Source organism: Muntiacus reevesi, chromosome 9, assembly GCF_963930625.1.
Source record: "Muntiacus reevesi chromosome 9, mMunRee1.1, whole genome shotgun sequence".
NCBI classification, from domain to species: domain Eukaryota; kingdom Metazoa; phylum Chordata; class Mammalia; order Artiodactyla; family Cervidae; genus Muntiacus; species Muntiacus reevesi.
Genome location: NC_089257.1, coordinates 9,637,635 through 9,692,022, shown reverse-complemented (window position 1 = coordinate 9,692,022; position 54,388 = coordinate 9,637,635). Strand labels below are relative to the sequence as shown.

The 54,388-nt window shown below is 36.9% G+C and overlaps 2 protein-coding genes and 2 pseudogenes across 2 annotated transcripts; 1 reads left to right on the top strand and 3 right to left on the bottom strand.

Annotated features, from left to right (window-relative positions):
- Nucleotides 1–10,741: 10,741 nt before the first annotated feature.
- LOC136175227 (olfactory receptor 8J1-like) lies at nucleotides 10,742–11,670 on the bottom strand (annotated as a pseudogene).
- Nucleotides 11,671–31,171: 19,501 nt separating this feature from the next.
- Nucleotides 31,172–32,131, bottom strand: LOC136175529 (olfactory receptor 8K1-like). Its single transcript, XM_065945801.1, has one exon. The coding sequence runs from the start codon at nucleotides 32,129–32,131 to the stop codon at nucleotides 31,172–31,174; it is 960 nt and encodes a 319-aa protein (XP_065801873.1).
- A 4,112-nt stretch (nucleotides 32,132–36,243) lies between these two features.
- Nucleotides 36,244–37,184, bottom strand: LOC136175528 (olfactory receptor 8K5-like; annotated as a pseudogene).
- A 14,496-nt stretch (nucleotides 37,185–51,680) lies between these two features.
- On the top strand, nucleotides 51,681–52,619 carry LOC136174072 (olfactory receptor 5J3-like). Its single transcript, XM_065943888.1, has one exon. It carries the CDS (start codon nucleotides 51,681–51,683, stop codon nucleotides 52,617–52,619), a length of 939 nt encoding a protein of 312 aa, XP_065799960.1.
- The last annotated feature ends 1,769 nt before the right edge of the window (nucleotides 52,620–54,388 follow it).

The following is a 54,388-nucleotide window of genomic DNA, read 5'->3' as shown; positions in this document are numbered from 1 at the left end:
CAAGCGTCAAGCCCCTGGCTGCCTGGACCGCTCTGACGGGGAGGGCACAGGGAGCAGGCGCAGATCTCAGTTCCGACCCTTGGCGGAACACCCGAGGGCTGGAACTGCGCGCAGCGCCGCTCCATATAGAACAGCTGGGAGCCTGAGCAGCTCCGGAGCCCGAGCAACTCTAGCCCCTCCCTGCAGCGCGACGGAACTAGCTACCTGAATAAGAGTCCACCTCCGCCCGCTTGGGTCAGGGCGGAAATGAGGCCCTGAAGAGCCTGGCAAACAGAAGCCAAACCGCTTCAGAAGGAACTGGTGCAACAGATTAAAATCCCTGTAGGAAACACTGACCACACCACAAGGGTCCTGTAGATATCAAGAAGTGTAAGCTGGAACGAGGAGCTATCTGAAACTGAGCCGAACCCACACTGACCGCAACAGCTCCAGAGAACTTCCTACATATATTTTTACTTTTTTTTTTTTTTTCTTTCTTTCTTTTTTTTTTTTTTTTAAGCAGGGAAAAAAAAAAAGAAAAAAAATTTTTTTTAAGTTTTATTTTTTCTTTTTAATTTTTTCTCTTTTATTTTCCTTTAAAATTCCCTATTACTCCCCCATTACTCCTTAACAATCATTTTCATAAATTCTTACGATTTTTGTAGTTAGGGAAAATTTTTTTTTTCCTCTTTTTTTTCTCTTCTTTTTTTTTTTTCTTTTTTCCCTTCTCCTCCTCTATTTTTTATTTTTCTTCTTCTCTTATTTCTTTTAAAGTCCTCTAGTACTCCTCTACTACTCCTTAAATATTCATTTTCAATACATTATAACCTTACAAAGAGGAGAGGAAAAAAAAGGAAAAAAAAGAAGAGAAGCCTTATTTTTAAACCGAACCTCATATATATCTCTAAAATTTTTTGGGAGGTGTTTTTGTTTTTGTTTTTAATATAGTATTTTTATGAGTCTAACCTATACTCTAGATTTTTAATTTTTGTTCTTCAGTATATGATATAAACTGTAAACATTTAAGAATCCAATATTCAGTTTACATTTTTATTCAGGAGTGTGGTGATTATTCTCTCCCAATCTTGACTCTCTGTTTTCTACCTCAGAACACCTCTATTTCCTCCTTTCCCCTTCTCTTCCCAATTCAATTCTGTGAATCTTTGCTGGTGTCTGGGCTACGGAGAACACTCTAGGAACAGACGACTGCATAGATCTGTCTCTCTCCTCTTGAGTCCCCCTTTTTCTCCTCCTGCTCATCTCTATTTCCCTCTTCCCTGTCCCCTTCTTCATGTAACTCTGTGAACCTCTCTGGGAGCCCCTAACAGGGGAGAATCTTTTCGCCATTAACCTAGAAGTTTTATTATCAGTGCTGTATAGTTGGAGAAGTCCTGAGACTACAGGAAGAATAAAACTGAAATCCAGAGGCAGGAGATTTAAGCCCAAAACCTGAGAACACCAGAAAACTCCTGACTACATGGAACTTTAAGTAATAAGAGACCGTCCAAAAGCCTTCATACCTACACTGAAACCAACCACCACCCAGGAGCCAACAAGTTTTAGAGCAAGACATATCACACAAATTCCCCAGCAACACAGGAACATAGCCCTGAAAGTCAACATACAGACTGCCCAAAGTCACACCTAACACATAGACCCATCTCAAAACTCATTACTGGGCACACCATTGCTCTTCAAAGAGAAGAAATCAAGTTCCACGCTCCAGATCACTGAAACAAGCTTCCCTAACCAGGAAACCTTGACAAGTCAACCGTCCAACCCCACCCACTGGGTAAAAACTCCACAATAAAAAGAAATCACAGACCTCCAGAATACAGAAAACCCACTCCAGACACAGCAATCTAAACAAGATGAAAAGGCAGAGAAATACCCAACAGGTAAAGGAACATGACAAGTGCCCACCAAGTCAAACAAAAGAGGAGGAGATAGGGAATCTATCTGAAAAAGAATTTAGAATAATGATAATAAAAATGATCCAAAATCTTGAAAACAAAATGGAGTTACAGATAAATAGCCTGGAGACAAAGATTGAAAAGATGCAAGAAATGTTTAATAAAGACCTAGAAGAAATAAAAGAGAGTCAATTAAAAATGAATAATGCAATGAATGAGATCAAAAACACTTTGGAGGGAACCAAGAGTAGAATAACGGAGACAGAAGATAGGATAAGTGAGGTAGAATATAGAATGGTGGAAATAAATGAAGCAGAGAGGAAAAAAGAAAAAAGGATCAAAAGAAAAGAGGACAACCTCAGGGACCTCTGGGACAATGTGAAACGCCCCAACATTCGAATCATAGGAGTCCCAGAAGAAGAAGACAAAAAGAAAGGCCACGAGAAAATACTCGAGGAGATAATAGCTGAAAACTTCCCTAAAATGGGGAAGGAAATAGCCACCCAAGTCCAAGAAACCCAGAGAGTCCCAAACAGGATAAACCCAAGGCGAAACACTCCAAGACACATAGTAATCAAATTAACAAAGATCAAACACAAAGAACAAATACTAAAAGCAGCAAGGGAGAAACAACAAATAACACACAAAGGGATTCCCATAAGGATAACAGCTGATCTATCAATAGAAACCCTCCAGGCCAGAAGGGAATGGCAGGACTTAATGAAAGTAATGAAAGAGAATAATCTACAACCTAGATTACTGTACCCAGCAAGGATCTCATTCAGATATGAAGGAGAATTCAAAAGCTTTACAGACAAGCAAAAGCTGAGAGAATTCAGCACTACCAAACCAGCTCTTCAACAAATGCTAAAAGATCTTCTCTAGACAGGAAATGCAGAAAGATTGTATAAACGTGAACCCAAAACAACAAAGTAAATGGCAACGGGACCACACCTATCAATAATTACCTTAAATGTAAATGGGTTGAATGCCCCAACCAAAAGACAAAGATTGGCTGAATGGATACAAAAACAAGACCCCTATATATGCTGCCTACAAGAGACCCACCTCAAAACCAGAGACACATACAGACTAAAAGTGAAGGGCTGGAAAAAAATATTTCACGCAAATGGAGACCAAAAGAAAGCAGGAGTCGCAATACTCATATCAGATAAAATAGACTTTCAAATAAAGGATGTGAAGAGAGACAAAGAAGGACACTACATAATGATCAAAGGATCAATCCAAGAAGAAGATATAACAATTATAAACATATATGCACCCAACATAGGAGCACCGCAATATGTACGGCAAACGCTAATGAGTATGAAAGAGGAAATTAATAGCAACACAATAATAGTGGGAGACTTTAACACCCCACTCACAACTATGGATAGATCAACTAAACAGAAAATCAACAAGGAAACACAAACCTTAAATGATACAATGGACCAGCTAGACCTAATTGATATCTATAGGACATTTCACCCCAAAACAATCAATTTCACCTTTTTCTCAAGTGCACACGGAACCTTCTCCAGAATAGATCACATCCTGGGCCATAAATCTGGTCTTGGAAAATTCAGAAAAATTGAAATCATTCCAGTCATCTTTTCTGATCACAGTGCAGTAAGATTAGATCTCAATTCCAGGAAAAAAATTGTTAAAAATTCAAACATATGGAGGCTAAATAACACACTTCTGAATAACCAACAAATCATAGAAGAAATCAAAAAAGAAATCAAAATATGTATGGAAATGAATGAAAATGAAAACACAACAACCCAAAACCTATGGGACACTGTAAAAGCAGTGCTAAGGGGAAGGTTCATAGCATTACAGGCTTACATCAAGAAACAAGAAAAAAGCCAAATAAATAACCTAACTCTACACCTAAAGCAGTTAGAGAAGGAAGAAATGAAGAACCCCAGGGTCAGCAGAAGGAAAGAAATCTTAAAAATTAGGGCAGAAATAAATGCAAAAGAAACTAAAGAGACCATAGCAAAAATCAACAAAGCTAAAAGCTGGTTTTTTGAAAAAATAAACAAAATTGACAAACCATTAGCAAGACTCATTAAGAAACAAAGAGAGAAGAACCAAATTAACAAAATAAGAAATGAAAAGGGTGAGATCACAACAGACAACACTGAAATACAAAGGATCATAAGAGACTACTACCAGCAGCTCTATGCCAATAAAATGGACAACTTGGATGAAATGGACAAATTCTTAGAAAAGTATAACTTTCCAAAACTGAACCAGGAAGAAATAGAAGATCTTAACAGAACCATCACAAGCAAGGAAATCGAAACTGTAATCAAAAATCTTCCAGGAAACAAAAGCCCAGGACCAGATGGCTTCACAGCTGAATTCTACCAAAAATTTAGAGAAGAGCTAACACCTATCTTACTCAAACTCTTCCAGAAAATTGCAGAAGAAGGTAAGCTTCCAAACTCATTCTATGAGGCCACCATCACCCTAATTCCAAAACCAAACAAAGATGCCACAAAAAAAGAAAACTACAGGCCAATATCACTGATGAACATAGATGCAAAAATCCTTAACAAAATTCTAGCAAACAGAATCCAACAACATATTAAAAAAATCATACACCATGACCAAGTGGGCTTTATCCCAGGAATGCAAGGATTCTTCAATATCCGCAAGTCAATCAATGTAATACAACACATTAACAAATTGAAAGATAAAAACCATATGATTATCTCAATAGATGCAGAGAAAGCCTTTGACAAAATTCAACACCCATTTATGATTAAAACTCTCCAGAAAGCAGGAATAGAGGGAACATACCTCAACATAATAAAAGCTATATATGACAAACCCACAGCAAGCATCACCCTCAATGGTGAAAAATTGAAAGCATTTCCCCTGAAATCAGGAACAAGACAGGGGTGCCCACTCTCACCACTACTATTCAACATAGTCTTGGAAGTTTTGGCCACAGCAATCAGAGCAGAAAAAGAAGTAAAAGGAATCCAGATAGGAAAAGAAGAAGTGAAACTCTCGCTGTTTGCAGATGACATGATCCTCTACATAGCAAACCCTAAAGACTCTACCAGAAAATTACTAGAGCTAATCAACGAATATAGTAAAGTTGCAGGATATAAAATTAATACACAGAAATCCCTTGCATTTCTATACACTAACAATGAGAAAACAGAAAGAGAAATTAAGGAAACAATACCATTCACCATTGCAACAAAAAGAATAAAATACTTAGGAGTATATCTACCTAAAGAAACAAAAGACCTGTACATAGAAAACTATAAAACACTGATGAAAGAAATCAAAGAGGACACAAACAGATGGAGAAACATACCGTGTTCATGGATTGGAAGAATCAATATTGTCAAAATGGCTATTCTACCCAAAGCAATCTATAGATTCAATGCAATCCCTATCAAGCTACCAACGGTATTTTTCACAGAACTAGAACAAATAATTTCACAATTTGTATGGAAATACAGAAAACCACGAATAGCCAAAGTAATCTTGAGAAAGAAGAATGGAACTGGAGGAATCACCCTCCCTAACTTCAGACTCTACTACAAAGCCACAGTCATCAAGACAGTATGGTACTGGCACAAAGACAGAAATATAGATCAATGGAACAGAATAGAAAGCCCAGAGATAAATCCACGAACCTATGGACACCTTATCTTTGACAAAGGAGGCAAGGATATACAATGGAAAAAAGACAATCTCTTTAACAAGTGGTGCTGGGAAAACTGGTCAACCACTTGTAAAAGAATGAAACTAGAACACTTTCTAACACCATACACAAAAATAAACTCAAAATGGATTAAAGATCTAAATGTAAGACCAGAAACTATAAAACTCCTAGAGGAGAACATAGGCAAAACACTCTCTGACATAAATCTCAGCAGGATCCTCTATGACCCACCTCCCAGAATATTGGAAATAAAAGCAAAACTAAACAAATGGGACCTGATGAAACTTAAAAGCTTTTGCACTACAAAGGAAACTATAAGTAAGGTGAAAAGACAGCCCTCAGATTGGGAGAAAATAATAGCAAATGGGGAAACAGACAAAGGATTAATCTCAAAAATATACAAGCAACTCCTGAAGCTCAATTCCAGAAAAATAAATGACCCAATCAAAAAATGGGCCAAAGAACTAAACAGACATTTCTCCAAAGAAGACATACAGATGGCTAACAAACACACGAAAAGATGCTCAACATCACTCATTATTAGAGAAATGCAAATCAAAACCACAATGAGATACCATTACACGCCAGTCAGGATGGCTGCTATCCAAAAGTCTACAAGCAATAAATGCTGGAGAGGGTGTGGAGAAAAGGGAACCCTCTTACACTGTTGGTGGGAATGCAAACTAGTACAGCCACTATGGAAAACAGTGTGGAGATTTCTTAAAAAACTGGAAATAGAACTGCCATATGACCCAGCAATACCACTTCTGGGCATACACACCGAGGAAACCAGATCTGAAAGAGACACGTGCACCCCAATGTTCATCGCAGCACTGTTTATAATAGCCAGGACATGGAAGCAGCCTAGATGCCCATCTGCAGATGAATGGATAAGGAAGCTGTGGTACATATACACCATGGAATATTACTCAGCCGTTAAAAAGAATTCATTTGAATCAGTTCTAATGAGATGGATGAAACTGGAGCCCATTATACAGAGTGAAGTAAGCCAGAAAGATAAAGATCATTACAGTATACTAACACATATATACGGAATTTAGATAGATGGTGGCGATAACCCTATATGCAAAACAGAAAAAGAGACACAGAAGTACAGAACAGACTTTTGAACTCTGGGGGAGAACGTGAGGGTGGGATGTTTTGAAAGAACAGCATGTATATTATCTATGGTGAAACGGACCACCAGCCCAGGTGGGATACATGAGTCAGGTGCTCGGGCCTGGTGCACTGGGAGGACCCTGAGGAGTCGGGTGGGGAGGGAGGTGGGAGGGGGGATCGGGATGTGGAATACGTGTAACTATATGGCTGATTCATGTCAATGTATGACAAAACCCACTGAAATGTTGTGAAGTGATTGGCCTCCAACTAATAAAATAATATTTAAAAAAAAAAAAAAATACATAGTTTAAATTATTATTTTTCAAATATTACATTGGGTATATTTATAAAAAACAAATATTATATTAAACAAATACTAAAATGTATTTGCTATTGATATGAAATTTAAATTTAAATTTCCTGTATTTTATCTGGAAATTGTAACATAAATGGATTCTCTTAGATTAAATTGGTGATGATTATTTTCAGGTACCTGTAACTTCTTCTTCACTTGCAATATCCAAATACCACTTTTGACTTTCACAAAGCAAACAATATATGACATATAGTCAAGTCGTATGATTAATGCCTTTCAAACTATCATCTTATTCCAGGGAAACAATTTAGTAAAGGAAATAATGAAATTTTTGTGGTGTAAAGGATAAGCAGTCAGTGACCTTCAAAGTGTCCTTAGTCAGAATCTAAGAATCAAGGGAAATTACCAACACCCGAGTTGTTATCAAAATCAATATTTTTTATATGCTCACCTTTATGAAGAACTGGATTTTCTGCTCTTATGTTCTCCTGATGTTTCTTTGGGTAGGGAGAATATATGCTTTCCTCTTTCTTTGTAATGTCCCTGAGGAAGTAGTAGGGAATTTAAATCATCTGAGAGATTTCAAAAAGAAATTGCCTGTGGTGGCTGCTAATTCTCCAGGATATCTTGCATATTCTCTAGTGGAAAAAATGTAAGGGATAATTTAAGGAAAGGAAGAAAGCAGCATAAATGATGTGTAGAGTCCATGTAGACCTACATGCCATAAAGTACTTACTCACAGAGTCTGTGATTTAAATAACATTAAAAGCATTACTGTATGAGTTCCTTTTCAGCAAAACTGGAACAGTTTGCAAAGTCATGGTGAAAGTGTAAATGAATCATCATCACTGCATAGAGTTTTTTTGTTGTTTTTTTTTTCTTTTTGCAGTAAAATAAGTAGTAGGCCCTGGATTAAACATATATCATTTGGCCTATATGGTACAGATATTACTATCCCCACATTCAGAGGACACAAATCTAAGACAAACTCTATCATTTGCTCAAAAACGTGTAACTGGTGACTAGAAGATTTGAAATTAAAACCTCATCTTTGAGTGATACACACATTGACTTTTAATATGACAGACACATAATTCTTGCAGTACCATGTGTTACAATGATAATAGTCTAACTGGTAGTGTTTTCTGAGTTATCTCATCATTGTTGCATAATGTTCAGCACAACTTCATAGACATTAAAATAAAACAGAAGGTAATATATTCCCTCTCATAACATTTACCCATGCTTTCTTCCTCTATTACTTCCTCATGCAGAACTGAGGGGAATTCATATATAGTTAAAGATGGATCTAAAATGTAAAAACGGGTATGCTTTAGTAAATGTGCCATTTGTTCCTAATACCTAAATCAAGATATAGAACATTATCAACACCAAAAATCATCCCTGATATTTTAAATGCCCCCCAAATATCCCTACACCATAGGCTATCTCCATTATAATGCTGAACAACATCCTCCAACTTCCACTTATTGCAACTATAACCTTATTTTTCCTGTTTCTGAATTTCATATAAGTGGAATCACACAATAAACAGTCTCAAATAAGCAGTCTATCACTCAGCATAAACTGAAAGTGAAGTCACTCGGTCATGTCTGACTCTTTGCGACTCCGTGGACTGTAGCCCGCCAGGCTCCTCTGTCCATGGGATTCTCCAGCCAAGATTACTGGAGTGGGTTGCCATTTCCTTCTCCAGGGGATCTTCCCGACCCAGGGATCGAACCCAGGTCTCCCACATTGCAGGCAGACGCTTTAACCTCTGAGCCACCAGGGAAGCAATATTGAAATTTATCTGTGCTGCATTTATACAAGGGGCTTCCCTGGTGGCTCAGATGGTAGAGAATCCACCTGCAATGCGGGAGACCTGGGTTCAATAATTGACTACATGCGTATATCCCATCTTTAACCATCCTCTTGTTGATGGGTATTTGAATTTTGGCTTGTTGTAATAAGTCTAGTGTTAACACTCCTATATAACTGTGTATGTGCATATATGTGGGGCTTCCCAGGGGATAAAGACCTTGCCTACCAATGAAGGAGACATAAGAGATGAGATGCAGTTTCCATCCCTGGGTTGGAAAGATCCTCTGGAAGAGGGCATGCAACCCGCTCCAGTATTCCTCCCTGGAGAATTCAATAAAGAGAGGAGTCCATAGTGTCGCAAAGACTTGGATGCAGCTAAAGTGACTTAGCATGCATGTGTATAGATGTATTAATTTCCCTAGTAATAGATCTATGAGGGAAATTACTGGAATGTAGATAACTATATATTTAACTTTATAACAAACTGCAGCTTTCTAAACTAACTGTTGCATTTTCATTACTTAAAACCATGTATGAGAATCCATACTATCCCCACATACTTGCCAATATTTGAAGTCAAAATTAAAAAAAAAAAAGATTTATAAATTGAAACCAGGAGAAAAAATAGTATTGTGAGTTTGATTTTCATTTACTTGATGATTAATAATACTGAATAGTTTTCTATATACTTGTGGTTCATTCACATATCTCCATCCTAAATGTCTAAATTTTGTTCATTTTAATTGAGATTTTTCTTCTTGTTTATTTTTAGAATTTTTATAAGTGTGATAGATAAAATTACTTTTACAAATTTATTTTGAGAAGTTTTAAGTTTTTATATTTTTCTGTTTAGCACTTTGACCCATGATCTTGCAGTTTTACAAAGAAGAGTTTTGCTACCACTCAAGAGGGCAGAACAGTCTCTCCCACCAAACAGTTCCATGTGTACAAAACAGATTGGGATGAAGAAGACGAAGCGGGTAGGAGAGGACATAAAGCTGAAGAAACCCCAACCTAAGGAGCACAGACTGACACTGAAGAGAGAATCGAGCAGGAGAACACAGAATCACTCTCTGTTGTCATTTCGAGGATTACATTCATTTTCTTGATAACTTTGATGCTCCAGGGTCTTGGAGTCTATGTTAGACATGGGGGCATTGTACTATGAAGACTTCTAAATATTGTTATAATCTTAAGAGAGTTGATTTTATTTGTTCTTTTCTTTTTTTATTTTAGAAAAAATTAACAAGGTACGTCAAACTACAAACTCTGTCTCATGAGTGGTTACATAAATATTTCTTTATACTTTTAACCTTCTCTGGGATTCCCGGATGGTTCAGTGGTAAAGAATCCACCTGCAGGAGACACAGGAGACGTAAGTATTATCCCTGGGCCAGGAAGATCTCCTGGAGGAAGAAATGACAACCCATTTAAACATTCTTGCCTGGAAAATTCACTGGACAGAGGAGCCTGGCAGGCTACAGTCCATGGGGTCTCAAAGTGTCAGACATGACTGAGCATGTGAGCGCACACACACACACACACAATCTTTCCTGGGATACTGAAATCTCCACACCTATGTGCCTCGAGACCAGTGACTTGCACAGATTTTGTACAAATAATATGAATCTGACTTTCACTAGCTCTTTTTCCAATTCATCCCCAAAATTTCTGTGGCTGTTGTCTCAAATTTTTCACTTTTTAGATTAGAAAAAAGGGTTTGTATTCAAGAGTTCTGTTTGAAAGGTGTGGACTAGAACCTTTTCTCAAAACAGAAATTGCAAAATGGGAAAATCATCCATTCCTTTAGCTTCTAATGTTGTTCAGACTATATTCCACAAAGTGGTACCCTATCTTAACCATCTCTTCAGTGACCTATAGAGTTCTAACACTACATTATTAATTGGTTAGAAAGTTCCTCAAGGCAGCCTTCACGTCTTTGTTCCTCAGGCTGTAAATAATGGGATTCAGCATGGGAATCACCAGTGTATAAAACACGGAGGCCATTTTGTCAATATCCAGTGAGTGGTTATTTCGAGGCTGCAAATACATAAAAAACAGAGTTGAGTTCCATAGAAGACTGACACAGCGGTCATATGCGAAGCGCATGTGGAGAAGGCTCTTTTCCTTCCTTCTGATGAACGTATCCTTAGAATGGACAAAATGATGTTGAAATAAGATGCTACAACTATAGTTATGGAAAACATCAAGTTTGTAGATGCAGATATGAATACTATTGTTTCTGGTAATGTAGTATCAGAGCAAGACAAAGCTATCAGAGGGACAGTGTCACAGTAAAAATGATTGATTACATTGCAAAAATAATAAGACATAGAAAATACACAACATGAAACTACAATAGCTGTGGAAAAGCCATAGAGGTATGTGAGGGAGACCAGCAGAAGGCAGACCCTCTGAGACACCACCGCCATGTAGAGCAGGGGGTTACAGATGGCCACATAGCGGTCATAGGCCATCACAGCCAACATGAAAATTTCAGCTACAATGAAAACCAAGAACCCTCCTAGTTGGGCGGCACATTCATAGAAGGAGGTGGTATGCTTGTTTACTAAAAAGTTGATCAGCATTTTAGGAGCAATGACAGTTGAATTGCCAAGATTGACGATAGCCAAGTGCCTGAGGAAGAAATACATGGGGGTCTGAAGTAGAGAGTTCACACTGGTGAGGGTGATGATGCTTAGGTTGCCTGTCACGGTCAGCCCATAGATGACCAGGAAGACAAAGAAGAGTGGGATCTGGAGGTCTGGATGTTCTGAGACTCCTGTGAGAATAAACTCAGTGACTCGGGTGAAATTTCCATTAGCCATGAATGAGTTTGGAAAGTCATCTATATGGAAGAAAAAGAGACTTGGTTAGAAATAAAGGAATTATTTTCTAGGACTGTCAATAGATGGCAAAAGCACCCCTTGGATGAGATTTCCTCTAAGAATTTATTGAATTCATGTTTCTAGGTCTATTAAGTCAAATTTGAAATCATCTATTAAAGAGAATATTTGAGTGTGGCAAATTGAATAGATGATCCAACACTATGAAAACTCCAAAGATCCAATCCATTGAATTTTATTAAGTTGTGGATATCTTATTAGCTTGAAAATATTTAAAGTCATGATTCACATCATGGCATCGTATCGATATCTTCTGCACTGAGTGTGAGAAACTCCTGAGTACTTGTGTGCTTCCGGTGTTCTGGAGGAAGGGCAAGCTGGAATCAAGATGGCCGGGAGACGGATCAATCATCTCAGATATGCAGAGGACACCGCCCTTATGGCAGAAAGTGAAGAGGAACTAAAGAGCCTCTTGATGAAAGTGAAGAAGGAGAGTGAAAAAGTTGGCTTAAAGCTCAACATTCAGAAAACGAAGATCATGGCATCTGGCCCCATCCCTTCATGGTAAGTAGATGGTGAAACAGTGGAAACAGTGTCAGACTTTATTTTTTGGGACTCCAAAATCACTGCAGATGGTGACTGCAGCCATGACATTAAAAGACGCTTACTCCTTGGAAGGAAAGTTATGACCAACCTAGATAGCATATTAAAAAGCAGAGACATTACATTGCCAACAAAGGTCCGTCTGGTCAAGGCTATGGTTTTTCCAGTGGTCATGTATGGATGTGAGAGTTGGATTGTGAAGAAAGCTGAGCACAGAAGAATTGATGCTTTTGAACTGTGGTGTTGGAGAAGACTCTTGAGAGCCACTTGGACTGCAAGGAGATCCAACCAGTCCCTCCTAACGGAGATCAGTCCTGGGTGTTCATTGGAAGGACTGATGCTGAAGCTGAAACTCCAATACTTTGGCCACCTCATGCGAAGAGTTGACTCATTGGAAAAGACCCTGATGCTGGGCGGGATTGGAAGCAGGAGGAGAAGGGGATGACAGAGGATGAGATAGCTGGATGGCGTCACCGACTCGATGGGCATGAGTTTGAGTAAACTCCAGGAGTTGGTGATGGACAGAGAGGCCTGGCGTGCTGCGATTCATGGGGTTGCAAAGAGTCGGACAGGACTGAGCAACTGAACTAAACTGAACTGAATGTTCCTTGTGATCTCTAATTTGAAAATATTTGCTTCTTCTGAATAATGCATGATCTAGTCATTCAAAAATATTATTTAGTTGCTAAATCATGTCCAACTCTTTTTTTGTGACCCCATGGGCTGTAAATTGTCAGGCTCCTCTCTCCCTCCAATTTTGTAGGCAACAATACTAGAGTGGGTTGCTATTTCCTCCTCCAGAGGATCTTCCTGATCCATGGATCAAACCAACATCTCCTGCATTGGCAGGTGGATTCTTCACCACGGTACCATTGATCCAATCACTATTCTGCCCTCTTTTCTTTATTCCATCCTTGTACTAACATTTATTCAATGTAGACTGAGATTGCAAATTCTGTCATTTTTACACTTTTGATAATTTTCATTGCTGTAATAATGCTAAACATTTTATTTTCATTAGGCTTCTCTGAGAATTACATTGCCTATAGTTGCCAAAGAATCAGCATGGAATTATAATATAATATTTTCCTAGAAATATCTGCTTGAAGGATGGCTCCCTGTTACTAACTAAGCCAATTATAGTCCCTTCTCACTTTTAATTGATCTCAGTATTGGTCTGTGGCCTTAAATATTTTATCACAGTCTCTTATATTAAAAGGTACAATTTAGATCCAGAGAATCAACACTATTTCATCATTTAACATAAGATCTACGCTTTAACAAAAAGTTAATTATCTTTTTGCATATGTATAAAATAACCATAATAATAAAATGGGCAGGATGATACTTTTGGGAATGGTGGATATGTTTATGGCATAGATTTTTGGAAACTGAATCACTAATGTATATGTATCTTCAAATTCATCAAATTTTATACATTAACCACATATAGCTCTTCTGTCTCAAACATAACTCAGTAAAGTGATTTTTAAAAGATATGTATCATAAATGCCTGACCAGTAAAAGACCAGAGTTATTAATAACTCTTCTCCTAAAGAAAATTAAAAAAAAAAAATCTGCAATGAAATAAAAAATGAAGCAGTGATATAAAAACAATTGAAGAAATAAGGCGGTAATAACACCAAACAGTTTTGAGTATTTGATATTAGGCATTTCTAACTCCAAGTCATTCTTCCTCTTAACTACTTTGAGTCATACGAGAAGGCTGAGCGTCCAAGAATTGAAACTTTCAAACTGTGGTGCCGGAGAAGACTTGTAAGAGTCCCTTGGACAGCAAGTAGATCAAACCAGTTGATCTTAAAAGAAATCAACTCTGAATATTCATTGGAAGGGCTGATGCTGAAACTCCAATACTTTGGCCACCTGATGCAAAGAGCTGGCTCATTGGTAAAGAACCCGATTCTGGGAAGGACTGAGGGAAGGAGGAGGAGGGAGTGAAAGAGGATGAGATTGTTGGATGGCATCAGCGACTCAATGGACATGAGTTTAAGCAAATTCTAGGAGATGGTGAAGGAGAGGGAAGCCTGGCACGCTGCGGTTCATGGGGTCACAAAGACCTGGACACAACTTAGCGACTGAACAGCAACAATATAATCTTATCTGTTTCCTACTTGCTCCATGAGATATTAAAGTTTCAGTTACTTTTTTTGCCCCTTCCCTCTGGACCTACTATTGCAATAATGAGAAAGAAACAAACGGCTAGAATAAAACACTTAAATAAGACAACTGTAGATTGCTGTAAATACCATAAGTAAATTGCACAAAAATGATGGATCAATATAACCTGGGAGAATTACTTCTTAGATGTTGTTAAGAGAATTCCATTCTGAGGGTGAAATTTCAACTAAAACCTAAAAAATAAGAAGCAATCAAGTACTGAATAAATCACAGGAAGGATATCCCAGGATTCCAGAAATCTTTAAGAAATACATTCAGGATTATAAGAAAGAGTGTATTTCCTAAAGATGCTGTCCTGAGATAGAAAATCTTCTTTTGTTTTTGTTTGTTTGCTTCATGGGAACTTGATAGAGGCTAGTTATCCTTTAAGGCCAGAATGATTGATTAATAGTGAGTATTAGTAAGTCAGATAACGTAAGTCACAATAAATATTTAGATATTTTCTAAGTAAATTGTAAAACACTGATAGGATGTTGGGTAGGTGGGTAACAAGGGAACCAAAGTAGAAAACGGAAATAGAGAGAAGAGGTAAATTGAACAATCGAAAGAAGAAAAATGATAATATCTCTGACATAATTTGTGTTACATTAGGAACAGGAAAGGGATTTGATTTAGGTCATACATGAACAGTCTAGTGGTATTCCCTACTTTCTTCAATTTAAGTCTGAATTTGGCAATAAGGAGTTAATGATCTAAGCCACAGTCAGCTCCCGGTCTTGCTTTTGCTGACTCTATAGAGCTTCTCCATCTTTGGCTGCAAAGAATATAATCAGCCTGATTTTGTTGTTGACCATGTGGTGATGTCCATGTGTAGAGTCTTCTCTTGGGTTGTTGGAAGAGGATGTTTGCTATGACCAGGGCATTCTCTTGGAAAAACATTATTAGCCTTTGCCCTGCTTCATTCTGTACTCCAAGGCCAAATTTGCCTGTTACTCCAGGTGTTTCTTGACTTCCTACTTTTGCATTCCAGTCCCCTATAATGAAAAGAACATCTTTTTTTTCATGTTAGTTATAAAAGCTCTTGTAGGTCTTCATAGAGCGCATAGATTTGAACTCCTTGTTATTGAGTGGTTTGCCTTAGAAATGAACAGAGGTCATTCTGTCGGTTTTGAGATTGCATCCAGGTACTGCACTTCGGACTCTTTTGTTGACTATGATGGCTACTCCATTTCTCCTAGGGATTCTTGCCCACAGTAGTAGATATAATGGTCGTCTGAGTTAAATTCCCCCATTCCAGTCCATTTTAGTTCACTGATTCCGAAAATGCCAGTTCACTCTTGCCATCCCCTGTTTGATCACTTCAGATTTGCCTTGATTCATGGACCTAACATTCCAGGTTCCTATGCAATATTACTCTTTATAGCATCAGGGTTTTCTTCCACCACCCGTCACATCCACAATTGGATATTGTTTTTGCTTTGGCTCCATCTCTTCACTCTTTCTGGAGTTATTTCTCCACTGATCTCCAGTAGCATATTGGGCACCTACCGACTTGGGGAGTTCATCTTTCAATGTCCTATATTTTTGCCTTTTCATACTGTTCATGGGGTTCTCAAGGCAAGAATACCAAAGCAGTCTGCCATTCCCTTCTCCGGTGGACCACATTTTGTCAGAACTCTCCACCATGACCCATCCGTCTTGGGTGGCCCTACAGGGCATGGCTCATATTTTCATTGAGTTAGGCAAGGCTGTTGTGTGTGTGATTAGATTGGTTAGTTTTCTGTGATTGTGGTTTTCGACCTGTCTGCCTTCTGATGGGGAAGGATAAGAGGCTTATGGAAGCTTCCTGATGGGAGAGAATGACTGAGGGGTAAACTGGGCCTTGTTCTGATGGGTGGGGCTCAGTAAATCTTTAATCCAATTTTCTGTTGGTGGGTAGAGCTGTGTTCCCTCACTGCTATTTATCTGGAGCCAAACTGTGGTGTAGGTAAAGAAGATAATGGCGACCTCCTTCAAAAGGTCCCATGCACACACTGCTACACTCAGCGCCCCCAGCCCTGCAGCCGGCCACCGCCGAGCCACGCCTCTGCCGGAGACCCCTGGGCTCTCCCAGGCAAGTCTGGGTCAGCCTCTTGTGGGGTCCCTGCTCCTTTCTCCTGGGTCCTGGTGCACAAGGTTCTGTTTGTGCCTCCAGGAGTCTGTTTCCCAGTCCTGTGTAAGGTCCGGCACCTCTCTGATTGGGTTACTGGCGACCTCCTCCAAGAGGGCTGTGCCATACCCAAGTTGGCTGCACCCAGAGCCCCTGCCCCCGCGGCAGACCGCTGCTGACCTGGACCTCCGCAGGAGATGCTCAGACACAGTTCTGTTTCAGTCTCTGTGGGGTCTCAGGGTCCTAGTGCACACAAGGTTTGTTTGAGCCCTCTGAGTGTCTCTGGAGGTAACGCAGTTCAATTCTAAACGTGAATTTGCCCCTTCTACCATCTTGCTGGAGTTTCTCAGACCTTGGATGCGGGGTCTGTTCTCACGGCTGCTCCATGCTATGCAACCGCCGCTCCAGTGCTGCAGCTGGAAAGTTCAGCAGTACCTGAACCGGGAATTTCCAGATGTTCAAGCCGGTTTTAGTAAAGACAGAAACCAGAGATCAAATTGCTAACATCCCCTGGATCATCAAAAAAGCAAGAGAGTTCCAGAAAAATATTTACTTCTGCTTTATTGCCTCTGCCAAAGCCTTTTAATGTGTGAATCACAACAAACTGGAAAATTCTTCAAGAGATTCTAATACCAGGCCACCTGACCTGCCTCTTGAGAAACCTGTATGCAGGTCAGAAAGAAACAGTTAAAACTGGGCATGGGACAACAGACTGGTTCCAAATAGGAAAAGGAGGACGTCAAGGCTGTATATTGTCACCCTGCTTATTTAACTTATGTGCAGAGTACATCATGAGAAACGCTGAGCTGGATGAAGCTGGAACCAAGATTGCCAGGAGAAATTTCAATGGCCTCAGATATGCAGATGACACCACGCTAATGGCAGAAAGTGAAGAAAAACTAAAAAGCCTCTTGATGAAAGTGAAGGAGGAGAGTGAAAAAGTTGGCTTAAAGCTCAACATTCAGAGAAGATCATGGCATCTGGTTCCATCACTTCATGGCAAATAGATGGGGAAATAGTGGTTGACTTTATTTTTTTGAGTTCTAAAATCACTGCAGATGGTGACAGCAGCCAAGAAATTGAAAGATGCTTACTCCTTGGAAGGAAAGTTATGACCGACCTAGACAGCATATTAAAAAGCAGGGACATTACTTTGCCAAAAAAGGTCCATCTAGTCAAGGCTATGGTTTTTCCAGTGGTCATGTATGCATGTGAGAGTTGGACTATAAAGAAAGCTGAGTGCCAAAGAATTGATGTTTTTGAACTGTGGTATTGGAGAAGACTCCAATAGTTCTTGGAGAAGAACTCCAAGAGTTCCTTGGACTGTACAGAGATCCAGTCAGACCATCCTAAAGGAAATCAGTCCTGAATTGGAAGGACAAGTGCTGAAGCTGAAGCATCAATATTTTGGCCACCTGATGGGAAAAATTGACTCATTGGAAAAGACCCTGATGCTGGGAAAGATTGAAGGCAGAAGGAGTAGGGGACAGCAGAGGATGAGATCTTTGGATGGTATCACTGACTCAATGGACATGAGTTTGAGTAAACTCCGGGAGTTGGTGATGGACAGGGAGGCCTGGCATGCTGTAGTCCATGGGGTCACAAAGAGTCAGATATGACTTAGTGACTGAACTGAACTGAACTGAAGGAACAGGAAAGACTCTTGTGATCTTTTCACAGGTCATTGCCCATGATATTTTTCAAATATTAAAAGATATGATTTAAAAGAAGAGATCAAAGTGATATATTGAACATATTAAGTTTTAGGTACTTATAAGACATTTATAAAGCATTCAGGCATATTAATATTTAAGTCCGGGACACATTTGGAGTGATTAGTCTTACAGGTACTTAAGAAAATGTCAGCCTTGATAGGTATACTATATTTTTGTCATTTATTTCAAAATTATTTGTTAAAGTTTCTAAGAAAAAATTTCTAATATGTTCCTTAATCAGCCTCCACCCTTAATGAGTCTTGCTAATGGTTTGTCAATTTTGTTTATTTTTTCAAAAAAACAACTTTTAGCTTTGTTGATTTTGCTATGGTCTCTTTAGTTTCTTTTGCATTTATTTCTGCCCTAATTTTTAAGATTTCTTTCCTTCTGCTAACCCAGGGTTCTTCATTTCTTCCTTCTCTAAATGCTTTAGGTGTAGAATTAGGTTATTTATTTGACTTTTTTCTTGTTTCTTGAGGTAGGCCTGTAATGCTATGAACCTTCCCCTTAGCACTGTTTTACAGTGTCCCATAATTTTTGTGTTGTTGTGTTTTCATTTTCATTCATTTCTATCCATACTTTGATTTCTTTTTTGATTTCTTCTATGATTTGTTGGTTATTCAGAAGTGTGTTATTTAGCCTCCATATGTTTGAATTTTTAACAATTTTTTTTCCTGTAATTGAGATCTAATCTTACTGCACTGTGGTCAGAAAAGATGACTGGAATGATTTCAATTTTTTTGAATTTTCCAAGACCAGATTTATGGCCCAGGATGTGATCTATTCTGGAGAAGGTTCCGTGTGCACTTGAGAAAAAGGTGAAGCTGATTGTTTTGGGGTGAAATGTCCTATAGATATCAATTAGGTCTAGCTGGTCCATTGTATCATTTAAGGTTTGTGTTTCCTTATTGATTTTCTGTTTAGTTGATCTATCCATAGTTGTGACTGGGGTATTAAAGTCTCCCACTATTATTGTGTTACAATTAATTTCCTCTTTCATACTCGTTAGCATTTGCTGTACATATTGCGGTGCTCCTATGTTGGGTGCATATATATTTATAATTGTTATATCTTCTTCTTGGATTGATCCTTTGATCATTATGTAGTGTCCTTCTTTGTCTCTTTTCATATCCTTTATTTGAAAGTCTATTTTATCTGATATGAGTATTGCGACTCCTGCTTTCTTTTGGTCTCTGTTTGCATGAAATATTTTTTTCCAGCCCTTCACTTTTACTCTGTATGTGTCTCTGGTTTTGAGGCGGAGAAACAAAGAGAGAAGAACCAAATTAACAAAATAAGAAATGAAAAGGGTGAGATCACAACAGACAACACTGAAATCCAAAGGATCATAAGAGACTACTACCAGCAGCTCTATGCCAATAAAATGGACAACTTGGATGAAATGGACAAATTCTTAGAATAGTATAACTTTCCAAAACTGAACCAGGAAGAAATAGAAGATCTTAACAGAACCATCACAAGCAAGGAAATCGAACATGTAATCAAAAATCTTCCAGCAAACAAAAGCCCAGTGCCAGATAGCTTCACAGCTGAATTCTACCAAAAATTTAGAGAAGAGCTAACGCCTATCTTACTCAAACTCTTCCAGAAAATTGCAGAAGAAGGTAAACTTCCAAACTCATTCTATAAAGCCACCATCACCCTAATTCCAAAACCAGACAAAGATGCCACAAAAAAAGAAAACTACAGGCCAATATCACTGATGAACATAGATGCAAAAATCCTTAACAAAATTCTAGCAAACAGACTCCAACAACATATTAAAAAGTCATACATCATGACCAAGTGGGCTTTATCCCAGGAATGCAAGGATTATTTAATATCTACAAATCAATCAACATAATACACCACATTAACAAATTGGAAGATAAAAACCATATGATTATCTCAATAGATGCAGAGGAAGCCTTTGACAAAATTCAACACTCATTTATGATTAAAACTCTCCAGAAAGCAGGAATAGAAGGAACATACCTCAACATAATAAAAGCTATATATGACAAACCCACAGCAAGCATCACCCTCAATGGTGAAAAATTGAAAGCATTTCCTCTGAAATCAGGAACAAGACAAGGATGCCCACTCTCACCACTACTATTCAACATAGTCTTGGAAGTTTTGGCCACAGCAATCAGAGCAGAAAAAGACATAAAAGGAATCCAGATAGGAAAAGAAGAAGTGAAACTCTCGCTGTTTGCAGATGACATGATCCTCTACATAGAAAACCCTAAAGACTCTTCCAGAAAATTACTAGAGCTAATCAATGAATATAGTAAAGTTGCAGGATATAAAATTAACACACAGAAATCCCTTGCATTCCTATATATTAACAATGAAAAAACAGAAAGAGAAATTAAGGAAACAATACCATTCACCAATGCAACAAAAAGAATAAAATACTTAGGAGTATATCTACCTAAAGAAACGAAAGACCTATACACAGAAAACTATAAAACATTGATGAAAGAAATCAAAGAGAACACAAACAGATGGAGAAACATACCGTGTTCATGGATTGGAAGAATCAGTATTGTCAAAATGGCTATTCTACCCAAAGCAATCTATAGATTTAATGCAATCCCTATCAAGCTACCAACGGTATTTTTCACAAAACTAGAACAAATAATTTCACAATTTGTATGGAAATATAAGAAACCTCGAATAGCCAAAGTAATCTTGAGAAAGAAGAATGGAACTGGAGAAATCAACCTGCCTGACTTCAGACTCTATTACAAAGCCACAGTCATCAAGACAGTATGGTACTGGCACAAAGACAGAAATATAGATCAATGGAACAGAATAGAAAGCCCAGAGATAAATCCACGAACCTATTGACACCTTATCTTTGACAAAGGACGCAAGGATATACAATGGAATAAAGACAATCTCTTTGACAAGTGGTGCTGGGAAAACTGGTCATCCACTTGTAAAAGAATGAAACTAGGACACTTTCTAACACCATACACAAAAATAAACTCAAAATGGATTAAAGATCTAAATGTAAGACCAGAAACTATAAAACTCCTAGAGGAGAACATAGGCAAAACACTCTCCTACATAAATCACAGCAAGATCTTCTATGACCCACCTCCCAGAATATTGGAAATAAAAGCAAAAATAAGCAAATGGGACCTAATGAAAACTAAAAGCTTTTGCACAACAAAGGAAACTATAAGTAAGGTGAAAAGACAGCCCTCAGATTGGGAGAAAATAATAGCAAATGAGGAAACATACAAAGGATTAATCTCAAAAATATACAAGCAACTCCTGAAGCTCAATTCCAGAAAAATAAATGACCCAATCAAAAAATGGGCCAAAGAACTAAACAGACATTTCTCCAAAGAAGACATACAAATGGCTAACAAACACATGAAAAGATGTTGAACATCACTCATTATCAGAGAAATGCAAATCAAAACCACAGTGAGGTACCATTACACGTCAGTCAGGATGGCTGCTATCCAAAAGTCTACAAGCAATAAATGTTGGAGAGGGTGTGGAGAAAAGGGAACCCTCTTACACTGTTGGTGGGAATCCAAACTAGTACAGCTACTATGGAAAACAGTGTGGAGATTTCTTAAAAAACTGGAAATAGAACTGCCATATGACCCAGCAATCCCACTTCTGGGCATACACACTGATGAATCCAGATCTGAAAGAGACACGTGCACCCCAATGTTCATCGCAGCACTGTTTATAATAGCCAGGACATGGAAGCAACCTAGATGCCCATCAGCTGATGAATGGATAAGGAAGCTGTGGTACATATATACCATGGAATATTACTCAGCTGTTAAAAAGAATTCGTTTGAATCAATTCTAATGAGATGGATGAAACTGGAACCCATTATACAGAGTGAAGTAAGCCAGAAAGATAAAGAACATTACAGTATACTAACACATATATACGGAATTTAGAAAGGTGGTAACGATGGCCCTATATGCAGGGCAGAAGAAGAGACGCAGATGTACAGAACAGACTTTTGAACTCTGTGGGAGAAGGTGAGGGTGGGATGTTTCGAAAGAACAGCATGTATATTATCTGTGGTGAAACAGACCACCAGCCCAGGTGGGAGGCATGAGTCAAGTGCTCGTACCTGGTGGGCTGGGAAGACCCAGAGGAATCCGGTGGAGAGGGAGGTGGGATGGGGGACCGGGATGGGGAATACATGTAACTCTATGGCTGATTCATATCAATGTATGACAAAATCCACTGAAAAAAAAATTAAAAAAGTAAAAAGAAAAAGCAAAAACAAAAACCTCCACCCTTTTACACTGTGGACAACCCACTATTTTGAGATTCTAGCTTTTTTTTGCCCTCAGACACTGAGCCACAAAATATTGCTTACAATTGTCAGCCTCTCCATTGTTTCCCTTGGTAAACATATCAACTATCAGCCTAAACAAAAACTTCCAAGTTATATCAGCTCCTGTATTTCTGCTGAAGTCTAATGCCTCGCTGGTTCTATACTTTATCTTAAATTGTAAAATTACATTTCAAAAAACAACTATTTTAGATCACAAACATTCTATTTATCCTCTAATTTTCTTATTCAAGTTTCCACATTGAAGTATTTGGCAATTTCTATAATACTTTGCCATCCTAAGCACCCCCTTTTTCTTTCTTGGGTCTAGACTTCCCTGGGTCATTAACACAGTCATTCACTGTTATCCTTAATGGTCGCTGTGCCATGATTCTCAGATTAGCTGGTAGGCAAATGGCAGTATCACAACTTTTTGATTTATTAATTCATGCATTTTAAGCTTTGCTTCTTAGAATAATTGAAGTATCTTTAGCTTCATTTTCAATACATTCCACAATCAAGTTCATATTTTTTTTCTTATCTTACTAACTTATACCAGGATATGTTGGAAATCTGAAAATAAAATCCATAAAATCAGATAATTTAGATCACAATAAATATTAGAATTTTTTTTCTAGTAAATTGTAAAACTGATAATTTTTAATGTAGGTGAATAATAAGGTCAGATTTAAATTATTAAAAAAGATTATTCTTGCTGTTATAAAGATAATGAATTATATGATTGGAAAGGATAGAAATTGTATGATTGGAAGGGGTAGAAATTGGAAGGGAGAATTAAAATTTTAAGAATAAGTTAAGCAGTGTTACAGTATTTCTGGCAGAAGATAATGTGCCAAAGTAGGGAATTTGGATTTTATTAGGAACTCTGGTCTTTTGTATCCATATTCATATTGATTCTTCAAATACATAGATTGGTGAGAGGTACCTTATTATCTGAAAAAAAGATTGCTCATCATTTGCAGTAGTTAACCCATGCTACCAGAAACTGCAAATGAATGTTACCTCAAATAAGGCTATAAAACTTGAACTTGTAGTATTGAAAAATGTCATTCCTGATCATACTATAGGCATTTTCAGTCTTCTTATGAGCACTAATTAGTAATAGGAAGGCTAAAAGAGAGGGAAATCATCTTTAAATTAGCAACAATGTTTATGACTAAGGAGGAGTAATTATACACACACACATATATATATGCACATATATATATATGTAGTAATTTTCTCCATGTACTTAGAAATTTATTCTATAAAATTATAAGGCCGTTTTTTTTGTTTTGTTTTGTTTTTTAAAGTAAATTTATTTCAGATATTTTATTTTGGGTTGCTTGAACTAAAGACATCCCAGTAAATGAACATTCTCTTTCTTCCTGGGTTTCATTTCCTCCTTGAGAATGTTACAGAAAGCCTTGTCCTATCAAACCAGAAATTTAGGGGTCTGCAGTTCTTAATGTTTTGATCCTGTTTATGCACTGTCTCTTCAAACTTAAGTCTTCTTTCTGAAAACTTCTTGAGTAAAATGTTGTCAGACTAATTTTATTGTACATAGATGATTTATCTAAATATATATTATTATAGCATTGGTTATATATTATGTTTATATATATATATTATGTTTATATATATATATATATATATTCACCTCTACTGTATTGAATATATTGCCAGAGTCAATGGAAATTTTCTTGAGAAAATTGGTGGTATATCACTGTATTCTCAAAAAGAATCATCGTTTAAAGTTTGGGTGATTCTGTACTCAGTTTTCCTTCACAAGTTTTTTGTGTGTATGTGTGTGAAAGATGAATTTTTCATTTTAGCTAATATTGCAGAAAAAAAACTATGATATAACCTCAGTGAGCAAAAATCCATTTTTCAAATGGTGGTATAAGTATACAATATCTAATGTTACCAGTTGCAAGTTTGAAATATAAACAGCTAGATCATTTTTAATAACCTGTTTTCTCCAAAAATGTTATAAATCTTAGAAATAAGCTTTACTTAGTATTGTATTATTTGATCATACGTAATGTCTGACGCCTTCCAAAATGAAAGTGAAGTCATGAACTTTAAGGTGTAGATTTCAATCTTTTGAAGGCCATTATACCAAAATAAGGTAAATATTTTCTACCCACCTGTAAGGCACATCTGTTTCAGCCTCTCAGTGAGAATGTCTACGTGACTGTGTCAGTGAGAGTTGGTGGCGCTCTATGAACCTTTGAGAACCTAACTAAAACACAGGTGATTCTGATATCCACAAATTGTCTTTTGCATCCTTTGGGAAGATGCCATTTGGGATTTGCTCTTTCATAAGATCTATCCCAAGGAGTTCAACCAGACGTTCTTAACTCTTCTTTTTTTTTTTTTTCTTCTTGGTGGCAGTATGACCTGTATTATTGAAATGAGTTCAACTCCATGACGTCTGATATACGTGTACCTATCAAAGTAACTTTGTTGTATTCAGCGACTCATTACCCCAAAAATGCAGACCAAAGAGCTAGAAACCAATGGGCTAATAATGAAATAAAAACAAACTCCATCTACCCATTTTGTTTTCATATGACACTATTTCTGTTTGTTTCTTACTTTTACTACAAAGAATGCAATTTAGCACAGTCATTATTTCAAGAATAGGATAAATTGGATATTAAAAGTGAGGTTATCTCCTCCAAAAAAAATTCTATACTAAAAATATTATTTTAATCCTTTCTTTATAATTGTATTTCCAGTGAAAAAATGTAGATGATAAATTCTAGGCAAGGATCAAATACAATATTTGAAACTAAAGCCTTTATTTAGTCTATAAATTTCCTATCACACAATTGTTTTAAACACTAAATACTTTAGACATATATTTTCATGCATTTAAAAACTAAGAGAATCATGTAGAAAGAAAAATGCCCAGGAGAAATTATCAGCTTTGGGGCTTAAGTTCTCTTTGCAACAACACTTTTGTGTGTGTGTGTGTGTGTGTGTGTGTGTGTGTGTGTGTGTGTTATATTATTTTTCCCTTTAGGCCTTAAATTTAAAGCTGGAAGTTGGAGTAAATGACGAAATGTGATTTATATAAAGTATAGATATATGTACATGGAACAGTCATGTATATTTTGTAAGAACACAAGAAAAGATTCACACTAAATACATTGGGATGGTTATCTAGTAAGGTTTTATTGTTGTTTAGTTACTAAGTCATGTCCAAATCTTTTGTGACCCTATAGACTGTAAACTGCCAGGCTCCTCTGTCAATGGGATTTCCCGAGAAAGAATACTGAAGTGTATTTCCCTTTCCTTTTCCAGGGGAACTTCCTGACCCAGGGATCAAACTTGTGTCTCCTGTATTAAAGGCAGACTCTTTACAATTGAGCCACTGGGAAGCCCACCTCGTGGGATAAATAAATAAAGATGAAAAATGTATTCATTTGCTTAAGAAGCTATAACAAAAATACCAAAAACAGGTTTCTTTAGATAAAAGAAATATGTGTTCTCAGTTCTGGAGTCTAAAAGCCCATGATCAAGGGACTTCCCTAGAGGTCCACTGGTTAAGACTTCACACGCAGGGGGTGTGGGTTTTACCCATGGTCAAGGAGTTAAGATCCCACATGCCTATGGGCCAAAAAAAGCAAAACATAAAATAGAAGCAATGTTGTAACGGATTCAATGAAGATTTTAAAAGTAGTTCATATAAAAATGGCTTTCCTGATGGCTCAGCAGGCAAAGAATCTCTTGCCAATTCAGGAAGTACGAGTTCAATCTCTGGGTCAGAATATTCCTGGAGGAAGAAAACGGCAACCCAATCCAGAATTCTTTCCTAAAACATCCCACGAACAGAGGAGCCTGGAGAGCTACAGTCCAAAGGGTCACAAAGAGTCAGACACAACTGAGCAAATAAGCATGCATATCAAAAAGTTTTAAAATAAATTAATAAATAAAGTCTACGAGTAGGAGGTTAGCAGATCTGATTTCTTCTGGGTCCTCTCTCCTTGGCTTGCATATGGATGGCCCCCTTCTTGCTGTAACTTCTTGTGATTGTCCCTCGGTTTGGGTACATCGAAGTGTCTGGGGTCTCTCTATGTGTTTTAGCCTCTTCTTATAAGGACACCTATGATATTGGATTAGGGCTCACTTTAGTAACTTGTTTTAACTAACTACTTCTTTAAAAAGCCTTATCTCCGAATACACTTAGATTCTGAGATACTGTGGATTGAACCTTCAACATACAAATTTTAGTGGGACACAATTCTGCCCACAACAACTTGGAAGAAAAAATAAATAAAAAGAAGAGGTTCTGCCTGGCCCAATAATGAAAAAGTGTCACAATCTAAAAAACATAATTTGAGGGTCTTGCTGTAGAAACCTTGCTTCTTGAAGTCTGTTCTGATGAAGTCAATTCAAGGTATTAAGTTAATATTGTCATGAGAGTATTATCAGTATAGAGAAATACTGTAAACTATGTATACAATTTGGAAGTTTATGCAATGAGTTATAGATATATATTTAATATACTTTTATATATCCTTTAATCTTTGTCTATATGGACTATATAAATATTCTAGAAAAGTGTCTAAAAAAAGTAAAAATAGTTTTGAAAAGGTCATATTGCATTTTAAAGACATTAATAGGGTATATTTTAGACACAATAGAAAATAAAAAAATGTGAAGTATGCATGTCTGACCTTGAAAAATGATGGCTTGTTACTACTGCTCCCAATAAGAGAGAATTTCCACCATCCTGAAATGTTCCTCAATGTCTCTTTACAGTGAATTGGTCCACACTCTATCACAAAGCATTGTACTTTTTATTAGCATTTTATTTTTTATTTTAAATTATTATGCAAATAGGTAATTTACCAACAACACAGTTAGAATGTGGAAGAGCACTTATGCATCCATTTTATAAACAAAAAGCAACAGTGTATCATGTTATAAGTACAAAGCTATTTATTACAGCAATTTTTATAGTGGCAAAGAAATAAAAATCTGCAAACAACTAGGTCCATCAGTTGAAGAATACCCAAACAAAAAGAGATCAATGTATACTCCACGGTTACATGCTGTGATGAAGTGTCACAATCTGACAAACATGATCATTCTCAGGGTCCTGCTATAGAAATCTCGCTTCTTGAAGTCTGTCCTGCTGAAGACAATTCAAGACATTAACTTAATACCATCATAATAGTATTGTATCATGTATCACTTTATTAATTGCCATGCATTACTGTATTAATTTTCAATAAAAATTTTAAAAAGAAACTTTTATTAACTAAGAAGAATAATGTGATGCATTCTCAAATTAGGAAAGCAAATTGTAGGGAATATGATGTATCATGGTTTTTTAAGGCTTTCCTATGTGGATGAAACTAAAGATGCTTTTAATATTATTTAACTTCACTTATGGATTGTAAAAAGTAAAGGAAATGATATAATTTGGGGAAAGTATGTGACCAAAAATGTCACAGTACAATATAGAGTGTTGCTCTAGAAAATAAAATTTATTCGTGACAACAAATGTACTTACAGACAGGGTCCAAAGGTACTGTAGCAAGTAAAATTAATGTTCTTGGAGAATGCAATGGTGTGCTTTTTAATTTAGTTTTTTATATTTTATTTCACTGATTTATTTTAAAAAGTTAAATTTTTTCTATCTTTATAATGTTAAAATTAATAAATAAAATTTGTATATTTTTCCAGTGTGCAAATATGATATTCTGATATACATGTATAAAGGTGAAATATTATCATAATCACATAATTAACATATCCATCATCTCACAGGGATAGTTTTTTATTTTCCTTTTGTGGTAACACTTTCTTAATAAAGTAAATCACAGTACATTAAAGAAAGGACAAATAAATAAAATACATGGGTCTAAGATAAAGAGACTCTGGTTCACATTTTGATTTAATTCCCCAAAATTTTCACTTTGAATGCTAGAATGAATCAAAATAACTGGGGTAGTGTCTATAACCTTTTAATAACTGTCTGTTCAAACAGCTAGGGTAGCTCTAATGTATAAGGAATCTGTTCATTTGTTGTGTGTTAGTCGCTCAGTCTTGTCTGACTCTTTGCAACCCCATGGACTGTAGCCCACCAGGCTCCTCTGTCCATGGAAATCTCCAGGCAGGAATACTGGAGTGGATGGCCATTCCCTTCTCCAGGGGATTTTCCCCACCCAGGGATTGGACCCAGTTCTCCCGCACTGCAGGCAGATTTTCTGTCATGAGCTACCAGAGAAGCCCTGAGTAAGTACAAAAGGTGAAGCATTTTGTTAGCACAGAGTCCGTGCAAAATACTGGGTCTGTGTGTACAAGCTGATGAAGAAAGCAAGATACACATGCGAAAGGTCGGTTAGCCCGAGAGTGTATCAGCCGGCTCTAACCTAGGTCATCATTGCTATGAATTTTCAAAATATTTATGTCGCTTTAGTAAGTGACTGTATACACACAATCCTTCAAGCTAGGCTTCAGCAGTACTTGAATCAAGGACGTTCAGATTATAATCTGGGTTTAGAAAAGGCAGAGAAACAAAAGATCAAATTGCCAAGGGAAATTCCAGAAAAAAAAAATCCATCTATTTCTGCTTCATTGATTAACTGAAAGCCTTTGCCTATGTGGATCACAACAAACTGTGGAAAATTTTTAAAGAGATGATAATGCCAGACCACCTGACCAGTCTCCTTAGACACCTGTATGAGATTTAACAAGCAACAGTTAGAACCTTACATGGAACAACTGACTGGATCAATCTTGGGGAAGAAGTACAACAAGGCTGCGTATTATCAACCTCTTTATTTAACTTATATGCAGAGCACATCACATGAAATGCCAAGCTGAATGTTACAAGCTAGAATCAAGATTGCTGGGAGAAATATCAACAACCTCAGATAATAAGCAGATGATACCACTCTAATGGCAGAAAGCAAAGAAATAAAGAGCCTCTTGATGAGGGTGAAAAAGGAGAGTGAAAAAGCTGTTTTTTTTTTTTTTCATTTATTTTTATTAGTTGGACGCTAATTACTTTACAATATTGTAGTGGTTTTTGTCATACATTGGCATGAATCAGCCATGGATTTACATGTATTCCCCATCCCGATCCCCCCTCCCACCTCCCTCTCTACCCGATCCCTCTGGGTCTAAAACTCAACATTCAAAAACTAAAGATCATGACATCCAGTCCCATCATTTCATGGCAACTAGAAGAAAAAGTAGAAATAGTGACAGATTTTCTCTTCTTGGCTCCAAAATCATTGCAGACAGTGACTTCAGCCATGAAATTAAAAGATGCTTGCTCCTTGGAAGAAAAGTTATTACAAACCTAGATAGTGTATTAAAAAGCAGAGACGTCACTTTACTGACAAAGGTTCATATAGTCAAAGCTGTGGTTTTTCCAGTAGTCATGTATGGATGTAAGAGTTGGACCATAAAGAAAGCTGAGCACCAAAGAACTGATTCTTTCAGACAGCGATGCTGGAAAAGACTTTTGAGTGTCCCTTGGTCTGCAAGGAGATCAAACCAGCCCATCCTAAAGGAAATCAACCCTGAATATTCAGTGGAAGGACTGATGCTGAGGCTGAGGCTCCAATACTTTGGCCACCTGATGTGAAGAGCAGACTCAGTGGAAAAGACCCTGATGCTGGGAACGATTGAGAGCAAAAAGAGAAGAGGGTAGCAGAGGATGTGACGGTAGGATAGCATTACTGACTCAATGCACATGAACTTGGGCAAACTCTGGCAGATAGTGAGGGATAGGGTGGTGTGGTGTGTTGCAGTCCCTGGAGTGTCAAAGAGTCAGACACAACTTAGTGATTGAAAAACTGCAACAACAAGAATATGACCAAATAACTCATTTTTCTTGACTCTGCTAGTCCTAAATAAAGTTTTATCAGGAGGCCAACATAAACCAAAACTAACTATAGCGTGTGACTCTGTCAGGGGAGACTCAGAGTTAGCCAGTAGTCTTCTCATAGTTTTTAATTTAAATATCTTCCAAAATCCCCACTGTATCCTTGAGATAGAAGATATTAAGTCAATCAGACTGATTTAATTCTGAGAGGCACACTTTATTTTCTATACTGCATATGTTCTTGAAATAACTCGTTCTGTTATAATCATAAGCTTATTCACTTTCTTGCCTCTTGTCTAATCTGCACATTATTCATGGTTTAGTATTCTTTACCTTTAGTACAGTGCCTGCTTGAACATATATATCACTAATTTTTATTCCATTGTACTCCATTTTTACTAATAAATACTTTTTTAACCTCTTCAAGTCTGAATTTGACCAAAAATTTGGTATGGTTTTCCTTATTTCTAAATAATATAGATTCCAATGTGACCTTGAAAATCACTTGAGACTTAATCATCTGAGTACCATGTTTATTCAGGTGACATGGAGAGGAGTACTGGGATATATGAAAGGAGGCATTTTATCCTGAAAAAGATGAAACAATATGGTAAACATTTTTATTTTTGATGCTTTCATTGGACTGACAGCATTATGCAATGATTTTGGACCCACATTTTCAACTTGCATTAAGATATTAGTTGGGAATTTTGCATCGATTAGAAAAAGTTCTCCTCAGAGCATCTTTTACTTCTTTGTTCCTTAGGCCATAGATCAACGGATTGAGCATGGGGATCACCAGAGTGTAAAACACAGAGGCCATTTTATCAACAGCAAAAGTATGGTTGGACTTGGGCTGCAGGTACATAAACAGTAACGTTCCATAGAACATGACCACCACTGTCAGATGGGAACTGCAGGTAGAGAAGGCTCTGTACCTCCCCTTAATTGAGTTCATTCTGAGAATGGCCATGAGAATGAACATGTAGGACACAAGAACAATCAAGAGGGAACAGAGCAAATTGCAGCCTGAAAAGATCAAGATGATCAATTCTAACTCACGTGTGTCAGAACAGAGCAGAGATATTAGAGGGACAGAGTCACAGTAAAAATAAGTGATGACATTAGAGCCACAGAAGGGCGATTTAAACAACTTAATGGTGAGAAATAGTGACACGAAGATGCTATAGAGGTAGGGAGGAAGCACCAGCCCCCAACGCACTTTCTGTGCCATGATGACCACGTAGAGAAGAGGTTTGCAGATGGCTACATAGCGGTCATAGGCCATTGCTGATAGAATGAAGAGTTCGGTGATAATAAAAATCTCAAAGAACGCCAGTTGGGTAGCACACCAGTTGTAGGAAATCGTATTTTTGTGCACCACAAAGTTGACCATCATTTTTGGGCCAATAACAGTGGAGTAACCAAGATCAGTAATTGACAAATGTCTAAGGAAAAAGTACATAGGAGTGTGGAGCTTGGAGTCCAAATGCGTCAGGATAATCATGCCCAGATTGCCTGCCACTGTGACCAGGTAGATGGCCAGGAAGATCCCAAAGAGAGGCGCCTGCAGCTCAGGACTGTCTGTGACCCCCGTGAGAACAAACTCAGTCCCCTTGCGCCTGGCAGTATGATTGTGTTCCTCCAAGGGGTCCATCTTGGTTACCTGCGTGTAAAATCAATACTTTGTATTTGCACTGCTATCATCTAGGGGAATTTAATACATGATATGTGAGTCATTTTCTTTGTCTAAAATTATGAATACAGATTCATCTTCCCATCAGGTCAAGACCACACCTACCTATATTCACATTGTAATGTAAGTGCATAATGATCAGCTTTTTAAATTGCTGTGTAAGTTCTGATATTAACCTTTTCATTGCTGAGACAATAGATTTCATAGATACACATCTCAAATAAGCATATTTCTAGCTAACCAATTAGATAAGTAGCTGGGCTGTCCTATCCATGAAATTCCCCTTTGAGAAAGCCCTGAATGATATAAGTAACTGCCAGCTTGATTGATCCTGCTTTTCCCTTTCTGAATTTAATAATTCCTGCTCTTATGTTTTAAATTAACCAATAATAATTTACTGTAGGCGCCCGCCCTTGATCACAATAAAAGCAGAACCATGCTGTCCTTCCTTACCCTCATTCTTTCTCTCTTCCTCCCCTCAACCTCTCTGTGTGGCCTTGGACGTGTCATGTACCCTCCAGAATGTGAGTAACAAGACTTGATTTTCAAAGTTACCTGATACTGAGATGCATCTTGCAATCATAAAAGAGTCACAAGTGCTGGTCCAGCCACAGCACTATCTCTGACCAGGGAAATGTCTGTGCAGCTCACCACAAATAATAGGGCCCACTTGAGTGCCCACAGGCAATCCTAGTTGATAGAATCACTATCAAAAGGCTGAGGTCAACACAAAACACATTCATTGAAACTTTGGGAAATTTTGCTTTAAAGAGACAAGACATTTTGAAATGATTGCTTTGATAGTTTCTATGGCCTACTTGTTTTTACATGGTTTTTAAAAATTTATCAAAAGATCTATTATATTTGAACTTTTTTAAAATGTTCAGATAATTTTTAAAACAAACATCTACACTCAAACAATAAACCTTATATTATTGACAATTGTCTTATCTGTTCAAAGTTGCAAAGCATAATAATAAGACTCTCTGTTGGTAGATTGATGAATTATGTGGTGAGTAGAAAACCTGACAATTAAACATAAATTTCAATGTTTTTCACTTACTATAACCTCAGCTTGTTTATCCAATATAAAATCCAATGCTATAATGTTTTAATTTTCAAATTTTGCTATTAATATCTTAATCCTCATTTGCCATATTGATTGTTTCTGACAATTGAATCACCTTTAATGATCTTCCAATCACACATCTCTCTTCTGAAAAAAAAAGGGCTTGATCATTCTGATTATTTATGAATCTGGTTATTTATGGAGATCCATGTAAGTAGATCCACTGGAAAGAAGAATGCAAATGAATACCAAGCACTGACAGGGAACTGATCATTTGCCAGGGACTTTGCATGTATTAAGTCACAGGATCCATACAACAACTCTAGAAAATAAATAGCACAGTTGTTCCCGGTACTTGTGGGGAATTGGTTCCAGCATCCACTGAAGATAGCAAAATCTACAGATGCTACAGTCCCACAGTCCACCTTCCTTATCCACTGAGGGTACTCTATCTATAGATTTGGCCATCCATCACTGGTAAACAGAGTGGTGTAGACGCTGAGAAAATTAAAAAAAAAAAAAAAATCTGCATATAAGTGAACCCACATAGTCCAAAACGTATTGTTCAAGGGTCTACTATATGAGCATAATCCATTTACATGTCAAGAATAAAGTAACTTAATCAAGATCGCCCAGACAATAACTGGCACAATTAGGATTCAAATAAAATTAACTTTCTTCAGGAGATATTCTCACAAACATGGCCTTCTGTTCTATCATGGTCATCCTGAGTACACAGGCAATGAAAAATGGAGAAGGGGAGACACCCGGTAAGCAAGGATAGAAAAAAATCCTTGTTAAAATAGATGGTAGAACTTTAAGTTCATTTGGAAAACTAAGATAGTCTAAATGCATTGCATCAGAGTCCATACAAAAGGTCTGTCCCACACATCATTAATCTTGTTGATCAGAAAATTATGCTGAAAGGGAATAAACAGTTTTGCAGAGCATAATACCTTCAAGATCTTTGGTGATGACTGGGTTTAATCTGTATGCCCTGAGAAATTTGCAGGCCAGTGTTTACTACTTACCTTACTGGAGAATTTGCATTGACTTTCTGCTGTTTTAATCCTCATTGTCTATTGCAGAATGTTTTTAAGTGTTTTTCTATCCCTTTGAGACTCATTTTGTTAAAATTTTGATCTCATTCAAAGATTAAAAAAAAAAAGAAAACATTGAACATAATTACCTTAGGGAGAGTGCCTTGGATATCTGTTAGTTATTCTCCAAATGTCTCATTAGGAAAAGTCAAAAGTATTTCATTCCCTGGTCTAATTGAACAAACTAGGCAATATCACTAAACATTGGAAAACTTAAATATACTTTTGTCAGCATCTCAGTTACACAATTTAATGCACATATTAGGTATGTCGCACATGCACACAGTGTATGAGTAAATGAAAAGTGACTTTGTAGAGAAAGATCACGCAATATTTGATAACATAGCACTCGTTAACCAAGAATGTTTTTGATGGATATATAATTGTAGGCTGACACAAAACAGTGCTTTATATTTTTGAAAAAAGATCAGTGGTAAGTCTTTTATTTATGTGTTCATCTTCATTTATATCTTTCATTTCTATGTCATTAATGCTTTTATTTTCAGTTTTCAGAAACTTGACTTGACATTCCTTGGTGTAATTTCCTTTCTGTTTATCCTGCTTAGAATTATTTTAGCTCTTTATATCTTAAGATTATCTTTTATAAAGTTTGGAAAAAATTCTGGCCAATATTTCTCTCATTGGTTTTTAAATCATATATAATCTTCTCTTTCCACTTTCTTACACTTAAATATACAGTATTTAAATTGCTATTGTTCTACAGATCACTGAAACTATTACGTGGTGTTTATTCAGTATTCTAGCTTTTCTCTTTGAGTGCCATGATTGTGATGTGTTTAAGTGTAGCTATCATTTTTTTTTCAGTACACAATATGCTGTTATGTTCATTCAATAAATATTTTGTTCCTAAGTTTAGTGTTTTTATTAAATGATTCAGTATTTGGAACATATTTATAATACACTGTAAAGTCCTTGCCTGTTAATTATATCTTCACTGACATTTTAGGATCTGTTTTAATTATCTCCTGGTTGGGGGTCACATGTTCCTGCTTTCACATTTGTCTAGTATTTGTGACTAGATGCTAAATACTGTGAAGAAATACAGGATAATGCGTGCTGCAATTTTCTGTTGTCTTCCTAAAAGAATGTTAAATGTTTTAAACAAGGATCAACTAACTCGTTTTGAGTCTTGTTTTCTAACTATGTGAGTCCAAAGTAGCTTTCATAATACCTCTGAGATCTCGACTGGATGCCCAGGTATGGAACAAGGATTTCACTCTCTGGCTGTTTGGAACACTGATGTCTTCCTGTTCTGTGTGATCTCTGGGATTGTTTAGCTCACAATCCCATGATCATTATTTTAACAGACTTGTGGTCTTTCACTGTAAGGCATGCCCAAGTTAGTTTCAGTCACAAACTCAAGGAAATCTTGTAATGTAATTACTTTAAATGAAAATAAATTCCCCAAAGGTTGAGATGAATAGAATGATTTTTTTTTTAAATTATGATCCAAATGTCTGCTGTATGTAAGAGACTCACTCTATCTACACACAGTTGTTTATATTCAGGAAATACAGTGCAAAATGATTGAAAGGAAACCTTCATAGAAAACAAATAAAAAGCTTGGCAGAAACAAACACATGGTTTACTAAGTAGAGTTTGATAAGAGCTTCCTTTGTGTTCTATCCGGGGTTCTGTGGAATCATTAAAGCAAACATTGAATCAACAGGAAAGAATGTGGGGAAGGGAGTGAGATTACATTGAGATTTAAAGTATGAAAATTAACTGGACAAGGAAAACAATCTATTTCTCTGTGCATTTTAATGAACCTTTGCTCTGGAGCCAAGAAGAATGGTATTATATATTTTTTAGAAATGTCATCAAGTGACATATGCCTCAATCATAGTTTAGTAAAATAATAATTCTTATTGGATTATTGGATATTAGATACAAAGTTTGCACTTATTCTTTAAGACCCTTTGGAAGGCATTTTTCACTTCTTTGTTCCTTAAGCTGTAGATCAAGGAGTTAAGCATGGGAATCACTAAAGTATAAAACACAGAGGCCATTTTATCTGTATCAAAGGAGTGAGTGGAGTTGGGCTGCATATACATAAATAGTAGAGACCCATAGAATACAACCACCACCATCAGATGAGAACTACATGTGGAGAGAGTTTTTTCCTGCTCTCTGCAGAACACATTTGAAATACCGCTCTCAGGATCAGTATGTAGGACATTAGGATGACCAGGAGGGAGGAGATCAAATTAAATGCTGAAAACAGTATGATCAACAATTCTATTTCTTGTGCATTTGAGCAGAGCATAAGTAACAAGGGAATGTCATCACAGTAGAAATGACTGATGACATTAGAGCCGCAAAAAGTCAGTGTAAAAATCTTAATAGTAAACATGAGTGCCTGAAAGGCACTGTAGAGGTATGGAATGCCTACCAGCGTATGACAAAGTCTCTGGGACATGACAACATTGTACAGCAGAGGGTTGCAGATAGCCAAGTGTCGGTCATAGGCCATGGCTGACAAGATAAAAAATTCACTGATAATGAACATAAGGAAGAAAGCCAACTGTGTGGCACAGGCATAATACGAAATGGTATTTTGATCCACAACAAAATTCACCAACATCTTGGGACAAATAACAGTGGAATTACCAAGATCAATGAAAGCCAAGTGTTTGATAAAAAAGTACATAGGTGTGTGTAGCTGGGAATCCACTTGAGTTAAGATGATTATGCCCAGATTTCCCACCACTGTGATTGTGTAGATGATGAGGAAGACCCCAAAAAGGGGAGCCTGAAGTTCAGCCTGCTTTGTGACCCCCATCAGAATGAATTCAGTCAGTGATGATCGATTCTGTTGGTCCATTTAATCCAGTTAGCTTTTCTGGAAAGAAATAGGTTAGTTTTCCCATGATGGCATTTAATTAAGTATATTTTTAGAGAGAGTAGATATTTTATTTCATGATAAAGGATAGAAAAGTAATTTCCATATCTTATTTTGAAGCTAAAATAAATGACAGAATCTTCTACTTTCCAAAAAGAGGAAATCATGGGAAATCACATGATTACTACAGATTAAATAGAGTCCATGATACTTGGAAAATATCTGTTGATTAAAAAAATTACCATATAGCCATATAGGTATTAATATAGAAATATAGACTTTATTTCATCTATACAAGGATATCACATTTTTATTTAGTACACTTCCACTTTCATCTGAGAATTCTTTTGGACTTCTCAAATTGCACAGTATAGTATATATGGTACAATTGTACAATACAAAGCATAACACCATAATTTTTAAAATGTTTCACTGTTAAGTGCTGCCTTCTACATTTCATAAAATTTACATGGGCTTCCCTGGTGGCTCAATTGGCAAAGAATCTGCCTGCAATGCGGAAGACCCAGGTTCGATCCCTGGGTGGAGAAGATGCTCTGGAGGAGGAAATGGCAACCCACTCCAGTATTCTAGCCTGGAAAATCCCATGGACAGACGAGCTTCGTAGGCTACAATCCATGGGATTGCAAACAGTCAGATACCTAGTGACTAAATCACCAATCAGTAAAAACAATTAGAACTTCTCTTAATCCATCTGGATTCCCTTTCTCTTAGTTGCTTCTTCAGCAAATTCTGGAACACTGTAAGCATGAATTTCAATTGGAGGAGTAATTCAAGTTCAAAAATCTCAATCAGATAAAATATAGGATAGAATTATTATAATGTAATAGAATATTCAACTTTAGTCTGAGACATGCAAATGGGCCAAGGCAGAAACTTCTATCAGGTGAAACTTCTGGGTTCTATCAATGAAAAAATTAATCAGTTAATCTAAGAATTAAATAGAAAATTTTATTTGAACCAGACTAAGGATTACACGGAATTCCAGTTGAGCTAATTCAAATCCTGAAAGCTGATGCTGTGAAAGTGCTACACTCAATATGCCAGCAAATTTGGAAAACTCAGCAGTGGCCACAGGACTGGAAAAGGTCAGTTTTCATTCCAATCCCTAATAAAGGCAATGCCAAAGAATGCTTGAAATACTGCACAATTACGCTCATCTCACACACTAGTAAAGAAATGCTCAAAATTCTCCAAGCCAGGCTACAGCAATACAAGAACAATGAATTTCCAGATGATCAAACTGGTTTTAGAAAAGGCAGAGGAACCAGAGATCAAATTGCCAACATCCACTGGGGCATTGAAAAAGCAAAAGAGTTCCAGAAAAACATCTATTTCTGCTTTATTGACTATGCCAAAGCCTTTGACTGTGTGGATCACAATAAACTGTGGAAAATTCTTAAAGAGATGGGAATACCAGACCATCTGACCTGTCTCTTGAGAAACCAGTATGCAGGTCAAGAAGCAATAGTTAGAACTGGACATGGAACAACAGACTGGTTCCAAATAAGGAAAGGAGTACGTCAAGGCTGTATATTGTCACCCTGCTTATTTAACTTATATACAGAGTACATCATGAGAAACGCTGGGCTGGAAGAAGCACAAGCTGGAATCAAGATTGCCAGGAGAAATATCATTAACCTCAGATATGCAGATGACACCACCCTTATGGTAGAAAGTGAAGAGGAATTAAAAAACCCCTTGATGAAAGTGAAGGAGGAGAGTGAAAAGTTGGCTTAAAGCTTAGCATTCAGAAAACTAAGATCACGGCATCTGGTCCCATCACTTCATGGCAAATAGATGGGGCAACAGGGGAAACAGTGGCTGATTTTATTTTGGGGGCTCCAAAATCACTGCAGATGGTGATTGCAGCCATGAAAATAAAAAACACTTACTCCTTAGAAGGAAAGTTATGACCAACAAAGACAGCATATTTAGAAGCAGAGACAGTACTTTGCCAACAAAGGTTCATGTAGTCAGGGCTATGGCTTTTCCATTGGTCATGTATGGATGTGAGAGTTGGGCTGTGAAGAAAGCTGAGCACCGAAGAATTGATGCTTTTGAGCTGTGGTGTTGGAGAAGACTCTTGTGAGTCCCTTGGACTGCAAGGAGATCCAACCAGTACATCTTATGGGAGATCAGTCCTGGGTGTTCATTGATAGGACTGATGTTGAAGCTGAAACTTTGGCCATCTCATGCGAGGAGTTGACTCATTGGAAAAGACCCTGATGCTGGGAAGGATTGGGGGCAGGAGGAGAAGAGGACGACAGAGGATGTGATGGCTGGATGGCATTATCGACTCGATGGATATGGGTTTGTGTAGACTCCGGGAGTTGGTGTTGGACAGGGTGGCCTGGTGTGCTCTAATTCATGGGGCTGCAAAGAGTTGGACACAACTGAGCGATTGAACTGAACTGAACTGAACTGAAAGGATTATAACCCTGAAATAACCTCTCACAAAGTTCTGGAATTGTTCTATCTTTTAAAGGTCAAAGTGTAGTCAAATAATTTTCTGAGACGAAGAGCTCTTCATTGATTGATGTATTATTGACACTGTAAACAAACCAGATCTACATGTACAGATAGTGGTGGACAAGGGGTCATCATGGTGAGCCCCTTATAAGAAGGGAGGTCATTTCATAAGGATTTATCTTGCTGGTGCTAGGAGAATGTGTCTCTTTGTTATTGAGTAGATATTTCTGCTGATGGGAAGTTTGATTGAGGCATAATAGAGATACACAGTGCACAGTAGAGGGGAGAGATGATGCCAAAGGAAGAGAAACAAAAATTATGTACACAATTCTCTGACTTGCCTTAGACTGTATTTTTATTTCATCAGAGCTTTCAGAGAGGAAGGAATTATCTTCTACCATCTTCCTAAGTTCTTTAGGCTGGTTGGTGGCTCTGAGAATTAAATTGCCATGAGACAGATTTGCAGGAAGAAATCAAATAAAAGTTGTATAACATGTATATATAGAAGCAACTCAGGAAAACTGAGTAGCTCATCAAAATGGCCAAAGTCTTTACCTTAAATACCGTCTTCAGCTAAAGACAAAAGAGGATGTTGAAGGTAGTGGTTTGGGACTTCAAAGGAGCAGGAGGGAATTCTCATGGAGATGGAAAAACAAATGCTTGATAAACTGATATCTGCTGGGTCCAGTAGAGACAGTGGTACAGAGTGGACTTGGATCTCTAGGCACTCCCTACATTTCCCTGACTAAACATAGCGAACTGCCTCTGCAGATATCAACAAGCCCTTTATCTAGTATTTTTTAGACAATCAGGAGGAAGATCAAAATTTCTTCTGGAGTCTTCTGGATCTTGATTGTTTTCAGCTGAAAATAATCCACATGCCAAAGAGACATTTTGGGGGGCTGGGGGTAAAATATTGCTCCCTTACAAAGCCAGTCGGAAGGTTAGCTGGAGTCTGAAGCCACTCAGTGGCACTTTCTAATTTTTAGTATTGATTTAGCCAGTTTGATTCAAAGACTAGGGAGGCAATACTGGAGATTGCTGAGCCATTTCTACCCCTTTCTCCTAGTTGATGCTGTCTGCAGATTCCCCATTGACTCCCATTCTGCTTTCAGGCTCCTTCTCATTTTATAAATAAGAACCCAATGTTTCAGACTCTACTCTCAAGGTTTTCCTGCAGAATGGGAGACACTCTGAGTTCAGTTCAGTTCAGGAGCTGTCGTGTCTGACTCTTTGCGACCCCAGGACTGCAGCTCGCCAGGCCGCCCTGTCCATCACCAACTCCTGGGGTCCACCCAAACCCATGTCCATTGAGTCAGTGATGCCATTCAACCATCTCATCCTCCATCGTCCCCTTCTCCTCACGTCCTCAATCTTTCCCAGCATCAGGGTATTTTCCAATGAGTCAGCTCTTTGCATCAGGTGGCCAACGTATTGGAGTTTCAGCTTCAACATCAGTCCTTCCAGGGAACACCCAGGACTGATTTCCTTTAGGATGGACCGGTTGGATCTCCTTGCAGTCCAAGGGACTCTCAAGAGTCTTCTCCAACACCACAGTTCAAATTGTCAATTCTTCGGCGCTCAGCTTTCTTTATAGTTCAACTCTCACATCCATACATGACCACTGAAAAAACCATAGCCTTGACTAGATGGCCCTTTGTTGGCAAAGTAATGTCTCTAATTTTTAATATGCTGTCTAGGTTGGTCATAACTGAGTTAAGGCAATCCAAAATTCCAGCTCCCTTTGAAGTCTTCAGTGTTTGCTAACAATTATTTTAGTGTTTACTGAGTTGATCTCCATTTTCAGTGTCAGTGATTAGCTCCCTCTGAAGATGTCTTGATTCTTTTACCCTGCTCATTCTAGTATGAGAATTTACCCCATTAAAATACTTTGAAGTGTACAGTACAGTATTATTAACTATGTAACTATGTACACAATGGTGTACAGCTTATCTTTATCCTATTCATCTTGCAAAGCTGTAATTTTATATCTGTTGATTAAAAGTTCCCCATATGATCCAACAACCTCACTTCTAGTTCTACTAGAACTAGCAGCTGCTAGAATCTTAAAGAGGTATTGATATCCTGTCCATTCTTCTATTTCAGGAAAGAATATCTAAAGTCATTTTGGTGCAGCATTTTATGCACTTCCATTTAGGGAATTAAGGCATACAAAATGCAAAAATTATGCAAAAGAATGACTGACTTTTCAATCTTCAGACATGATGATAGCAGTTAGGAATTATCTGAGGGACAGGGCTTTCTCGGTAACTCTTAAATCATTCTATTTATTTGCCAGTCTACTTATTCAATTTGTAAAACTTTTCCTGAATACAAGCAAGCAATCAAAAAAGCACAAATCAAGTAGCAAGCAACCAGTAGGGGAAAAAAGCAGACAACTAAAAAACGTAAAAGTTCATACATATGGTTTATCTTTATATATATGGACTTGAAACTTAGTCACTTAGTTGTGTCCGACTTTTTGTGAGCCCAAGGTCTATAGGCTGCCAGATTCCTTTGTCTGTGGAATTCTCCAGGCAAGAATACTGGAGTGGGTAGCCATTCCCTTCTCCAGAGGATCTTCCCAATTCCGAGATCAAACCCTCCAGCATTGTAAGCAGATTTTTATCATATGAGCCACCAGGGAAATGCCATAAAGACTTATATCATTATTATACATTATTAAAATTGTTTTCATTTAAAATATTGCAAATATCTTAAAAATATTATAATATATAATGCATAATTTAATTGTATTATTTTAAAATATTGCATTGGATATGTTTATATGAATAATAATTACCAAACAGTACAAAAGACATCTACTAAAAATTCTTTTATATAATATTCAGATATAACTGGGCATCCTATATTTTATCTACATGAATCTTAATGTTAATAGATTCTCATAGATGAGATCAGTGATGATTTTTTCAGATATTTCTAACTTTTTCATCCCATGAAATATCCAAATGCACTTTCACATTTTAGAAATCAAGTGAATATATTATTTCTAGTCAAGATCTAATACTCTAAAAATTCCATACTACTCCAGATAAAAAGAGAGATGATAATGTTTTTATCAAGTAAGGAATTAGCTCTCAGTGACCATTAGCAGTCATAAGAGTCCATGGTCAGAGGCCAGAAAATTTAGGAAATGACCAACACCCAGGTGATAATCAAAATTGACAGCTTCTATCCACTCACCTTTAATGAAGAATTGGATTTTCTTCTCCAAAATTACTTTTTGTTTGGATAAGGAGAATATATGCCTTTTCTCTTCCTCTGTGACGATCCCAGAGAAGTAGTATCATTTATTCAGATGATTACACCTAAATCATCTGAGCATTTATTAAAAATTGCCTGTGGTGACTGCTAATTATTCAAGATGTTCTACATATTCCCAATTGAAAAAAAAAGTGCAAGGGATAATTCAAGGAAAGAAACCAAACAGCATAAATGATCTGTACAGCTCATGGAGAGCTCTGTAAAAGTACATATCCCCTCACACAGAGGCAGGGATTGAAGTAGCAGTGAAAATTCTTCAATCGGCTTTATTCCAGTAAAACTGGAACAATTACAAAACCCATGATAAATTTTAAATGACATTATCATCATCACATACTTTTTTTTTTCTTTAAGTGTGTTACTCAAGTAAAAATATGTACTGGACACTGGATTAAAAATATATCATTTAATTTCTATGAGATAGGTATTATTTCCATATTCAGAGGACATCAAGTTTAGGAGAACCAGATAATTTGACCAAAGCCATATAATTGATAACCAGATGCTTCGAAATTAAACCCTCATCTTTAAATGGATGATATATCCTTGTCTTGTCCTTCCGTATGGCCAACCATAACAGTCACTGAGATGCACTATCTTACAGTGATGATCGTCTCAACCGTAGTGTGGCCTGAGATGAGATTCAACCGTGCTTGGATAATGTTCAGTACAACCTCATCAAGAATAAAACCTAATATAAAATATTAGATTCCCTCTCATAAATTTTATCCATGCCCTCTTCCTCTATGATTTCTATACATACAATAATTGAGGGAAATTCATATACAGCTAAAGATGGATCTAAATTGTACAAATGGATAAGTGCTAGAAAAGGTTTTATTTCTTCTTAATACTTAAATCAATAGATAGAATACTTTCAACACCAAAGAAATTTCTCTGATGCTTTACACACCCTACCTAGACCATTTCCATCATAGGGAAATTTTCCTCACCCCTTAACACCTCAAACAAAATCCTTCCACCTCCAGCAACTGCTGCTCTGGTTTCTTCCCATAAACTTATTATCCCTGTTTCTGAATTTCATATAAGTAAAATAAGGCAATATATACTGTCATTCTGGTATCTTTCACTTAGTACAGGGATTTTGAAATCTATCTGCATTGTGATTTTTATAGCTACATTGTATTCTAATACATACATGCACCACCATTCTTTAACTACTGATGGATATTTGTGTTTTGGGTTATTATAAAAAGTCTAGTATAAACTTTTCCATTCAACTATGTTTGTGGACAGATGAGTTGATTTCTCACGGTCAGATCTGAGTGAAATTACTGGATCACAAGATAAATGCATGCTTTAAGCTTATAAGAAATTTGAAACCTTCCAAAAACTTATTGTAGTCTTTTAAATTACCAACAAATATCCATGAGAGTTCCATTTTCTGCATATCTGTGCCAATATTTGATTAGAATTTTTAAAATTTTGAAATGGAAATTGGTGAAAAATTATTTCATTGTGATTTTTTTTTTTGCTTGATGACTAACAATATAAACACTTTTCTGTATAACCTGTCGGTCTTTCTATATCTTCTTTTAAGACATCTACATTTTGGTTCATTTTAATTTGGTTGTTTTTCTTTTTCATCAATATATTTTTGAGATTTTATGTCTATGCTAGATAAAACTATTTATTCAGATTTTCCTCTATACATTTGACTGTTTTATTCATTTGACCCAAGATCCTGCATGATACAAAGAAGAATTGTGCTACCGCTAGGGAGGGCAGGAAACCCTTTCTCATGTTTGCTCCTGTGTGATCAGGGGCTTCAGTCCTGTCAGACTCTGTGATCCCATGGATTGTAGTGGCCAGGCTCCTTAGTCCTTGGGATTCTCCAGGCAAGAATACTGGAGTGGACTGCCATGCCCTCCTCCAGGGGATCTTCCCAACCCAAGGATCAAACCCGCATTTCCTGTGTCTTCTGCATTGCAGAGATTCTTTACCACTGAGTCACCAGGGAAGCCTCTTCATAAATATAAAGGAGACTTGGGGATGAAATGGGAAAGGGAGACTGAAAAGTTAAACCACAACTCAAAGTACGCAGAGCTCTCTGAAGACTGAGAGGGAGAAAAAGAAGAAAGAATTCATTTCTGTTGCCCTTTCAAGGCTTGTTCGAATTTTCTTGTGCATTTGCATGTCAAGAAATTTTGGATTTTATCTTGGATATATTGTAATATCATGCTATGTCTGAATATTGTTGTATTTTTCTTAAATGAGTTTATTTTTTTCTTTTTTAAAATTAATTTATTTTAATTGGAAGCTAATTACTTCACAATAGTGTGGTGGTTTTTGCATACATTGACATGATTTAGTCAAGGGTGTACATGGGTTCCCCATCCGGAACCCCCCTCCCACCTCCCTCACCTCCACCTCACAAATAAAATCAAGAGAGTTGATTTTCTCATGCGTTATAATACAAATACTGCTTCATATTTTTATCCTTGTCCAGTATATGGAGCCTGCTTCACACTTTCATGGTTCAGGATCAGTGAACTTGACAACTTGTGTACACAGGATATTAATCTCACCTTCCCTGGCCTTCTCCTTCCTAAAACTTCCTAGAATTCATTTCTCTCTCTCTCTTTTTTCTCCCCCTTTGACTATGTTTGTCCCACTTCTGTATTTTTTGTTGTTCAGCTCAGAAAGTCTGTGGGCTATTTACAAGGTATTCATTTGTTGCAAGATCAAGCCCTTCTCAAAATAGAATTTGTAGAATGAGAAAATCACTTGTTCCATTAATGAATGTCTAATGCATTTCAGAATCTGCTTAATTTTCTGCCTTCAGTACTTTCAAGGTTGGCTATTTCTGTTCTTCTCAAAGTTTTTAACTGTGATGTGATGGCTTATCAAAATTTACCTGGTCATTACCAGAAGCAGATAAAGAAAATGTATATTTCTTTAAGTTTCTAAATTATGTTTATGTCTGGCATAAAATTGTTGTTTGCTATGTTTCCAGTGTTTTTAAATATACTTGTCCATTTTCTTTGTGTGCATTTTCATAATATCTGTGTTTATTATTCTTCTTTTCTCTGTATGTAAGTATTTTTCTTAGTCTTGTTAAATGTCTAAATTTTTAGTCATTTCTATTTAATTTCTTGGTACTTAAGTGCAAATAGTTCTATTGTTTTGTGTCTTATTCACTGTTATTTCTTCAATGTCTAATCTACTTTAAACAAATACACAGCAAAATGTTCATACTTGATAGTCTACTGAACCTTAGTAACTCAATTTGGTTTTCTATTATAATTCTTAATTCTAATTTTCATATTTATATTTGCCTTTGGATTCTTAGAAATATTTATCACTGCTTTTAAAGTTCCTGTCTACCTATTCTGTGGCTTTCCTGGTGGCTCAGATGGTAAAGGATCTGCCTGCAAAGCAGGAGATGCAGGTTCAACCCCTGGGTTGGAAAGATACCCTGGAGAAGGATATGGCAACCCACTCAAATATTCTTACCTGGAAAATTCCATGGACAAAGGAGCCTGGCGGGATGCAGTCCTTGGTGTCACAAAGGGTTAGACATGACTGAATGACTAACACTTTCACTACCTATTCTATCATCTCTGTTATTCCTGGATCTAGAAATGATGATTTATTTTTCTCATGGCTATGGATAACATTTTTTCTGCTTCTTTAACATGCAAATGTTTCTTTGGATGATGGACATTGGGAAAATTTTTCAGTTGAATCCATAGGTTTTTTTGTTTGTTTGTTTTTTCCCTCTCTTTCATCAAATTGTTGAGTTTTGTTTTACCAGACAGTTTTATTTGCTTACTAATCTGCTTAATCCTTTTGGGAGTTCTGTTACATGGAGTACAGTGGATTATTTCCTCTGGGGCAAGTTCTCTCTTCAGGTGTCTTTATTGAAAGCTCTAGATGTTCAATGACATTCTTCAGTAAGATTTGACAAATTTGACCCAACCCTATGAGAACTGCTAGTTTTCAAGGAACAAATTCCTGGCAGTTCCTCCTTTCCTAGTAGCTGTTCTTGACTTTCTCTTTAGTCACTAAATTGTGTCCGACTCTTGTGACCCCATGGACTGTAGGCCACCAGGCTCCTCTGTCCATGGGATTCTCCAGGCAAGAAAACTGGAGTGGATTGCTGTTTCCTTCTTCAGGGCATCTTCCCAACTCAGGAATCGAACCCAGCTCTCCTGCATTGTAGGCAGATTCTTTACCAACTGATCTATGAGGGATGCCCGTTCTTGATTTGGCTTTATACAATCTCAATAGCTGCAATTTAGAAAGCATCGGAAATGTCTCAGGCCAACTGCATGCTGATATGGAATCACTTTGCTTAGGTGTCTCCACCCGAGTGCTCAGCCCTGCATTTTCCAGGCACTGTAGCCCTTCCGGGTCTGACTCAGGCTCTTCATCTCTGCATGACTGTCACGGTCTTCCTGTGCCCCACCACCATTTCATATCAGGGGCCAGTAATCACGGTCTTTCTGTCGTGGGCCACCAATTATCAAATACCTGAAAACTTTTGTTACATGTCTGTCTCTAATTTTCCAGTTATTTTTAGCAGCAGAGTTATTAAATTCCAAGATTCTGGCTACAGAGATTGACAAAGGCCCTTGGAAAATGCATGCGACCAATTTCCTTGCTTGTCTAAACTGAGCATTCGCTCATTTTTCCCCATGGTGATCATCCATCTTTTAATTTAAATTGTCAATTTTAAGCTCAATGTTCTATTTTAGTTATAGATTTCTAGATAATCTAAGTGTCGTCGGGAGTGTATTTATTCTCCAATCTTTCTAAAAGTGAAGATTGAACCATTTATGATAACCCGTTTATCTCTAAATGATGCTTAGAATATGTTGTTCTTCAGTAAATATTAGTTTGATGAATGTAAGTCTTGAATTTTCACCAGAGTTCTAGAAGGATTCTTTTGAACTCATTTTCCAAGTTAAACTGAAAATAGAGATCAGCAATCTAACCACCAGAAATTCACTTCTTTATTCTCTCTCTGTGTATGATGCTTTTAAAGAATCTTTAAAATTAACTGAGTTTTTGGTTTCCTTATCTTGCATATCTGCATAACAAGCCTAGTGATACTTGACCATTTGTCATTTAGTAAATCTCTGTTCTGTGGAGCAAATTTTTTCCAATTTTTTTTTCTTTTTAAATTTTACTGAATTCAAGAATCCTCCAAGCTTAATGGGTTTAAAATTTTTTTATAGTGTTTTAGTTAATTACACACTTTAGGACTTCAATGAATCAGGGGAAAATGTAAACTCCCTCAAGAGCTGTGTTCCCCAAGGTTTCATTTGCTAACTTGGTAACATTTAAGCTGTAGTAGAACTCATTAGGAGCTGATGTAAAAAGTGCCTGTGTATATGTATTTAGTTGTACCTGCTATTCAAATTTGTTCTCTTAGAGCAAAAATAAAAAACGTTGAAAACTTGTTACTTTGTTATTATATTTATTCTGTATTAATGATGATTTGCCTTCAGTTGTTTTACTTGGAGAAAACTTCTATATATATTTAGTTATTGTTTTTAATACTGTTTAAAAAAAGAAAACATGGAAAGCAACATGAAGTTTCTAAAGCTGAAATTTTAAAATATTTTCTTTTGGTAAGTTATATTTATTTTACAATAATTGACTTCCTTCTTTGGTTTTTAAATTTTTCCCATATTTTAATAGATCACTTAGAAAAATCATTTTAAATCTGATAAAATTATGAGTGTTAAGAATATTAGAGGTCATTTAAACCAGCTTCACTCTATCCACTCCACCTGTATCATCTAGTTTTATTCACAATATTGTCTTATGTTTTACAGGGATAGGCCTGCCTGATGAGTAATATAATTTAATTTCTAAATTTCACTTGGAAATCCTTTTTAATTATGCTTACAATGAAAACTATCTGTAAAGTATCTTTCCTTGAGACAATGCTATTTAATTTATACTTTAGAAAGATGAATTAGAGAGTTAGATGAGAGCTCTAATCAGTACAAGTCTTTCTGCAGTGATTGAAATGTTCTCTAATTAGCACTGTTCAGTATAGTGGCTATACAGTCATATATGACTATTGAGCACTTGAGACTAAATCAAAGTGTAGAATTTTACCTATTTTTATTATGTTTAATTTCTATTTAAACATTCATATAAAGTTACTAACTACTGAATTAGATAGCTCAGATGTTATGAACTAATGCTACATTTTGTTTTGAAATGTCTAGATTTAACATTACAGTTTGAAAAACATGCATTTTGGCAAATGTTTTGATAGTTTCTGAGTAACGTATTAGCAATTGTGAAAAGTTCTAGGCTACAAATTTATGAAAGAAAATATTAAAACATCCATTTCTATTTCATCATATTTTTAAACAGAATGAACTAAAGATTTCAAATTTGGGAAATGTTAATAGATTTACTGATGTGTTGTACCTTTTTTCGTGATTTATACTCATCTGCATGCACATTAAATTTGTTCACATTGTGATTCTCTATCAATATATTGCTTATCTACTTACTTAGATCCCCACCTTCCTATTTATCTGTCTTATAATGTGTGCACTTATTATTAACTCAAAGCAAAACCTAGCATTTTTCCCAGAGTATCTATTATTTTTAGTAATTATGTGATGTAGGTGTGATTATACTAGTATGAAAGAAGATAAATGACTTTCCCAAAGTCAATAAATCAATAAATGATAGCAACATATTTTAATCATAGGTTGGGCTGATGCCAACTATTTGTGGCAGTTGAAATATTTATTAAAATAAATAAACAGAATTGACATAGATAAGTCAAATTTTGTCATTGTGTTTATTTCTTTGTATCTAAAAATATAGGGAGAGCCCTAACCTCTTAAGGATATATTGATTCTTATATAAGCATAGTGGGTTTTCCTAGGTGGTATGATGGTAAAGAATCTGCCTGTCAATGTATAAGGCAAAAGAAACACAGGTTCCATCCCTGAATCCTGAAGAGTCCTTGGAGGAGGAAATGACAACTCCCTCCAGTATTCTAGTCTGGAAATTCCCATGGACAGAGGAATCTGGTGGGCTATAGTCCATGGGGTTGAAAAGTGTCAGAAATGACAGAACCCTCAGGTAGCATAGAAGCCTGGTACAATAGACTGAAAAGCCTAAGTAACCAATCTATCTAAAGAAGAGAAACTGGATTTAGAAAGCCATAGTGGTCCCTGGTGTCTCAGACTGTGAAGAATCTGCCTGCAATGCAGGAGACCCGGATTCAATCCCTGGTCAAGAAGAAAATGCCTGCCCCTCCAGTATCCTTGCCTGGAGAATTCCAAGGACGGAGGAGCCTGGCAGGATGCATTCCCTGGGCTCGCAGAGAGTCAGACGTGACTGAGTGACTTTCACTTGAAAGTGCTGTTTTACTAATATATAGATTAGTGTTATATATATAATTAATCAGCAAAATACAATTAATCAATTACAGAGAGAGAGAGAGAGAGAGAGAGAGAGAGAGAGAGAGACCCAGATTCAGTCCTGGGATGAGAAGAGAACGGCCGCCCCCTGCGGCACTCTTGCTTGGAGAATGCCCCGGGCAGAGGAGACTGGGGGCAGCAGCCCCTGAGCTCGCAAAGAGTCGGGCACAACTGAAAGGCTAGGCAGAGCCCAGCACACACGTATATAGATACAGACGTCTGCCTGCAATGCGGGAGACCCGGGTTCGACCCCTGGGTCGGGAAGTTCCTCTGGAGAAGAAAATGGCAACCCACTCCAGCACTCTTGCCTGGAGAACCCCATGGACGGAAGAACATGGTAGGCTACAGTCCATGGGGCCACAGAGTCAGACACAAGTGAGAGAGTTCACTTCACTTCACTGCACTTCAATTTTATATATAGAATTATATAAAGGCTACAAAAAAATTCCAGAACAATAAATGATTGTGTTATTCCACATTTTACATTTTATCTTTTCTATGTATATGTGTGTGTATACATATATATATATATATGAGTTTATAATAAATAATTAGTTAAATATTATGTATAGAAATTTATATAGCAACAGATATAGCTAAAAAGCCCCATGTAATATATCACATCTTTTAACTGCTCCGTTTAGACAAGGCCTCATTTTCTATGCTCTGAGTCTCACTCTTCTGTGGTTTCACTGAGGGTCTCTCTCTGGGATGCTTATAATGAAGCATCATAAAAGGACAGAGATGTATGCACCTTCAAGAGCATCATGGCATCTTTGGAGGTCAGGACTCCATCTCACAGCTTTGCTTTTACCTGGCTGTATCATGGTGCTTTTATAGACTAACATGGAGCTAATAGTACAGATGACTAAAGATCTTCTTGTAATTTACTCCTTCCTTAAAAATGAAGAGCTTTAAAGAAGGATTAAGTTTAATTTTGTGAATTCCTTATATTTTCCATCAGTATCTCTCAAGCCAGAATCATTTTCTCATAATTGGAGACAGAATTAGATTTTCGAGAGGCAAAATGAATTTTCTTATACTTGCTTATGAAGTAGAATTATAACTAGCACTAAATGAAAAAAAAAAAACAAAAACAAAAACAAAAAACAGTCTAATCAAGCTTGGTTCGGCAAAATAATTTATTTTTCCAAGGACAGAGGCCTATATAGATTTCTCTGAGTCTTTAATATATTAAACACCAGATACTCCTGTGTACATTCTAATCCCCACATCTTTCTTACTTACAGATTTCAAGATAAGGAATTAACAAATGGCTGCAAATAATTTTACGGTTGTTACTGAATTTATTCTTTGGGGACTGACAGACAATGTTGAACTGAAAGTTGCTCTTTTTGTATTGTTCCTGGTGATTTATGCTGTCACTTTGGTGGGGAATCTGGGCATGATCTTCTTAATCCAAATCACCCCCCAGCTCCACACACCCATGTACTTTTTCCTCAGCTGCCTTTCATTTGTGGATGCCTGCTATTCTTCTGTTATTGCACCAAAAATGCTGGTCAGCTTCCTAGTTGGGAGGCAAGCCATCTCCTTCTCTGCCTGCATAGTGCAGCATTTGTTTCTTGGGGTGTTCATCACCACAGAAGGCTGCTTGCTGTCTGTGATGGCTTATGACCGATATGTGGCCATTGTCAACACTTTGCTTTACACTGTAGCCATGTCTAAGAGGAGGTGTGTAGGACTGGTCACTGGATCACTCGTTGGGGGATTGATTAACTCACTGACACACACCATTAGCTTTGGGAGACTGTCTTTCTGCAGGTCCAATGTCATCAGTCACTTCTTCTGTGATGTTCCCCCACTGCTGAAGTTGTCGTGTTCTGATACCTCCATGAACGAGCTGCTGCTCCTCACCTTCTCTGCAGTCATTGCCATGGCCACCTTCTCGATTGTGATCCTCTCCTACGCCTTCATCGCTGTTGCTATCCTGAGGATCCGCTCAGCAGCAGGCAGACAGAAAGCCTTCTCCACCTGTGCCTCTCACCTGACCGCTGTGACCATATTCTATGGCACCTTGAGTTTTAATTACATTCAGCCAAGTTCCCAGTATTCTGTAGAACAAGAGAAGGTGGTTTCCGTGTTCTATACACTAGTGATTCCCATGTTAAACCTGCTGATTTACAGTCTGAGAAACAAAGAGGTAAAGGATGCTGTGAGAAGGGTCATAGAAATAAAACATTTGTCATGCTAATTTCATGTTATTTATCCCTATAGCAGTCAATCAATTCTTCCTTCACCAACATCCACGTGAATACAATGAATTCTAGAGTTTCTAAGTATAGGACAAATTATTTCATTCTATATAGTCCTTTTCATATAAGAAAATGAGACTAGAAATTAAAAGTGATTTTATGCATAAATGAATTTTCAAAAAGCCTATACTCAGGTTATTAATATCTGCACTAATGGCTTTTAATACAATGACTTTGATAAATTTATTTTATCAATTCATAGAATTACATGCATCTTCTCTGAAATTTGGAAAACAAAGTTTGTGAATATGTGTATACTATTGGAGATATAAAGAATTAAATATTTTTATAAAATACTTAAGTGTATTGATTCAGAAAATTAAAATAATTTTATACGTGGCATTTTATTTTCCTTTTAAAGCTTGTATTAAAATCTTAAATATTGGTAAATCCCTATATTAGCTAAAAAGGAGAATATGATTCCAAATGAAATTTTCTAATAGTGATTTTCTTACTTTTCTTCCTGTTTTTGGACATCCATGACCTCAACAAAAAAGATGGGTTGTTAGAAAATGACACCATTGTAATTTTCAATTTGCAGTAGTGTTCTCTTCCTAAAAAAAAACCCTAGTATAAAGATAGATACATATTTGGAATTTGAGAGTAGGTATAATTCAGCACTCTTTCAGCACCCTTCCCATTCATCTCTGATTTTCAGAATCTACTTCATATTATTTTAAGATTAAAAAAGAAAGAAAGAAAGAAAAAACTCTAACAATCTTTAAATCACATGATGGGTGTTACTGCTGGATAAGAGTTTCTATTCTGTAATGATGGTTTACTTGATTATATAACTTCAAACTCCCCATCATTTTAGAAATGATTATCTATTACCATACGTCCTGTGAATAATATTGCAATAAATTTTTGAATATAAAAATTAGTTATACTATGGACAGTTTTCTGTATTTTTAGAGTCTTTATTAACTACTGATATCAGAAAGATACAGATTGGGATTTTTTAAAACAAATGAGGAATGTTTAAAATAGTTAAACAAGCTTACATTCACTAGTTCATACTTCACAATGAAGACATAGTCAATATGCTAGCAAGGATGACAGGATTTAAAGCAGGAAAAGCAATTTTTACATTTTCTATGAAAAATAATAACAAAATATTGTAAAAATAGTTGTCTTTGCACATACATTTTGCAGGGGGCATGCCATCCTTCCAATATCAGGGTCTTTTAAAATGAGTCAGCTCCTCACTGTCAGGGAATGTTTAACAGGAGGATTCCTGGGTGCTGTTTCCTGTCTCTCCTGAGTCCTCTCTTCCTCATCAGTTCCTGTCAGGAAAGAGCTGAGCGGCAGGCATCCCAGGACTGAGATCGAGAGATGGAATGCACGCATAGGATTCCCTTCATTAGCTTTTCCAGATGGAGGAAGTGATTATTTCTGACCCTCTTTTGATATGGATTGTCTTTTGGCTTTAAGGCCTCTATTACTCCTTGTTTCCTTGGTAACTTGTAAAGTCTGGTCTTTTGATATTTATCTGAAGAAGCTACCTTGTAATATGGCATATATACTCACATAGAGCTCAATAAAGCACCCTTGTTCCTCTAGAGACTTGGGTCCCCGTGTCCTTCTCTCTCTCTCTCTCTCTCTCTCTCTGTGTGTGTGTGTTTCTGGCTGATTCTCTGGAGCGTGGAAGCCTGTCAAGCTCATTTTCCTGCCCAGGCTTTCAAACCTCTTCAGGAGGGCACCCTGT

Coding starts and splice junctions, on each gene's coding strand:
- LOC136175529 (XM_065945801.1), bottom strand. CDS start 32,131: ATGGACCCCTTGGAGGAACACAATCATACTGCCAGGCGCAAGGGGACT.
- LOC136174072 (XM_065943888.1), top strand. CDS start 51,681: ATGGCTGCAAATAATTTTACGGTTGTTACTGAATTTATTCTTTGGGGA.